Raw genomic sequence first — 56,274 nt, 5'->3', positions numbered from 1 at the left:
CACCTCCCGCATCCCCGAGCCTTCGGCTGCCTCCCCAAGACCCTGACTGCCCTCGCCTCACCGAGCCCTCGATCGTGAGCCCTCGACTGCCTCTCACCTCCCAAAGCTCCCAACCACAAGCCCCTGGCTGCCTCCTGCCTCCCATCGAGTCCCCGACCTCCTCCCTGAACCCTCGACCGCCTCCCTCCTCCTCGAGCCCCCGACCGCGAGCCTTCGGCCACCTCCCACCTCCTCGAGCCCCCAGTCGCCTCCCAACTCCTCAAGCTTGCCGGTTCGACCCGACAGCCCTACCCTGCCGCCCCCAGCCTCTCGGCCCTGCCATCCCCAGCCCCGCCGCCCCGACCCCGCTAGCTCGCTGGCACGACCCCACGGCCCTTGCCCCGCCAGCCTGACCTCGTGGCCCAAACCCTGCGGCCCCTACCCCACCGACTCGATCCCTCGAGACCAACATATGCTGCCTTCCCACGGCTCATCCCTATGCCCTCATCTTTGCGGCCGCGTTCCCAAGTCGGCATCTTGTTCTCGAGTCAGCATCCCATCTGTGCGGCTGTTGTGCATCTTGAAGAACCTGACAAATCCACGGTTATCAGTTGCGGTGTATATCAACCCACACTCAGATATAGAGATCTGATCTCAACTTCATAGTAGATATGATCTACATTGTAGATACGATCTATATTTTAGATTTTAGATTATGCATGTTATGTAAAGCCATAAGATCCTTGCTTAGATAGCTTTTAGATTAGATCTAATGCATACTAAATTGAAGTGTTTAATCTAGATTCATTTCACTGCATTAAGATTCAAAAAAAAATTGAATTACATGCATGAAACTACCTGCAAACTTTCAGTGGTATCAGAGCCAAGTTGTTGACATGAACATAAATGCATGAATCTGATATCTAATAAATCAGAAATAAAATTGATTTGATCTATTGATGTTTCATGTAATACTATCAAGATCTGATTTTATTTACATGTATATACGATATGTGTAGTGTAGTTTATTTTTTGAATAGCCTAGTACTTTTCAAAATCCATGGTAAAAGTCATCTTGCCATAGAGGACTATAGTAGAAGGGGTGTCTGCATGAATTGAGAGAAAGAATCACAAAAAGAAGGCTCATATGATCTAAAACTTTAAAATTTCTATGGCTGACATGCCTGACAAGCCGACTCGATTTTGGTTTGAGATGGACTACACAGTCTTAGGCAGTCCACCATTGAGTATTTCGATTCTCATCATCATTAGATTGGAGGTCATATAGAGATCACTGGATGCGAACGGAGTTTGGGAGGCTCTCTGTGATCAATGGAGTAGCGAAGAGTACTCCAGTAGGTGGCAGTGGGCCCAACAGAATCGGATTGTCCAACAGGATCCAATCAGGCACACGGGCGGCTCCATCGACACACATGTTGTGTTTGATAGATTGGTAAGAAATCTATACCAAAATTCTTAACTAGAACTGTAAAAATTTTTATATGTATGCTTTAATTAATTTAATTTCATTATTTACTTTTTATAGACATGGCAGCTGGATCATCTAATAGGCCAGCTACGGTTGTGGGAGGCCACACACCAGTCTAGGAGGACTAATGATTACTTAGATTTTAGATCACGACAGATCGTGGTAAAAATTTCAAACTGTATTTATTAAGTTGTTATAGAATCTCATATGTATATTAGAACTAATTTATTTTTGAACTATATAGGCGAATTACGTAGAGTACGTCATTGGGCGATACGGTGATAATCCGTCCACTCAGCCCCTTCTTGACCTTGAGGGATGGCTCGGGGTCACCGGAGGGGTGAGTAGGAGCTGAGTCATAGGAGTCGACCATAGCTTTGACCTTTCAGTAGCTCGATACTCTTCGATGTCATCACAGACCTCGACATCCCAAACTTAGAGCGATGTGCATATGGAGGAAGTTGTGCAGAGGCTTCTAAGCCAGCAACCTTAGAGCTTCCAGAATGCTGTTAGATATACGATCGTGAGATTCTTCGAGACCTATAGCTGTACGATCAGCTAGACTCATTATCCCAACTATCAAATCAGATAATTTTATTATTAAATTCTTTTATTTATTTTAAATTTTTATATTTATAAGCTTCACATATTTAGGTTTGAGTCAGAAAAGGAATCTAGAAGTTAAAAATTTAATATGACCATCCAATTGATAGGTCGGGGGTATCTATAACTCTGTATCATTGAATAAATATATAAAAGTAATCTGTTCAAGAATCAGAGGAGTGTATCGATAGATACACCTCCACATCGAAAGATATACTTTCATATCGAAACTTAAGTCCGAAAAAGAGATCTAGGAGGTAAAAACTCAATCTAACCATCCAAATAATGGACCGAAGGTATTTATAGCTCTATATTATTGAATAAAATATATAAAAATAATCTGTTCAAGAATTTGAATAGTATATCGAAATATATACCTCCATATCGATATATACGCTTTTGTATCGAAACTTATTAATAATTCGAGAATGAAATCTAAGAGGTAAAAATTCAATCTAACCATCCAAATGATGGGTCGGAGGTGTCTATAGCTCTGTATCATTGAATAAAATGTAAAAATAATTTATTCAAGAATCAGAGTAGTATATCAAAATATACGCCTCCGTATCGATATATACGCTTTCATATCGAAACTTATTAATAACTTAAGAATAAATTTAGAGAGTAAAAATTCAATCTAACCATCCAAATGATGGGTCGGGGGTGTCTGTTTGAGAATCAGAGTAGTATATCAAAATATACATCTTCATATCGATACATCCATTTTTGTATCGAAACTTATTAATAATATTTTATTTTTTTTCGTTATAAGATGCTAGTGAAGGAAGTCTGACTTTCGAGATATGCATCGGAGATCAGAACATACAGATTTTTAACTTTTAAAAATCATGAATGCAGCAAAAATTAAAATTGACCTAGATTAACAACTATTTTAAATTTAACATGTATAAAAATTATAGATCTAATCTACACATGTCACGAAAGTTCACATGCTCAAATTAAGATGTTGAAAAATAAAAATCAGATTTAGATCTTTATTTTTGTGCAGGTAGATCTTCACCATGATTTGATGGTCCATAATAATCTGGTGAAGTTTTTACAGAGCCACATATGCATCCGATTTCTATGGATATCCATCGAGACTGATCTGATCAAGAGGACTCGATCTCATCAGAATATTAGCTCCCTTATAGAGATCGCTCTTTGGATTGTCGAATTGGATTGATCTTTTGATACTCTTCTTAAGTGAATCAATCAGATCAATAGGAGAAAGATGAAATCAAATCATATCTAATTTCTTTTCTACTTTTCTCTTCTCAAAAAAAAAATCAAAGATCTTTTGAGGAAGCTAAGAGATCAAATTTTTTTTTTCTTTTCCTTGTCCAACCTTGGATTAGATCTAGAAAAGATAGAGAAGAATCATCCATCTCGTAGATTAAAAATAAATCTGATCAAATCTAATTTTAATCATATCCAATTTTTGGACATCTTTAGGAGAGAGGAAGAGACTAAAATCAGATCAAATTTGATTTTAATGCCCAACTCTTGGACATGGAAGAGAGAGGAAATATTTGTGTCCATCTCATAGACCAAGAGGGAGAGAAAGAAGGAGTAAGAGAGGAAGAGACTAAAATCAGATCAAATTTGATTTCTATGTCCAACTTTTGGATATCTATGTAAGAGAGGAAGAAGGAGTATCCAACTCTTGGATAAGGGAGAGAGGGAGGAAGTTTTCTAACAATCAATGTTTGAATGTAAGAAAGAAAAGATATGAGAGAGGGCACCAAACCTCTTTTTTTTTCTTGTAGAAAACTTCACGCCAACCAATCTCCATACCTTTCTCTCTCTCTCTTAGGCATCCCAAAATCTGATCTTATCACTAAGTTGCCACCCCACACTTATCTCTTTATTTAAACGAAGAAGGTTAGGGTTTGTTAGAAGTCCTATTAGAGAAGGACTCTACTCTCATGCCGCCCCTCCTTTTCTTATGCGCCAAACCAAAAGCCCACACTATCTTTCAACATGAAAACACCTTTCCACATGAAGACATAAAGCGTGAAAGCCTTTAGGGCGTGGGGAATTAAGGGGTTAATCTCCTTTTGGATTGGGTCAAGGGTTGGATCAAATCCAAATCAAACATGGAGTCCAATTTAGATTAGGTTAAGTTCAATCCCATTAGACTAATAAAACTCAATCCAAGTCAAATTAAAATTTGACCTAATCAAAATTAAATCTGATTTAAATTGACTAAGACCTTATCCAAATCAAACATGGTTATAGATTAGGTCAAACCTATCTAGATAGATTTGGATCAAGTGTTCATTAGGTCTAATCTTATTAGACTTATGTAATTCAATTTGAGTCAAACTCAAATCAAAACTAATCAAATTAAATCTGATTTAATTTGATCAGGATTCAATCTTAATATTTGATTAAATTAAATAATTTATAATAATTATAATTTAGTTCTCCTATAACTTACTAACTCTTAGTAATTCCTTAATGTAACTTTTATATTTAAGTTAATCATCAATCAAATTGATAATTAAGGTTATTTATGATTTATGATTCAAAATCATGATTCGATAGTTCGATCAATCAAGATCTATTTTATATGTGATTTCGTAAGTTTTATTTTATCTGATAGTGAAAAATATTTTATTCTCTATAAAAAAATTATTAAAATATTTTTAATGAATCAGAATAATTCTAACTCATCAATTAAAAATTATTGATCCTCAAAATAATTTTTATTAATCCTACAATCTACTAGTGATGTCTAGCAATATGTAGTGGCAAGCTAGCAGAATAGAAGGATGAACCTCTTAGTTATCATATGATTTAGTTTTTCTATCGTGAGTTTCGATAAGATGGAGGTCATAAAAAATTTATCAAACCCATCATCTATCATATGTAAGATTTATTCGACTTGAGTTTATTTATAAAACCTATAGAAACTATTTTACATCATTCACACTGCTCTGACCAAGATCTTTCAAACTCAATCTCATAAATCACATAGGACTACTTCTTTACTACTAAGATCGATAGATCCATTTAGGTGCACACTCTATTTCTACAATGAATCTATTGCAGCTAACATACACCTCAAAACTCTATATGGCTAGAAGATTGAGTTATAGTGTAATCAAATATAGCAACCTCAAGTTGAGGTACCATAAATCAAAGAACTAATCATGCTACTACAGTATCAAAAAAATCACTGATGAGTAAGTAGATATCCAAGTGACTTCTTGTGTTGGTCACGCTCTGTACTATTATTCTCTAACAACCATCTATACTCTCGTTCTAGTATTCTCACATTGTAGACTTGAGACTCGTCTATCTTAAGCGAAGCAATCTATGCACCAATCTTATCGGATCAATCACCATCCTCATGATGATCCTATGATCGAAACTAATTTGAAATTATCTATCAATGACACATATCTCAAATTTTTAACTCTTAAGAATATGTCTCATCATCTTATTAATTCTCTAGACGATTTATGGACACATACACTACATGAATGAAATTAATTATCCTAATTAATTTGATCAAGTATAAAATTATGTCATAGAAAGAATTAATATATCGGTCCAATTGACTTCTAGGGCATATATCTAATAATCTTTCACTTACACTAAAGCATCTATCATAAACCTAAGCCTCATCTTCTCAAGATGTGCTTTAGTCCTAACTGGCTAAATCATTTAGTTAGTGGGCCCACCACGTCTCCATGGAGTCTACGCTGATCCTTGAAGTCTTACTTCTCAAATAATCACGAATCATCGCCCTTATATACTAAGAGCTCTGGTGAGATCTTGGCTCCTTAGCTAAAGCTATAGCGCTATTGTTGCCTAAGAACATGTTGTGTCATCTCATGACATTATACTTAGTTCTGTAATAAACAAGATACTTTCTTAGCTACCTCATAAGCAGCGATATACTCAGCTTCTAAAATCTTAATAATCAATTATTTGAAATTCTTCTAATTTAGTGATCTTATTGCACAAGAAAATACATCCTCATGTAGACTCTTACCATCAACATCCGACTTAATATCTGAATTGTGAGTCTTTTTATTCTCAATATTTTTTTCTCCTCCCAAAGACCATGAGCACATCTTAAGTGCTTCTCAAGCACTTAGAAATATTCTTCACAGCTATCTAGTATTCTTAGTTTGAATTCAACCGATATCTGCTCATGACACTCAAAGTAAGATCTATATTGGTTTGTATGCATAGTATGAATACATGAGGTTCTCTCTGGCCGAGGCACAAGTGGTCTGGTTCATGTGCTAAATTTTCTCAAATGTGTCAAAATATATTTTTTTAAAGAGATCAGTCTCATGCCAAAAGGATAAAAATCTTTTTAGGAGTTATCTATACTGAACCCTTTCAGCACCTTCTCTATGCATATTTTCTATGAAAAATTAAGCATCCCCTTAGGTCTATCTCATAGACCAAGATTTATCTCATAAATCCTTATTGGATGCTTCTGGAGGTCCTTCATGGAGAATTTGTTTACACAATCAAATTTTAAACCGATGTCAGTACAAGAACAACTTTTCTAATCAGAAAGATGTCATCCACGTACAATACGAGGATTGTGATAATACTCTCACTGACCTTCTTATAAATATATATTTTTCTCAAAAAATATATGATTAGATCAAATAATTTGATCACATCAAATTCATGTTCCTTATCTCCCACAAAGAATACTTCCTCTATATTCTCCATCAAAATACCTAAGTATCTTTGAGTAGGACCAGAGATTATAAGATAAATGAGGGACTACATGTACTGGCTCAAGTGAATAGATTCTATGGCTCATTGCTCATTAGAGATTTTCTTTTTGAGCTCAGTTTTCTTCCCACTATCTTATCATGGACAAACTATTTCTCCAAGAACATAGCATATCGGGCCATAATCACATTGTGATCCTTAGAAAAAAAAATAGTATTCCTAAAATCTTTAGGATATCTTTAAATGAGTCTCATAGATCTAACCTTTAACTTGGTCCACACGTCAACACTTAACATAGGCCAAACATCCTATACATGCCACATCTCATATGGCGTGATAGATAAGATTTAGAAGAAACTCTATTCATTAAGTGAAGCATATTCCTAAAGAAAATAAGAGAAGAACAGTGATACTCATCATGGATCAGATTATATTGAATAGAGTCCAATTCTTCCTCATCGACACTCCATCGAGTTGAGGTGCACCAAGAAGAGTCCATTATGAGACTATGCCATTTTTTTGAGATGGGTTAGAAACTTTCATTAAGATATACACCTTTCGATCTCATCAAAGAATTTTAAGTATTTTTTAATTTATTTTTTTACTTTATATCTGAATATTATGAATTTTTTAAGATTTTAGATTTTGTCTCACACATATATCCATAGTCACCAACATGAGTAATGAAGTAAAGAGAGTCAATCCTAACCAGCTCATCAAATGAACTGTATACATCAGTATGTATTAGGACAAGTATATCAGTAGTTCTCACCCCATGTCTCACAAAGGATGATTTGGCCATCTATCCTTGAAGGCAGAATCCATAAGTTGAAAATAACTCAATAGTCGATGAGCCTGGAAGCTCATACCTTTCCAATATATTTATTCTGTCCTCTCCAATATGGTCAAGCCTGAGGTACCACATATATTTTATGTTTATCTCATCTATAAATCTCTCAGATCCTATGGCACTCACTATCTTCTCATACCTTCTGAAGGTATGTCCCTTATCTTTTTTCTCTAGATTCTTCAAGTATGCTGGAACCCTTTCTCTTGAACTCTTCAAGATCCCATCGGTAGTCACCAACTCAACCAAGGTGCAATCGATTTTATTTATGTAGTAGTTTACAATAAACTTCCATATGAATTGGTAAGGAATTAGGATCAAATCTATTTACAATTCCTTATGCTAAGATATACTGAGCTTCTTAAGCTCATCCAAATCTTTAATCATTGTTAAACAATGAATTGATTGCCCTTTGGTTAATGTTGGATGGTTTGATGACTTACGAATATCTGGTTAGCTCAACTTCTCGAAACTAAAAATTATTTTAGGTTTCTGAGCTAATCTTTATAACTTGATCAGTTAGTCAATTGGTTCTAAGTTTATAAGGATTGAAAATCGATTTTTAATTCTATCAGAGAGTAGAGATTTTAGTTAAATATTTATACTTGATCTTACATTTATTTTAGAGACTTTTAAAACAAATATGCTCCCATTAATTTTTTTAGATTCCAATATTTCTCGGGTTGAGAAGCAAAAATCCCTTCGTAAGTTAGGATTTTTAGCGGGTACTGCAGTCCCACTAATTGCCATACCACTTCATCTGACAAATCTTGATAAATATGTTAATCAATGAGTGAACAATTCTTACCTAATGTTTCTCCAGCAAATTATAATGGACTTGATCTCTAAGTCTTGAGATCTTACCTGACAGATCTTGACCTCATTCTTTAGTTAAGTTAGATCCATAATTGAATATGAGTGAAGCCATCATTGGATCCTCACCTAACAGATCTTGGGTCCAAACCCATCTCTATCCCACATATAGAGTGATTACTTCTCACCTGATGCAACTGAACCACTATATCCAGCTGAGAACAATCAACATCGGAGAGGGCACGGCACTCTACAATGATGGAAGATCTTTCAACTTAATATTATTGAGGAGATTTTAATTTAGGTTTCTTTAATCCTTTAATTGTTAATTTATATCTCATGTAAATCCATAATTACAATGGATCTAATCCTAATTAGTCATAACTATTATGACTAACCCTAAGGGCTAAGGGCATGGACTAGCTTAAATCACTAAGCAACCACATCAAGACTAATCAACCAAATTGATTAGGTAAGTGTAAGATCGGTGGGGGTCCTCTCATTGCTTTCTTTAGGTACTAATAAATTAACCAGATTCAGCGAACGAAACCAATTAAATAATCATCTTTTTTTAAATCACTTTTCTTAGATATCAATAGGTCAATCAATTTCGAATAGATTAGCTTGTGTAACTCAAGCTCGAGTCACTAAGGCAAATCAGGTCTTTGAGTTAATCGATCCAATATGAGACTATTAATCGATGTGATCAATTTATAACTATTCAGTTGATCTTGAGCTCTCTTGAACTAATCCTAATGAACTCTTGATCGAATTGGATCAACCACTCATCTTGATTGAGCCCTACCATGTACAAATTGATTACTCTGAAATAATCAAATTACTAGACCTAATTAAACTACCCAAGTCCAAACCCTCATGCTTTATGCTAAAAATTAAGATCTTAAATTTTCAATTTCAAATCCTTAATTAGTGCATTATGAACATGAGGTAGTTTAGATATCAAAACTACTTTCATATCTAAATATTTAATTATATATCTCATATATAAATCTAAAATTTTAAATTAAAAGATCTCATTGCACATCATCCTAGGACAATCATTCAGCATAATCTCCATTATATTAGGACAATCTTATATCAAAATGATTTGATTAACCCAACCGATTTAGATCTAATCTAAAATAGGTTTGATCATTTATTCATCTCATATATATTTGGATCTAATAACTTGCATCTCATGCAATGTTTAATTAGATTATGTATCTCATACATAACTACATCTATACATATCACATATACATATCAATTATATATCTCATGTATAAACAAAATGTAATACATCACATATATTTAAATTAGATCTAATCTAATTTACTAAATCTGATTTTCAGATCTAAAGATTCAATTTTCAGATCTATACATATCACATATGCAGATATATCTCTTGTATAATCTAGATCTAATATATCTCATGTATATTTAAAGTAGATCTAATCTAATTTACTAGATCTAAAGATTTGATTTTCAGATCTTAATAACATGCTTATGAAATAAAATCATGGCTCGATACCACTTGAAGGAAGTCTGATTTTCGAGATATGCATGCAAAGATCAGAACATACTGATTTTTAACTTTTAAAAATCATGAACACAGTGAAAATTAAAACTGACCTAGATTAACGATTATTTTAAATCTATCATGTATAAAAATTATAGATCTAATCTATACATACCAGAAAAGTTAACATGCTAAAATTAAGATGCTGAAAAATAAAAATCAGATTTAGACTTTTATCTTTGCGCAGGTAGACTTTCACTGCGATCCGATAGTCTGTGATAATCTGTTGATGTTCCTACAGAGCTACATACGCATCCGACCTCTATGAATATCTATCGAGACTGATCTGATCAGGAGGACTCGATCTCACTGGGGTGCTAGCTCCTTTACAGAGATTACTTCCTAGATTATCGAATTGGATTGATCTTTTGATCATCTTCTCAAGAGAATCAATGAGATCAATAGGAGGAAGAAGAAATCAGAGTATATCTGATTTCTTTACTACTTTTCTCTTCTTAAGAGAAAATCAAAGATCTTTTGAAGAAGATAAAAGATCAAATCTCTTTCTTCTTCCTTCCTTGTCCAATCCTTGGACTAGATCTAGGAAAGGTAGAGGAGAACCGTCCATCTCATGGATAAAAAATAAATCAGATCAAATCTGATTTTAATCATGTTCAGGTCTTGGACATCTTTAGGAGAGAGGAAGAGGTTAAAATCAGATCAAATCTGATTCTAATGTCCAACTCTTGGACAAGGAAGAGAGAAGAAATATTTGTGTCCATCTCATGGACCAAGAGGGAGAAAAAAATCAGATCAAATCTATTTTCTATGTCCAACTTTTGAACATCTATATAAGAGAGAAAGAAGGAGTGTCCAACTCTTGGACAAGGGAGATAGGGACGAAGTTTTCTAACAATCAACGTTTGAATGTAAGAAAGAAGAGATATAAGAGCGGGCATCATACCTCTTTTTCTTCTCGTAGAAAACTTCACTCCAACCAATCTCCACACCTTTCTCTCTCTCTTGGACATCCCACAAATCTGATCTTATCACTAAGTTGCCACCCTACACTTATCTCTCTATTTAAACCAAGAAGGTTAGGGTTTGTTAGGAGTCCTATTAGAGAAGGACTCCACTATCATGCTGCCCCTCCTCTTCTTGTGTGCCAAACCAAAAAGCCACGCTATCTCTCAACATGAAAACACCTTTCCATGTGAAGACACAAAGCGTGAAAGCCTTTAGGGCATGGGGAATTAAGGAGTTAATCTTCTCTTTAGATTGGGTCAAGGGTTGGATCAAGTCCAAGTCAAACATGGAGTCTAATTTAGATTAGGTTAAGTCCAATCCCATTAGACTAATGAAATCCAATCTAAATCAAATTAAAATCTAATCTCATCAAAATTAAATCTAATTAAAATTGACTAAGACCCTATCCAAATCAAACATGATTATAGATTAGGTCAAACCTAATCTAGATAGGTTTGGGTCAAGTATTCATTAGGTCTAATCTCATTAGACTTATAAAACTAATTTGAGTCAAACTCAAACTAAAACTAATCAAATTAAATCTGATTTAATTTTATTAAGATCCAACCCTAATATTTGATCAAATCAAATAATTTATAATAATTATAATTTAGTCCTCCTATAACTTACTAACTCTTAGTAAGTCCTCAATGTAACTTTTATATTTAAGTTAATCATCAATCAAATTGATGATTAAGATCACTTATGATTTGTAATTCAAAATTATTATTCAACAGTTCGATCAATCAAGACCTCTTTTATGTATGACCCCATAGATTTTATTCTGTCTGGTAGTAAAAAATATTTTGATCTCCATTAAAATATTATTAAAACTTCTTTCAATAAATTAAAATAATTTCAACTCATCAATTGAGAATTATTAACCATCAAAATAATTCTCATTGATCCCACAATCTATCAATGACGCATAACAGTATGTAGTGGTAATCCAGCAGAACAGAAGGATGAACCTCTAGGTGTAGTTATCATGTGATTCAGTTCTTCTATCATGAGTTTTGATAAGATAAATATCATAAAAAACTCATTAAACTCTATCATCTATCATATATAAGATTTATTCGACTTGAGTCATTGGTGAAATCTGATGAAAACTCTTTTCTATCATTCACACTGCTCTGGCCAAGATCTTCTGAACTCAATCTCATAAATCACATAGGACTACTCCTTTATTACTAAGATCGATAGTTCCATCTAGGTACACATCTTATTCCTATAATGAACATACTGCAGCCAACATACACCTCAAAACTTCATATGGCTAGAAGATCAATTCTGGTGCAGTCAAACTACAGCAACCTCATTGTGAATAGTCAAAGCACTGCAAATTAAAGAATTAGTTATACTACTATTGCATCGAAAAAGTTACTGATAAGTGAGTAGATATCTAAATGACTTTTCATGTTAGTCATGCTCAGTATCGATATTTTTTAACAACCACCTGCACTCTCATTCTAGTATCTCCATATTATAGACTTGAAACTCGTCTATCCTAAGGGAAGCGATCCGTGCATCAATCTTATCGGATCAATCATCATTTTCATGATGATCCTACGATCGAAAGTAATTTGAGAATTAGCCATCAATGACATATGCATTAAATTCTCAACTTCTGAGAATATGTATCATCATCTTATTAATTCTCTAGATAATTCGTAGACATGTATACTATATAAATAGAATTAATTATCCTAACTAATTTGATTAAGTACAAAATTATATTCTAAAAAGAATTAATGTATTGGTCCGATTGATATTTAAGGTATATATCTAACAGCTAGGACATCCGGCTCTCATCCACCAGTTGCTGGAAAAGACTTACAGGAGCAGAAGGAGGATGAGGAGGATGATGAGTAGGATCTTATATGACTTTTTATTTTTTTGATATGTATATAATTTTGATACTTGTAAAGTAGTATCTGTTGGGAATAGTGTCCCAAAGCCAATCGTCAGCCTGTTGACGGTTGTGCTTCTTTTGTATTAGTACATGAATTATAAATAAATAAAAGTTATTTTGATATTTTTTCATCACAAATGTTTCATCTTCTAATGAACTCCTGTGTTGTGGTGAAGTCCTTAGGACTATTTAGACTCGACAAAGGAGGATTTGTCGCTTAGTCCTTAAACATGTTCGCGACCAAATGATACGTTGTTACCAAGGACGACAACGTTTATCGAGCATAGGTCATTGTGTGCCATATGGGTTGGTTGTCTTTATAACCAAAGAGTGTGGAGACACTCCTATGGCATACAGGTGAGATGTAATGGTACATCTGCACTGAACGTGACCAACTCCGGAGCTATTTCTGCTGTCAAGATTTGCTCCGATGGGATATGGGTATAAATGTCCCTCCGACCTGAGACCGCCACGGTGACTTGCAAGCAACTCACTGCACTTAGGCACTGGACTACCTGAATTTCTAATTCAGTGATGGAAGGCTGCTGGGTGTAGTCAAGTACTTGACTTGTCGGTGCGTGTGTCAAGATGGGATTGACCACTCCAGTTTAGGAGCTGTGTACAGTCATGTTTCAATTTAGCAAAACCTTGGCCAGGGTAGTCCTAGTGAGGAGTCACAGGACTAATTGAGTTGAGCACGATTCGGATGATATCATCAGGGTTGACAGTTTAACCCTGAGTCGTCCTAAACACAGGGGTCAAAAGGGATGAATTATACGATAACCATATTCACGTAGGTTCTGAATGTTGCGATTGCGATTATTCGACCTATCCAATCGTCGGGTACCATTGCTAGATGGTTACTTCGATTAGTACAGGAATTGGTTCCTGTGCTACCAGCTTAGGTTCGAACCTGCGGGGTCACACACATTAGAGGTTCCTTTCTGATCTGATGGCTGATTATGAGTCTTATCTGTCTGGGACTCTATGATTGAGAATTAGGATTCTCTGATCATGAGTTTCACATATTTTGGATACCGGAGTCAAAATTTTGAATTTCAAATTTTCAATTTAAAATTTGAATTCTTTGATCAGGATTTCATATCGATGGTCTCTGATGCCTGATTGCCCATCGAATTTGGACTCAATATTTATGAGAGGTTTAATTAGTGATTTGATCACTAATTAACTCAATTTGATTGAATAATTATTTTTGGATCAAGTCCAATTGAATTGGATTCAGTTTGGATTGACCCGATTAGGTTAAATGTTGACCTAATCGCTAAGGTGGTTTAGTCCCTGATTTGATCAGGGGTTAGGCTTAGTTAATTTTTGATTTAATTAGGATTTTATTGAGCCTAATTAAGCCTAATTATATTAGATTTAATCTATTCTAATTGTGCTTAACCTATTTAGATTAGGTTGGCTCAATTTGAATCAAACCACCTTGTTTTAAATTTTCTGCGACACCCAACTTCCTTGCACCCATTTGAATTCACGAGAAGAAACTTCTCGTGAAATTTTTCTCACGAAAAACCCTTCCCCACGCCCTCATTTGTGCGCCATATGGATGGATAAAATAATTAGTTAGCCATTTAAATTCAAAGCATGTTTGAATTTGAATGGATAACTTATCACTTGCCCCTTCATCCTTATCCATTTTGTGCGCCACGTTACTTACACGAGAAAAGGTTTCTCGTGAAATATTTTCCACGCACAAAGAGCCACGCCCCTTCTCTTCTCACGCCCAAAAGGATAGGGATAAGTTGATTTTCGTTTGAATTCAAATTTGATTTGAATTCAAATGTGTAACCACTTGTCTTTATCCTCTCACGCGGATAAGACACGTTCGATGTTGTTTTAAAAAAGACAGAAAGGTGGGGCATGCGCAGAAAAATTAAGAAAAAGAAAGTAGGGCGTGAGGAAGGCTTGTGTGTGAGGTGAAATTCCAAAACCTTCCGAGAGAAAAAGAAAGAAAAGAGAGAACATTGTGCGTAGGGTTTTTGGTGTGTACCCTAGGGTTTCTACCTAGGGATCGGGAAGTGAGATTGGTGTGCCACGAGTGTCGTGAGTCCACCAAATTTCAGAGAGAGATCCATCAGCCTCTCAAGCAACTGTGCAGATGATCTGGAGCATCCGAGAAGTCGGCACACATCGATCGAAGGAGTTCGATCAACATCTGCCATCAAAAGGGTGAAATCACGAACTAGCATTCGTGAGGAGCTGATCAGACGGAAGCTTCGTGTGGACGATCCGTAGAGGTCAGACATTTGTGTGGCTGCGACGTGATGATCAGAGCCCTCCGACGGTGATCAGATTGCGGTGATCGACTACCCGCAAAAGGTGATGTGTTCTGAACACAGTACTGTAAAAGGTTTACTGATTCAAATTTAAATTTCAAATTTAAATGCATGCTGTTGTATCATATTTAGATCCTAGTGTAGGGTTAATTAGTATTAATTAATGAGATTAATTAATAATTTCGCTGTAAAATAGTAATTTTGAAAAAGTTTTAAAATTACTATTTTGCCCCTGCACAAAATTTTCGCTACAGTATCTGTATGTAAAATTATATAATTTATATTTTTAATATAATATAATTAATTTATATTTATGATTATATTAAATAATTATTATCTTATTTATAACAGAATTTAAAAAATATTATTGCTTGTTATCATGATTAAAGTAGATTTTAAAATATTTAATTATGAATTAAAAAAGTAAAAATACTGTCGCTAATAGTTTTTGAATTTTAATTAAAAAATAAAAATCTATTAGAGATGGTAGATGTGAAGGTTAATAGCTTTTTTAAAAAAATTAATTTAAAAAATAAAAAATTATTAGCGCTGGCATTAGCGACAACAAAACTATCGCTAATAGTTTTTTTAAAATTTTAATTATAAAAATTAAAAAAATAATTCGCGATGCTAATACCATCGCTAATTAGTATTATTAGCGATAATAAAATTACTGTCGCTAATAATAGTAATTAGCGATGGAGATATTTCTATCGATTTTTTAGTGACGGTAAGCCGTTGGTAATAGCATTAACGACGGTAAACTGACTTTTAGCAATGACTGTTTACCGTCACTAATAGTCAATTTTCTTGTAGTGCTTGTTTTATTATAGGCAGTCTACGCTGGATCAATTAAGTCACTAAGAAAAGGTTATAAGTGGACCAAAGTGGTTGGCAAGCACTTTCCAAATGACCTTGATATAGCTGTGAACCAAGCTTATAGGCCTAAAACCAGGAGCTTTCGCCGCTTCTTTCTTTAGGATGAGGGTAAGAATAGCATAATTCAGTATTGCAAGGTCCAAGTTTTTGTTGCACAGCTGCTAAAAAAGAATAAATATATCCCTTTAATCAAATTCCAAAATCTCTAAAAAAAATATGATATAAAACCATGCGGCCCTGGACTCTTGTTTCCTTAAGGGTCCGTTCTTTTGCAGGTAAAAAATTTGCTTAAGAATTCATATTTTTTTAGATAAATATTTTTCAGATAATATGTAGATTGAAAAATAATTTATCTATATTCTTTTATACATAGGAAAGTAGCTTCGAAATTTGTTACTCATGTTCTTTTACATTACTACTTTTCTGGATATGTTGGTAAAATTTATTCATATTTTTCATAATATCCCTTATGTTTTTTAGATTTGATCAAGTTATTAAATATTGAATGATCGAGATATTGAAAATGAAGATGGATATTTTTGGTACAGTATTAAATACTTACTTTACTGGCTGATGAAAAAATGATTTAGCCACCTCCTGAACGGATAAATTTTTTTCTTATTTTATAAATAAATATTGTTTACAATAAAATAATTTATTCATCTTGAAAAATGTGAGAATATAAATAAATTGATCAATGAAAAAATTAACTAATCTTCCTATGATATTTACGCACAAAAGAACGACCCTTAATTCTGAACATTGCCTCCTTCACTTCTTCAATAGAAAAAGGAACACTTATTGCATCCAAATGGGTGGGGAAGGAGGAATAGAGCCGATCTCAATCTAGATCAAACATCGGATTCCCTAGGTCATCAAAAATATCTCAGAGGAAATCACTGAAGATCCTGCTCATGTCCTTCTTATTCGACTATTGTGCACCACGCCATTCAATATATGGTATCCGTTTAATTTTATTATGAAATTTGTAGATTTGTGAAAGAAGGCGGTGTTTCTCTCTCTCTCTCTCTGAGCCACTTAATCTTTGCCCTTTGCTTCTGATAGATTTCTTCAACCTGATACCTATGTAGAAGCTGTCTCCTGCATGATTCCCTATGATCTCTAAACTTCAGATAGGGGATTTAGTTCTTCCTTTCGGTCTATATCTTGAATGGAATTCATGAGCTTGATCTTCTCTGCTCTAGCTATGACCGTCACTTTGGCTGACCAGCCTTTGAGTGCAATTCTGGTAGATTCAACTTGAGCACGAGATTAACCGTTGCATCTTCCGAGAAACCTACCGAGGACCAAGCCTGTGCCACGACATCTTGAATCTGAGACAGCTTCTATCAAATCTAAAAATTTCTTTCGGTTTCTACAATCCATTTAGAGATAGCTAGATCGACACATGATCAAAATGGTGGTTCGGCAGTGCCCCTTGAAAGGAGTCGGTACACAAATCATCCATCTCTAAGGAGACTGGAAATCTGTTCCGCTTAGCTATTGTTGGGTGTTCTTTTGGATTGCTCCAAGTGTAGCTCCGGCCTTTGAGCGGAACATTAATCCTATGTGTTGTTCTTGGTTGCTAAGATCCATTTCTCTCTAGATCTTTATAAGTTGCATTGAAATCCCCTCCTACGATCCATGGCCCCAGAAAGGAAGAATGAATATGTCTCAACTCTCGCCAAAATAATGCTTTGAGATTGCGACCTCTTGGACCATAGACAGATATGAAAGTCCAGCTAGTGTTGGGCATATGGTCCGACCACTGAATGCTTATTGAGAACCTTTTGATCTCACTTCTAAGAAGATGGAATTTTGCCTCACTCGAGCCAACTAGGATGCCACATGCGCTCCCCATTGCATCACAGGACAATCGGTTGTTGATTTCTCCCCTCGAGATGGACCTTAAAGTAGCTGATGAGAAATTTTCCAATTTATTGACGGTAATTCAATAAGTACTCGTGTGGGTGCCCTTTGTTACTCACTCAAAGCAGCTATTTTTTTGCGAAATTATATATCCGGCATGAAGTGCATCAGATGGCAATGCACCACGTCAGTTACAGGTGCTTGCTTTTGTGTGGGCAAATTATCAAGATAAATGCTTGATGGATGGGGGGGTCATAAGGATGAGTACTTATAATTGGCACGGTCCACGATCATATGGAATACATGGTGTAGAATATAATTTCTTATTTTTTTTGAATTCTTGATGCTATAATCTCATTTATTTGTTCAACTTCTATATAAAATCTTGATTGGTGATCCAATATTGGAGTGACCAATCCTGGTCCTCTCTTAAACGAAGAAAGTGTACTAATTCCAATTGAGCGAAGGGTGCTAGGCTTATAATTGAGTTTTTTCTCACATACTGAAATAGCATAAATTTATAAGTGGCATGTCACACAAGCTAACCTAACCAAACTATTCCTCGCTGATATAATTGAAAGTTTTTGCTGACTATCAGGCCGGAGATTGGTCCGCTTTCTTCATACAATCCTCTAACAGCCTCTTCATGCAATCTCCAATCTCTGAATCTCTCCCTACCAACCTTAGAAAGTTCAATGGATCAACCTTTCTATGGATAAACGTACATATAGACACAAACTTAGGGACACTACTCCACTATGGCCTTTGGTAGGGGTGTATACAGCCTGATTTGATCTGATCTGGGGATATTAGTAAACCAAACTAATAAATTATAATTTATCAATTTTACAAATCAAATCAGACCATATTGTCATTCGAACTTGACTAGACCAAACCGGTGAATTATGATAAAAAATAAAAAATCTTGAGAAAAAAAAAAAATTCTAGCCAAATAAAGACTGAAATTATCAAGATAGCTTTCGGACTAATATATAGTTCTGATTTCTGAAACCATTAAAGTGAAGATTACACCTATAGCCAACCAAAAGCTAGACTCTATTCTAGAATTCATGTGTTAGTATATATATCCACATATTACAGTTTATGGCTTGATTTCTGGTCTAATATTTTTATAAAACTAGACAAGACCATTAGACTATTTTATATGAAAATCATAAATCAAATTAAACCATATTAGTTTTCAAACCCGGCCATATTGATAAAAATTATTTTGTTTGATTTAATTTAATAATTTGAACCATTTAGTGAACACCTCTAGCCTTTGGTTTAAGGCTTGCAGGTGCTACTCATCCTCCTGATCTTGAGCTCTCAATCGTCTCCTGGGTCAAGGCAGTTGGGAGGGCCACAATGACGAAAGGGGCCAGACAGTAGCCTTTTTTTTCTGCATTGGAGTGCCTCCCTAAAGGCCCTTCTCCACCGTTGAGGTCTTCGGACTGCATCCATTGTGATCCTAACCATAAAGGTGGCATTTGCCCGATTCACTGAAGTGAATGTAGCTGGGCTAAAACTAGGTCAAAACTCTTGTTAGAAGAGAAGTTATGGGTTAGAATAATTCTACCAGATATATTTTTCACTATCAAATAACAAACAAACACAATCATCTTATTGAAAAAAATGCACTATTATTCATGCTTGATTAAAAATTTAACGTGAAAAAAATTTTCTTATTAATTATAATTGACTAGCTGACAATTTTTACTATTTTGAATGGGAAAAAATTGATTTTCTTAGATGGTGTACTGATTTGTTATTGGATGGTGCAAGATACACATTGTAAAACTTTTCTAACTAATAAGTTCTCCTCGTATAGCTACTCTTTTCATATGTTGTTGACATGGGATATGGTGTGTGTGATCGGTTCAATGATTTTACTATTGATAATTCTTCAAGCACTGGCTTGTCTTGTTCTTTTTTATCTGTTTTTGGGCACATTGTTGTTCTTTTTGATCTACCACGTGACTTTGCTGATTCAATGTCTCTCTTTGGTTAATAAAACCTTTAATTTGGGTAAAGTATCTTTTCTTTTCTGTTTTTGGCTTCCATATATCATTGAGTGATGAGGGTAGATATTACATTATTTATATATACAATCCAAGAGCAAGAAACTTTCCGGGGCCTCTAATAACTACTTTCATCATCTCTAGTGCAATGTTTCTAATTTTGGTCATATCCAGCTAACTGATTACATTGAAATCCTGTATTATTAGAAAATGATATTGTGCCAACTAAACTTGAAGTAGCGTAGCCCTTATAAAAATGCTTGAGGAACTTAAAAATATTAAAAAATCACTTAAGATATAGAGTGTGTTGTATTCCCATTTCTCCCTTTTAATTGGCTTCATGAATTCTGTTATAAATGAAGCACAATGAACGGTGCAAGATGGTTGAGCGACTTTTTTGAGGGTTACCATAGCATTGCTCGAGCCCCTATTGATTGTAGTAATATATAACAGCGATTCTAGAGACGAGAATGAACAATGCCTGTTTAGATTATCTTTAAGGCTATGTTAGCTAGAGAAAGAGAATTAGGATCAGTTTCTCTGATAATTAAACTTCTGTGGGCAGGCCATCAAATTCTCTTTGCATGGCGGCCACCCCGTTGAATATTTGACACGTATATATCCAGATTTAACAATCATCCTTCCCTTCTCCAACTTATAACCTAGGTTGCTGACCAATCAGCAACTTAGGTTATAATGCTAAAGATATTTATCTGTAGGTTGATTTGGCTTGGATTGATTCCCAATCCACTTCCCAGCTTAACCATTCTCCTATATTTCAGGACAATAATACTATGGATCAGAAACATTTTAGGGGGTAATTGGTTTACGATCGGAATCAAAATCGGATTGGATTGGAATGGAAATCGAAATGACTATATCCCTCAAAGCATTTGATTAGTAGCCGAAATCAAAATTGAAATGAGAATTAGAATGAAATTTTGTATCCTTGTAGAGGAGTGGCAATTGGGTTTTAAGAGGATTGGCCTATTTCCATTCTACCTTGGAATTGAAATCGAAATAGGACTTCATCCAACCAAATGAATGGAAGATGAGTCATCCATTTCTATTGTAGATCTCAACTCCCCTCAACCAAACACCCCTTAACTCTTTTGTTGCATCGCATATCTATGGTAAAAGAAACCAAACTGCTGGATCCTGGGGACTCAGGCCGATGTTGAAAAGAAATTGCTCCCTCAGAAGATTGGGAAGGGAAGGAGCGGAGTAAGCTAGAAGCTTCCGGGCAGCCTGGAGGTCATCCTCCCCCAGGCTGGGGGCCCGGCGGACAGAATCCCTCAGAGAGCCCCAAGGGGGCAGGCCCAGTCTTAAGGTCGGGCAGTGAACGAAGAGATATTTCCCCTTCCAATTGTGGATCGAAGAAGGGGCGCCTTTTAGCAACCCCTTCTTGCCGAACTGGGGGGAGAAGTACCACCAGTCCTTCGCCGAAGGATGGCGCTTGAAAGTATAGAAGTGCCTAAACAGGGAGAGGGACGGTTGGACCTCGACTACGTGGCAAAGGGAGAGAAATCCTATCAAAAACCTAAAAGAATTCGGGACCACGGAAGCCAAGGAGATGTCTAAGAAGCGGAAGAGGGCAACAACAAAGGAAGGAAGCGGAAGCCAGAGTCCGGCACGGAACGCTTCCTGGTACAGACAAAAACGACCAGATGGGGGGGTGCTGGCCCGGTCAGAAGGGCCAGGCAGCTCCAGGTCATACTCCGGAGGAACTCCATACTGAACCCTTATCAGAAAGAGTTCCTCCGAGGTCAGGAAACATGGAATGGCGCCCGGTGCAAAAATCGGGCGGAGCCCAGCCCCAGACGCGGGTTCGTCTACAGAGCAGGGGACCTGGGGGTTTGAGGCGGAAGAGCTCCCGGAACTGCAGGGAGCGGAAGAGCCGGACGACATTTCGAGTAGTTTCGAAGGAGGGCTCTAAAGGTCCCTAAGAAGACGGACAGAATGGAGGACGAGAGGCCACAGGAAGCTAACTCGGAGGGATGCAAAAAAATAACTACAGAGAAGAAGTCCCTAGGCGGTGGAAAGAAGGTTGAAGGTGCTGGAACTAACCTATATCGCTCTGAGGGACCTGAGGGACGAAGACAGAGACGATTTGGAAGACACCTACGGCTCGAGAAGATGCCCACTGAAACAGGGCTCTCGAAGAGAAGGCAGACACTGATAGAAACTCTGGGATGGAATAGGGCACCTAAAGGTGGGAGGACGGGTTTAAATATACCCTGGGATCCGGCGCCATAATGATCACGAATCCCCCCAAGCCAATCCACACCCGGCACGTGTCCCACTCCCCTCGGCAGGCGGCTAAAAGTGGCTGATGAATCAGCAGGGCCATTATGGCGCCGTACTTGGGCCAGTGTACCGGCGAGAATTTCGAAGGGTAGCTTCGTATCGCCCCGATCCGAAAAGACTCCAGCACGCGCACATTTAATGCCAAAATATCTGGGGGCGGCAGTGCGCAGGATTCGAGGGGACGGTTTCGGCTGTGCCCATCTCTCTCTGTACTTCCTTCGTTCGAAATTCAAACTCGGAAGTAGGGGGACTGGTGTTGGGTATAAAATACCCACAGCCGAAGTCCTCAGCAGAATCTGCTCCAGGAGGTCCGCCCGGACTCCTATAGGAGCCGGGCTCCGTCCTCAACATCAGCTGTCGGTAAGTCTTGTCCGGACTCCTACGGAAGCCGGACTTCGCCTTTAACTTTAATCGCAGGAAGACTCCGCCCGGACTCCTACGGGAGCCGGGCTTCGTTCTCGACTCCAACGGCTGCAGACAGACTTCGTCCGGACTCCTACGGGAGCCGGACTCCGCCAACAACCTCAACCGCAAGTAGACTCCACCCGGACTCCTACAGGAGTCGGGCTCCGTCCTCAACATCAGCTGCCGGTAAGCCTTGTCCGGACTCCTACGGGAGCCGGACTTCGCCTTTAACTTTAATTGCAAGAAGACTCCGTCCGGACTCCTACGGGAGCCGGGCTTCATCCTCGACTCCAACGGCTGCAGGCAGACTTCGTCCGGACTCCTACGGGAGCCGGACTCCGCCAACAACCTCAACCGCAAGTAGACTCCGCCCGGACTCCTACAGGGGCCGGGCTCCGTCCTCAACATCAGCTGTCGGTAAGCCTTGTCCGGACTCCTACGGGAGCCGGACTTCGCCTTTAACTTTAATTGTAGGAAGACTCCGCTCGGACTTCTACGAGAGCCGGACTTCGTCCTCGACTCCAACGGCTGCAGACAGACTTCGTCCGGACTCCTACGGGAGTCGGGCTCCACCCACGACCCCAACCGCAAGGAGGACTCCGTCCGGACCCCTACGGGAGCCGGACTCCGACCGCTGCCGAACTTCAGCCGACGGATCTGCACTCCTTGGCAGGCCACCATAACGGCCACGATCCTGCTCCACTTCCTGCGGTGGATTCCGCGCAGCTCCATCACTCCCCGACAGGCCGCAGTAACGGTCGCAGCTCTGCTCCACTTCCTATGACGGATTTCGTGCAGCTCCACTACTCCCTGGCAGGCCACAATAACGGCCATGATCCTGCTCCACTTCCTGCGACGGATACCACGCGATTCTCCCATCCGCTGGCAAGTCGTGACAACAGATGCCGCTCCACTCCCCGCGACAGACTCCACGTGGCACACCCCGGTGATAGCCACGGGTCCACTCCACTACTCTTCGCAGCAAACTCCGCCTGACCCTGGGCAGCCCACTGCCAGACGGTTACAGATGTCGCTGTCAGGCTACTGCCCCCTCCGCCTATAAAAGGGGGCTCCAGATACGTTATTCTATAAGCTTTCATCTTTCATCTAAAAACTCTGCTAAATTCTCCGTTCGAGCACTCCATTCTTGTTGAGGCAGAGAACTGACTTGAGCGTCGGAGGGTCTTGTCGGAGCAACCCCACCTCCGGTTTAGACTTCCTTTGCAGGTCCCGGCGGCGACCGCGACTTCCCCGACTCCAGCTTCTCCGGCGCAAGCGGATTTTTGCAGCTAGTAGCTTTTACTCTAAGGTTGTATTTAGTGCATCGCCAGGTAATCTTGAAGGATAATGTGGATTACCTTCAAGATAGATTGTCACCATTAAATTATCAATAATATTTATTATTATGTTCAGTACACATAAGTAATGCTGCAGTAAAATTACTGAAAATCTTGATTGATATGTTTGGTATGACAATCAGATTATCGGTAATGTGAAATCAAATTTTCAAAATACCTTCAATAATTTTATCATGGTGCTCTTCTTTTTCTCTAGTGAAAAGTGGCAGGAGTGGTGTGGATGTAGTGGAGGCATGAAGAAGTGGTAAGCCTGAGGATATGGGGAATCGCGGGCACTCGGGGTGCGTGCGGAGCCCTGGGGGGAAGGTGGGGGATAAGGGTGGAAGAGCCGTGGGCAGGTAGAGAGAGATGGAGGAGCCACAGAGGGTGGTGGGGGAAAGGGGGGAAGGTTGGACAATGAATTTTATGTGATTTTTTTAAGAGATAATTTTATTTAAAATTTTTATTATAATATTATCAAAAAATGATAATTTGAATAGCCATCCCTCCTCAAGATAATTCAACTTAGATTACTATTCAAAAAGTATATCAAATATAATAATCCAGTTGGCCTACTTTAAAATGTCAACAATCTGGATAGATTGCTAGCTACCAAATACAACTCAAAGGGTGACTCTTATTGCATCAATTTGATAAGTTGAGTCTGGACGTGGCCTATGTATTGCTGGCTGATGATCGTAACTCCGTATCCAAAGTGCTTCTGGACCTCCTGCTCCGGATGTTGCTAAGGATGGGATTTCGTAGAAGTGGAGCCTCATGTCTATGTACTCCTTTTGTTATGTTGTAGCTATCTATATGCTTAGAGTTGTGTGCTAGTCTCGTTGTTCTGTAATACTCTTGTTAAAAGTATCAGGCTGCCTGGAGCATCTACAAAGAAAAACTTATAACCTAAGTTTCTTGCCAAAATAGTGATTTTTTGTAGATCAGGAAGACGTCGTTGTGAAACTGGCTTTGCGATTTTTTTCCTGTACACAACTAAAAAAAATGTCAATTGGACGTGTTCATCGTGTGATTCAAAACTTGAGTCCTGTGGACATGACTAGGACATTTCCCAATATTTTGATGTATATAAATCGATCCTTGATAGAAGGTGTGGGACATTGTTGTGCTTCAAATATATGCCAATTTCTAACTATGTGGAGCGTGGACTCTCAAGGGCCGTAAAATATTTATTATTATTATTATTATTATTATTAAGTTAAGATATATTAGGAATGAATCAAAAAAGTTATTTTTTCGGTTGATCGAAAAATAATTTAGCTACCGCCTAGGTGGATAAAATTTTCTTCTAGTTGATAGATAAATGTTATTCATGGAAAAGTATAACCGTCCATCTTCAAAAGCATAAGAATATGAGTAAGTTAGTCAATGAAAAAGTTGAACAACTTTTTCATAATATTTACCTATAAAAAAATAGAGCTTAAGAGTAATTTAAATAAGTTGGACCTAATTTCAGCTAAATGTAAATCATGTTATGATTCAAGATAAAATGTTTACCGTATATATAAAAATTTTATGATAATTCTCGATATACATTATTTCTTTATTATTATGTATATATTTTTTCTTTAAATCATGTAAGTATGAAGTTAGGGGTTCTCTGAAGTCAGGTTCTAGTCAGTGGACTCTCTGGTGTTTAGGTTAATTAACCGACTTGTTCGAGTTTAAAAACATTAAATTGCAAATTTCACTAATTTTTAAGAAAGTTTTAGAAACTTGGGCAGTTGAAACCCGCCTAAATTTGTCTAGTATCCTCTATTTCTGACTTTGATTGAAATTACAAAATTGTTACACTCGGTTTTCTGATTGGTCATGCTACAAGTACACAACCGTGCAAGGGCAACTGATGATGCATGTAATCTGCGTTCGGACTCGTTGCGTGGGTGGTTTTGATGCAATTCTAATTGATTTTTTTGTTGAAATGTGCAACATCACATCAATGTGATAGTTCAATCCCTACACATCCAAATTTGATAGGTCTAATACACCAGTAAGCTTCTTCTAAATTAAATGAAAAGATGCAGAAAAAGGGAAAAAAAAAACTTATCGATCAACGTGGAGAAGACAGGTGGGAATTGCCACTGTAGCTTTTCTTGCATTGTACAAATGACGGTCATAGGACCGCAAGAAAGCCGAAGTTCGAATATACAAGAAAAATTCAGTTATACTCTCTCATATGGGAAATGGGCCGACGGTTGGTGGAGCCACCAACATGGATCACCTTTTTTTTTTTGATAAATTGATTAGCTTCTTTTGATAACAAAGATGTAGTTTAACCAGGTTCCAAGTCTTAGTGGGACAAGAGATCACCTCAATCGGCTATCCGGTCTCGTTGTTATGAGAAAATGGAGAAGGGACGGAGGCAAAACTAAGAAACCAATCTACAGGAGAAATAAAAAAACAATGAAAGAAAAAGAAAAGGAAAAACAAAAGATTAAAATTTAAAGGAAAGGAAAAAAAGGAAGGAGAAAAAGAAAGAAAAGGAGGAAAGAAAAAGAGAAAGGAAAAAGAAGAAGAAAAGATGGAAGAAATTAAAGAAAGAAAAAAAAAAAAAAAAAAAGGAAGAAAGGAAAGAGAAATAGAAATAAATGAGGGAAGAAAAAGGAGGAGGAAAAAAAAAAAAAAAGAGGAAAGAAAGAAGGAGAGAGAGATGGAGGGTATGTACGGAGAAGAAACGAGATCAGGGTATCCTATTCCATAGAGGATGTAGAGCACCCCCATCCCCATCGTATGGAACTTTATCGCGGTCTAACTAGACGTTCAAACATTGGCCAAGAGTGGACGGTTCACGTCTAAGTCTATAACGTTGTGAGACACGCTTGTTACAACTCAAATCCCCCATACAACGATCCACGTCCTCTTGGAATCGCAAGTGCTGCCATATAAATCCTTATCCCCCTTCCTCGATATCCATCACCCTCGAAAACCTTCAGATATCATTCATAGGATTTCAGGCTACACGAACTCTTTTCTTCGTGAGATCATGGCTCTAGGCGCGAATTAAGCAGCTTCTTCTTCTGGTGCTGGTGATCTCTACCATGCAACCTCTTTCGGCAGGAAGGCCTCTGTTAGGGCCTCATTGGAGGCTGGAAGAGTATGTCGGTCTCATGTTGTCGGAGGCCCTAACGGAAGGGTCCCCAGCGTCCTCAGGGCATTCAGGTTGCACTAGTTCCCAAATCCATGGAGGCGTTTGCCCACCACATGCACGTTCACTCGAGAGGTCGGTCAGGAGACACGGGAGTTTGGTGGTGGGAGTGAGAGGATACGATATTTCAACTAATGCAAGAACCCGAGATCATGTTGATTCTATTAGAATTGTGTTCTTTTTTCTTTTCCCTTTTTTTTGGGTTTTTGTGTCGACGTGTTCTTTTACTTTGTTTTGTGTAAACTTGCATGGGATTCAGCATCCGTGAAATTGTTGCCTTGGTTCGTTCCCTGTGTACCCAATTGACAAAATCCCTCTCTTGCTTGCTTGCTTCATTGTTTTGGTGTAGACGAGTCAGATCTATTTCCAGCATTTGCATTAATAGATATTTTCAGTGTGGGCTTGTCGATTGTATACAGTTCTCTCTAATTTACATGATAGCTCTTGGAATGGAGCTTATGCGCGCAGTTGCTTGCATGTATTAATACTACAAGGGAATTTATGGGGTGCAACCCCTCTGCAACTACGGTCTCAGGAAATTTCGAGAGCCTAAGCGAGTTAGTGGTTTGTGATTGTTGGAACTTGAGTATAATTCCATGGCCATCATCCAATTCAGCAGGAATTTGAGGTATTAACAAAGAGGCATTACAGCAAGACCACCTCTGCTTCTCCTCAACTCAAAATACAAAACTTGAGTCAACTAACTAGAAAGATGGATTAGAGCATCAATGAATCATTAAAGGATACCCAACTAGGTTCAGTAATTGTGAAACGGTTGGGAAATCGTCTAAGAATCGAGGAAAGGAAATAGTCTACTCAGTTTATCACCCAGTTCAATCAACCCAGAAACCTCTTTCCCCTTGCACAGAATGGACCAGTCTGAAATCAGTAGAATAGCCTTTCTAGCCATTCCTTCTACTGAAGATTGTTTGTTGAGAAATATACATGTGTTCCTCTTTGCCCAGAAGGACCAGCAAATCGCTGCAACGGGCATACGAGCTGCAGAATATTGCATCATAGAGGAAAATGAGAGCTTCACCCAAGAAGAATATAGCTCAGTTAGCCTCTCTGGTGGATCAAAAAACCCCAAAAAGTAGCATACGAGTGACCAAATTTGAGAGGCCAGTGAGCAACATATAAAGATATGGTCAGCCGGTTCCACATTCTCATCACAAAAATGGTAGCCACCAACATATCTTCCGAGCTTTTTTGAAAGGATTTCCCTGGTATTGAGTTTGTTTAATAATGCAAGCTCAGAAAACATCGAACCTTTGATGGTACACATAAGGACCAAACAATCCTTGCTGTCTATCAAATATTTAAACTTAATTTCATAGATTACATTTTATGGAGAATTATGTCATAATGAAATGAAATAAATATACAGGAGTCAAGTCCCAAAAAAATATATTGCAGTTAATTTTCAGATTTATTCTTAGATCCTAAATAAAATTGACATAACTTTATATTTTATGATGAAAATAATAAAAAAAATATTGCTAGATCACATGTAACTCATGTAAGATATTTAAAGCTTATATGATTATGTGTGTATATAAATACTTGTACTCTATCATTTTGATATGGCAAGAGTTGAATGAAAAATATTAACAAATATTTTTTTTATTATCTCTTATTTTCATCTCAATTATAGAATTGAGTGATCTGATGTTCTATTACACTTCCGCTATTACCAACACTTGCGATGGGCATTAGCACCTCGGCAAATCAAAAACCTGTAAAGAGAAGTGGATCTACAAAAGTTAGTCAAGGTGTCTAACTTCCAAGATACTTTGCCGGGATTAGAATTGAGCCTGATATCAGTAAGAAGGGGCTATATATGATGGTAATAACCATTTAAATTACAAAAACTGCATCTTAAGCTTAGCAAGTTGGAGCAATTTTTGTAACACTACAGGAAAATATATTTTTTGCGATGGTATTTTGCTATCGCTAATAATGACTTACCGTCGCAAAAATATATTTGCGACGGTCTTGCAACGGCATTTTAACTGTCGTCGTTTCGACCGCAGTAAAAACTTCGCGACGATGAAATACCATCGTAAAAAATTTTTGCGACAACTTTTTACGACGTAAATACTTGCGTCATAAAAAAGCATCATATAAGATGTATTTGTGACATTTATTTGCGATAGAAGATACCGTTGCAAATAACTTTTTGCCACCATATTTTACCATCGTAAATAAATATTTTATTTTTACGACAACTATAGCCATCGCAAATAGTGGTAGTAAAATTTTTTTATTATAGCAATCTACTGTCGCAAATAGTGGTAGCAAAAAAAAATTATTTTTTACAGCATTTTACCGTCACAAATAATGGTAGCAAAATTTTTTTTTTCTTTACAGCACTTTACTGTCGCAAATAGTGATAGCAAAAAACTTTTTTTATTGTCTTCGATACATTATTTACGATAGCAAATACCATCACAAAAAATATAAATTATATTTTTATTAATTATATTTATTTTTTTATTTTTTTTATATAAATGTGCCTATGAACTTGTAACCATTATTGATACACCTGCTTATCAATTAGAGAGAAAATAAAGCATAATACTCAAATATTGAAAATAAATCCATTCAACCAAAAATAACTTGAAATGCATTACCCAATATTAAAAATTCATCCAGATTTTACTCAAACATAACATAAGTATTCAAGTACATATCCATTATCCAAAATACAATAAAAAGCAAAACAGAACAAGAAATTTGCTTGCTTCGTCTTCATGGACTTGTACCTAAATCTGAAAATAAATAAACAATATATATTAATTTAATAAATTATTACAAAAAAATATAAAATGAGATCACCAACAAAAATAAATTTTTTAGAACAAAGGTTACAATGAATCCACTTATAATTTCCGACTTCCTGTACCAAAGGATGTGCCAACAATATGAACATGTTCACATTGTTGGCACAAAGGTCTAATGCAAGAAATTATTATTTTTTATACTACACAATGGTCAGATTTACTTTAAAACTAGCAACCAGCTTGACTCTAATGCAAGTAAACAGCATGCAAAAATTGCATCACAGATTCAATTTTGGTCTCTGCCAAATGGAAAGTAGTATTCTATAGTTTGTTCCTAAATTGATGTGAGTCATTTACTTATTAAAAAAAAAGCCTATATATATAGTTGCACTTCTTTGGCTGCAAGATTGATTAGAGAGATTTGCTACAGGGAAAACAAACTAACAGAATCAGGAGACAGACACCTTACAAAGCAAACTTATTGGTGAAAAAATAAGGAATCATTAAATCCCTAACTTCTGCAAATTCCAGACAAAAAATAAACAAGAAGAAAAGCCGGACTAATGATTCTAAATTGAAAGATTTGCATAACTCCAATCAAATTTCTTAGTCCTTACTCCATTCACCTCTAAGAGACTAAAACCCCAGGAACAGCTATTCGTGAGTCCTCTTAGGACCCAAAAACCAAGCAAACCCTTCAAAATCTCTCTTTTTTCCCAACAAAATGGGAACTTTAGAGGAGAGGGGGAAAAAAAATATTATGCATGCGATATACATGCGACTAAACCCACATATGCATGATGCATGCTTTGATGTATATACTCTTTTGTATATATAGCTTGGTGCAATGATGAAAGGTTTCGTTTGTCCATCATCTGCCAGTGAGTCTAAATTAATAGAACAATTTTAGCAATGTAATATGATCATTGTGCCAACAATATGAACATGTGCCAACAATAATATAATTCATCAAAAAAACCAAGTGGGGTCTGCTTGTGACCTTTATTTCACAGGATCGAGGATCCTCTAAACAACTAAAATGATGCAGCCTGTCACACTAAAAGAAAAGAGAATTCGACAACAAGAATATCATCACAAACTCATCAGGCACCTGAGTGAATCTCTCATTTTCTGATGCATGTGTTTGGTGAGCACTAGATGCATCTGGAACCTATATATTATAAAAAGTTGAAAGATATAAAATTAATTATAAATAATAATCAATTAATATATAATATAAATCTAACTAAATAAATAAATCATACCTGCCCACTACTGGATGGCACCGAACGAGGAGTACCTACTGGGCTATGCGCAAAAGATCACTCGCCTTCTGAGCACGCATCTGATGGAGCTGTGCCTCCAAGTAGAAAATCTTGTCATCAAACTCAGTCCGAAGCTCATCTCGAATCCTCCTAATGGTCTCCTCTGATGGTGCCTGATTAGATTGCTGATACAAACGTCGCTTTGTCATGCTCGAACTCCAAGTACGTATCCGTCCATGTCCATCTTCTCCCATCACCTCCACAAAGATACGATCTTTTAGTTCTGGTGTGCGCTCATCCTCAGGTACCTCTCAAGTCGTCGTTTCATCTCCTCCTGTAATAAAAAATTATAATATTGACATTAATATATAAAATATACTATATGTAACGAGAATTTAAATTATGTACTTACTATACACTCTTGTGCATTCGCATCGATGACACCTTGCTTTGAAGTATGTGTTCTAATAAACACGCTTAGTCGATCTGTTTCTAATCCCTCTGCTTCCATCTATTAACATAAATAATCCAAATATATATAAGAATTTATACTAAAGTTATATTTAGTATAAACTTATAATATTTTAAATATACATTTGCTTTAATAACAGAAAATGAAGTTCTCCCTATCTTATGCAAGCCTCCCAACATCTTCCTGTTATTTTTGTTTCGTGCACACTGTGCCTACAAAAGTTATTAATGTAATTAAAAATATAATATATAATTTTATTATATAAAAAAAACTAATCACAAAAGAATAAGTACCTGGACATCTTCTTGTCCCCAATAACGAACAAGTATCTCCCACTGATCAGTTTTCACACGCGGAGGAGGTCTAGAGATAAGATTTTCTTCCCTCTGGTGCTCATCATAGTAATGACGCTTGATATAAGACTTCCAATTCCTCCACATCTCACCAACCGACCTTAAACAATTTTCTCTATATTCACTAGGGGCATCTGTGTTATCCTACAAAATTAAAATTTAACAAAATTAGTAATCATATAAAATGTATGAATATAAAGGACAAGAGTACTTATTTCACATCTCCTTTCAAATATAATCTATAATTAAATACATAATTATAAAATAAAACTTATAAATATATTTTACCTGCACCTCTTTCCAAATGTGGTCTAGAATATACTGGGGTATTTCTGTCCAAGATGCATATGTCAATGGGACATATGTCCCATTTTTCGCTATTACCCCTAATTGACTCTTGAACTTACTTGCATTGGACCCACAAGGTTGCATATGAGCATCAAATACCAAAGAAACTTTCTGATCCGTGCCCCAAAACTCAATACCGTGAGCCGTGCCTCGACCTCTTCGTCTAGAAGTTGACTGACTCGAATATCTAATTAGTATCCAAATACAATAATCAGATAAGATAGTACAATAATTTTAACTTTACATAAGTAGAATAAGTGATTTTACCTGCAACATCTGATGACTGTGGCTGAGATAATGTGGTCTCTGATCGCTGTCTATGTGGCTGAGTATTATATGCTGAAAATGATTGTTGCTGTGACTCATCATGATTGGACTGAGATGATGAATAAGCCTGTAATCTATCCAACATGGATACACCACGTCTCCTCTTTGAAGCCATCCTATATGTAAAATATAAAAAGTAAGCATCATCTTCATCTTAACTAACAAATGAACAATAATAACTAACAAAAAGTAAATATACAGAATTTAACTAACAAATGAATAATAATAACTTACATACAAATTTTCATAATTAGCAATGGTCATTCGTCTTCATCCATCTCAACATCATCTTCGATGGATCTCATATCATCTACAGTTGTTCCATCTACACCTTCTCTCACCCAATGAACATCATCATCACGAGTATATATTGTCTCATCTAAATGTTGCTCGTTAAAAGCTCTGCTTGAGGTACTGATTTAACATTATTTGAACCATCTTTTGAATACATATCAAACAAATCTCTAACTGTCATCTTGAGAACAACACTCCATCCTGATTCTACAGGATCTGGAATATAGCATACTTGTTCTGCTTGACTTGCTAGAATGAATGGTTCATTTGAAACATCACTGTCATTATATAAAAGATGACTAAAATTGACGAGTGTCATCTTAAACTCATCTATCTTCTTCCCTTTGATATCATCAATCCAATCACATTTAAATAGCACAAATTGCATATCATTGGTATATCGAATCTTGATAATATCTATCAATCTTCCATAATAGGTTATATCTCCAATACTTGTATGCGCCTTGACAACAATTCCATGGCTTTGAGTGGTTCTCTTGTTATCCTTATCAAGTTTGCGAAATCAAAAGTCATTGATGATATATCCATCATAACGTCGTACAAATTGGTCTGGACCTCTAGCAAAATACTGAATTTCATCTGAGTACTGAATTTCAGATGTTCTTACCTATATTCAATATAATATTTTAAACTTTCAAATTATATAAAAATTAAATGATAAATAAAAGTTTTAAATTTGAATTGTTAGAAAAATTAAATATGATTACTTACATGCTCCATCAATCATGTGTGAAAAGTTGATACATGGATCTTTTCAATTTGATCATCTGATGAACGAGGCATTTGTCTTCTTAAATATTCAATGTGCTTCCTATAAATATTATAAACAATACCTTGAATAAGTATAAATTTGTTAGTATATCTTACAAGTTGATTATAAAACTTACATTCGAATAGGAGTTATAGCATCAATATTTTGCAGCACATAATGATGAGCTTGCTCCCATGTGACTTCATCAATATATATTTTGGCTCCCTTTCCAATGGGACGACCTGAATTATTTCCACCATCATTATTTCAATCGATCGATTTGATCTAGTTTCAACATCCTGTAAATATCTTGAACAAAAATTTATACACTCTTCCATCAGGTATCCTTTGGCAATTGAGCCTTTTGGATGAGCTCGATTACGCACATAAAGTTTGAGCGTAAGTAGATACTTATATAGATGTAAATTAAATAAAATTTACATAACAATAAATTGAAATCGAAAGAGTATGACGTGCTTCATTTTATATAAATAATATTACCTTTCAATAGGATACATCCACCTAAATTGCACTGCTCTAGCAATGAGTGCCTCTTCTGCTAAATGTATAGGTAAATGCTCTATTATATCAAAAAATGAAGGTGGAAAGATCTTCTCAAGCTGGCAAAGTGTTAAAGCAATACACCTTGAATATACTCTAGGTCAGCCATCTTGTTCACCTTTGAGCATAATTGTTTAAAGAAATTTGTTAACTCAATCAATGCCTCAACCACATCCTTAGCTAATGCTTTGCGTACAGCTACAGGAAGTAACTGTGCATCAAAATATGATTGTCATGACTTTTTAATCCCCAAATACTACGTTCCTTTAAATGTACGCAGCGACTGATATTAGATGCATAACCATTAGGGACTGACATTTTTTAGCACTTTTAGGAAGATATCTTTATCATCTTTGGACATTGTAAAACAAGCTGGAGGCAAATAAACCTTACCAGACACTCGTTGTTATGGATGTAATGCTTTTCTTATACCCATTTCTTGCATATCATATCGAGAATTTAAATTATCCTTGGATTTTCCCGTAACCCCCAATATTGTCCAAAGTATATTGTCACATACATTCTTCTCAATGTGCATGACATCAAGATTATGCCGAATCAAATTATGCTCCCAATATGGTAAATCAAAAAATATACTCCTCTTTTTCTATCCAGACTTTTTTCTACCTGAAGTGCCTTTTTGATTTTCTTCAATTTTTCTCTTTACGAGGTCATTCTTTTTATATTCTGTGAGCACTCCATTCAATTGATTTAGTATATTACAACCTGATAATTTAACAGGCTTCCTTCTGTATTCTCCTTGACCATTAAAAGATATTCTATCTCTTCAAAATCTATGGGTATTCGATAAGAACGTCGATGCCCTCTATAACAAAATTTTCTACCATGTGACAACCATGTTGATTTTGTTTGATTGTAACAAGAAAGACATGCAAGTTCACCTTTTGTACTCCATTCAGACAAATTTGCATATGCAGAAAAATCACTGATTGTCCATAATAATGCAGCATGAAGTTGAAACATCTCTTTTTTTGATGCATCATACGTAAGTACCCCTCTCTCCCATAATTCATTTAGTTCTTCAATCAATGGTTGTAGATAAACATCAATCTTATTGTCCGATCCTTTTGATCCATCAATAAGCACAGAAAAAATAAAGAAAGGTTGTTTCATAGACATCCACGGTGGTAATTATATGGTATTAGAACAACAGGCCAAGTGCTATGAGTTATAGACATTGATCTAAATAGATTAAATCCATCAGCTGCTAAACCAAGTCTAATATTTCGACAATCTGCAGCAAAAGATGGATTCCGTTCATCCAAAGTTCTCCAAGCAATTGAGTCTGCAAGATGTCTTTGAACACCATCTTTTGTTCGTTCCTCCTCATGCCATCTCATTAACTCTGCAGTTTTTGATGACATAAAGAACTTCTGCAACCTCGGCTTCAATGAAAAGTATCGTACTTGTTTTGCAGCAATCTGATTATTCTTAGTAGTATCATCATTTGAATCTTCTGTAAATTATTTGTATCTAGAGCTCTGACATATTTGACATTTATCATGTCCTTCATCTTTGCCTCTAAACAACATGCAATTATTGGGACATACATCCCATGTCTCATAAGTGAAACCCAAATCCGTTGTGATTTTGTTTGCTTGATAATATGAATTTGGCAAACATACTCCTTCTGGAAATGCATCATTCAACAATTCTAGTAACAATATAAATGACTTATATGTCCATCCACTTAGCACTTTCAAATGTAGTAATCGAACAATAAATGACAGTGAGGTAATTTCATACAATTTGGATAAAGTGGATATTCTGCATCTTCAAGAAGTCTAAAAAAATCTTTTATTTCTTGATTAGACCCCTCGTGACCCTCATTCTCCATTAAATGATTAAATTTTATATTGTCATTTGACATTAAGATTCCAATTGCCTCTTGTATCATTCCAACCATATCATCTTCCGTATCAAAAAAATCTCTACTTTCACAGTCTTGGTTAGACCTAGTAGAATAGTACGTCTCTCCATGATAAGTCCAAATCTTATATGTCATCAAGAAACCTTTTGTAATAATATGTTGTTTCACTACATGTCGGTCCTCAAGAAAATGATTTTTACACTTCTTACACGGACAATAAATCTTTGCATCGTCTATCTGATTAACATATGCAAAGTCTAAAAATTTATTGACCCCCTCAATGTATGTAGGTGAAGTCCTTTCTCGCAAATCAATCCAACTTTTATCCATAACTACTATCCACTGATACTGTTATCGTTTTGTATTCCCTGAAAACCATATACAATAATTTTTTTATAAATATCAAAAAAAATAAAATTTATAAAAAAATAAAATTTACAAGGATAAATATCGAAATAGATACAAACTTCTTAGTAATATGAAGATGATCTCTTAAAATAAAAGAAGAATAAAATACTAAGTAACCTTTAAGCAGAAGGATCTAATTTTAGACCTTTCAAAAGAAAAAAAAATATACTAGCAAATCTCTTTCACATATATGACATGACATACTAGCATAATAAAAGAACCTTGACAAAAGGAGAGGAGTGAAGAGAGATTAATTTGTTGGAGTGGGTAGTCGAGAGAGATGGGGAGGGCTCCATGCTGTGACAAGGCCAACGTGAAGAAGGGTCCTTGGTCTCCTGAGGAGGACTCCAAGCTTAAAGAGTTCATAGAGAAATATGGGACTGGTGGCAATTGGATTGCCCTCCCTCACAAGGCTGGTAAGAGAGTGATTGAGGTCCTTATCTTTTTTTCTTTTCTATACCTTTCTTCTGGCTACCTGTTTAAGATGGAACAGACATGATCTTCTTTTAATAGGAGAGAGAGATTTGGTGTCATTATGTGGATGATGGTAATTTGGCTGGTTTGATTGTTGACAGGGCTAAAGAGATGCGGGAAGAGTTGCAGGCTGAGATGGCTCAACTACCTGAACAATTAACACAATTAGATTTCCAAATGAAAGGAAAGGAAACAGCAATTGCGCCTCTATCTCGGAGGCTTTCAATTCCTTTGTGGATAACCTTGAGTTGGTAGAGCTGGGGATGAATCAACTGTTATTCACTTGGTCAAATCACCGTGAATCTCCTTCAATGTCAATGCTAGACAAATGCCTCGTATCTCCGGAATGGATTGAGCACCACCCATTGGCTGTGCTCATGCCTTTCTTAAAACAACCTCCGACCACTTCCTTATTAAACTGAACTTCTATAGCCCTCCTCTTAGAAAACCTTTTCGGTTTGAACTTTTTTGGGTCCAGAATTTTGAACTTAAAGATTAATTTGATCACAGCCTGATGGAAAATTGCACCCACCTGCCCTGATGCATCTACCACTTTGGTTATGAAATTAGGATACTTAAGAAGGAGGCTCAAGGTTTGGAGCAACCAATGAAAATATTTTGAGAAAAAACTCAAATAAAAGAGCAAATTCTTGCCCTCGATGCTCAAGAAGAGAGCAGAAACTTGTCCTCTACGGAACATGGTAGAAGAAAAGCACTTAAGGATCAACTGGAAAATATTCTGCAAGCAGAGGAAACTCCGTGAAAGCAAAGATCACATGTTACTTGGCTGTTGCAAGGAGATCACAACACGAAGTTTTTCCATGCCTATACCAGTGGATAAAGGAGGAAAAATCTCATTACCAGCATCGACTGTGGAGGATCTACAACTACAGAGCCAAGAAAAATTGAAGACTCCTTCATAAGGTCCTATTCTAAATTGCTTGGTAAAGCCTCTTCAACGATATCAATGGTAGATTGGAAATCTGTTTATCCAACACAGATGCCGCAACCACAGGTGCTGGATAACCCATATATAGAAAAATTAAGGGTTAAACGGAGACCAAGACTGAAAGATAGAACAAACTATATATTCCCCATTAATTTGTTCTCTCTATTCGGTTGACATCGAAGAGGGAGAGATGGAGAAGGAGAAGGAGGGATCGTACCTGACCGGGCTGGAGCACGCCAAAGAGATTGGGGGGCACGCTGTGGGGAGGGGCACGATGGAGAGATCGGGGGGCACGCCGAGGTTTGGAGCGGCACGATGGAGAGATCGGGGGGCACGCCGAGGTTTGGAGCGGCACGATGGAGAGATCGGGGGGCACGCCGAGGTTTGGAGCGGAAGAGGGGGAGGAGGCGCAGTAGGGTTTGGAGAGGAGAAGAGGAGACTGCGGTAGGAGAGGGGAAACTGAGAGTTGAGCGCGGGCGGTGGGATGGGGTTTTATTTTTTTTTTTACCACGGTACAATGCCATCGCAAAAAGAAAATTAGGCGCGATGTTAAAAAGTATAGGCGGGAGGTTTTTTATCACGACACAATGCTGTCGCAAAAAAAATATAAAAATTATTATTCGATTTTTTGCTACTGCAAAATACCATCTCAAAAAAAAAAAAAAAAAAAAAAAAAAAAAAAAAAAAAAAAAAAAAAAATATATATATATATATATATATATAAATAAATTATAAATTATTTACCACGGTCTACTGTCGTGGTAAAAATCGTAGATTATTTATCATGGTGTATTGCCGTCGTAAAAACTCTATTTTTTACTATAAAATTTAATTACCATTGCAAATAGTAATTAAAATGTATATCTTATTTACGAAAATTTTTTACCATCATAAATAATTTTTTTATGATGATAAATAAATCATCACAAATAAATCCATCGCAAAAATACCTTCTCCTTGTAGTGTAAGGTGACACAATTGCTTTAAGTTTTGACAAATACAGTGGTTGTCATCTTTTGCTGGTGGTTGTAATAACCTAATTAGTCTTCTTCCACGTGCACATGGTAGGAAAATTCTCCCCCAAAACAAAAGTAGGGTTCGGTCACAAAATACCACCATGTGTCATGACAAAAGTGGCGTCATGCTAATAAAAATGGAATTCAAGCAGACGATTTTGATTGACTGACATGATCCAGGAGGACCGGGACTCCAAATCCTCTACAGTCGTTGAAGAGGCCATGTGCAATAAACCAGGTATCCGCGTATCGCTGAAACGAATGGTGATTGTACATATATGGTAGCTGGATGTACATGTACGTACTCAGCTTTCTTACGCAAAGGCAAGGGACCTCTTCAGTTCAAAGATCCAAACTCATAATCTGAGCGGTACTACTCCCCGTGAACGCGGGAAATGATTATGTCCAGCATTAGAAGAAAATATCATAAAACGATAAATGAGCAAAAGAAAAAGAACGTGCGCGACCTGGCCGTAACGAGTACCGGAGATCAAATCTTCATACGTTGTGCAGTGAGGAACAACCTAAAGGAAGGTGGTGGGCATCGCAGGAGAAGAGAAACGGTTGGTGGAGCCGCAAAGACTACCAGACCTGGAAGACTCCTAGTCTAGAAGACGTTAAGATCCATTGCATCACGATTCACATCGTTAGTTCAGACGACATGCGCCGAAGTAGTTGTTCCCATTTCCGTCCAACGGTCCAAGTCTCGTTCCGTGAGGAATGAGCCTTTTTGACTTCCCAGTTCAAACCCCCAAACAAATTACGCCGTAATTTCCCTTTTGAAGATGGTGGTCCATGCAAACTCTCTCCTCTTGCCTCCTCGATCTACACCATCACCAACGACGAAGGTGAGTCAGAGTATATTTAAGGATTTTTTTAATGAAATGTCCCGTTCTTTATTCGGATATAAGTGAGCTGTAAGAGTACTATAAATTACATTATATATACACTCTAAACCATCACATCACATCATGTGGATGGTTAAATTGACATCATATCAATGCCATACTTCTGTTGAATGGTTAAACAATACTGCCGCGTCATTTTCTTCTTTCTGAATGTGGGACACATCATGTTCTATATCTTGGAACGAGCCATTCTGGAGAACTAAACTTGCTAGTAATATGTATGCCATCAAGTTCTTGAGATCCCATCATGGTCTAAACCTTTGCATTACCATGTTGATTTCATCCCTTCAATGCTTTAATTTCTCTTTAGGAGTTAAAAGGCTAGTGGCTGAATTATAGACTCGTAAAATTAGATCTAAATAAGCTAAACCTAGTATAACCTCCAATACACATTATAGATTATAATTCAAGATAAAATATTTAGACCATAATATGGATAAAATTTTACAAAATTGTTAATTTCTTTTTACTGTGGTATTAGCATTAAGCTCAATCATGTACCTCAGTATGAAGAGTTCTTTTGAAGTTGCTTATTACTTATTAGGCAGAATATTAGATATTAAGCACCTATTAACTACTTGATTACGATGATCAATCGAGCTATTTTGCTTAGTTAAACTCCATCATCACAATAAATAATAATTTTTGCTAAGCTTTAATGGGTACGTGGAGCTAAGATAAATAGCAAATCGAGGACCCAACGAAACTCATGTCTCTTGTAGAGACTACCGACTCAACCGGCACCCGTACAGGTTTTTTTTTTTTTTTTTTTTGTGCATTTCCTTTTCAAACTTTGATTTAACTAGAACAAATTTTTTTGGTAGAATAACTAGAACAAATTTATTACGCTCAATTATGTCTCGAGCAGTTTCTGGTGCATACATAAGATGAGACCGGTGACCCATGTGATCTGCATGGGACTTGCACGTTAGTTGTGTTGCTTTAATCGATGCGGTCCTCATTCATTTCTATGGACACAACATAACATAATCATAGTCATTCTTGCATCTATAATAATACACATTGTCATGGCAAAGTGTATGACCAATGGATGTATATCATATTAATAATATGTTAAGATGGTTATATTTTTTTTAAAATTTATTAATATTATATATATAATTAAATATTTAAATATAAATATGAATATAAATATTAGTCGGATGTCCAAATTTCTATTCATATTTTGATAGATTTGAATATAAAAATAAATTTGGATGGATATTGTCCAATCTATTTTCATTACAGCGATCAATAAAAAAATTAAAAATATATTATATTTGATTGAAATTTTATAAAAAATTAAAAAATAATATTTTATAAAAATAAAATTTATATATTTATAAAAAAAATTCATATGAGTAATGAAAAAGTTCAATCCTGAATTGCCTTTATGTTTTAGATATATACAATGGGATAAATTTTTTTTATTATTATTGAAGATATAATAAATATTTTATATAATTATTTAAAAAAATATTATTTAATAAAATATAAGTCATTCAAAAATAATATATTTTTAAGCATCATTTTTTGAGCAACATGTATCTGGGCATCAATTTTTTATAAAAAAAAATTGATATGGAAAAATTCTATCTATCCGCTAATCAAACAAGTCCGCGTTAGTACAAGCAGATGGAATTTTTTTTCCTATTTTTCTTTTCTTGGAGTGCAAAAGATGGTCGTTAAATTAATGTTCATTTAAAAGCAAAGGTGATTTTTTGGGACCAGCGAGGGGGATGATGGAGGGTATACGGATCCGCAGGCATCAAAATTCAAAGTGCCGCAATATACGGTGCCGGGGTTTGGAGCTTCAAACACGGTTTGAGCAGCTTCGTTTTTTTCTGGTAAAAGTTTAAGTAGCTTCTTTTGATGTCAATTGCAGAAAGTAGTAATAGTTTTTGACGCTCCAAGGTCGGCAGTGGGACCAATGGTTGCTCGGACCAAGTCCATGACGTTGTGTGACACGCTAGTTAGGGACAGCGGTTGTATCTTTCACGCAAAAGAAGAATTCATCCTCCTTCGCATGAATCCACCGTCGGATCGAGCGATAGCCGCTTTCAGATCCGTGCAGGTTGCGTTCGGATACGTGCAACGCGCGATCCAACTGTCTTACCTCGCGAAAGGAGATCCATCCGAAAGATACGAACCGAACACGCAGGTTGGAATTCATGTTTCCATGGGACGACCAAGTCCCTGGGAATTGGGCAGTGCTGCTCTATAAATCCTCGTTCCCCCCTTGTCTGCCTTCCACCATCCTCTAAGATCGTTAGATATATCCCTCTCGTTATAGAAGGAAAGGCATACGTACCCTAAGCTTGGCTCTCTTTTCTTGGTGCGATCATGGGTCTTGGGGCAAAGCAGCTCTTTCTTCTGGTGCTGGTGGTCTCTACCATGCAGCCTCTCCTGGCGGCAAGGCCTCTGTTAGGACGGCATTGGTGGCCGGAAGGGTATGCCGGTCTCCTGTTATCCAAGGCCTTCATCAAACGGTCCCTCGGGTCAGGGCCTTCGAATTGCACCGGGAGCCCTGGCATTCATGGAGGCATTTGCCCACCACCTTATGCACCTTAACCACTCGTCTCAACTTCTACCGGGTGGTTGGGAGATATGAGGGTCTGCAGATGGGTGTGGGTCTACGATAGGAAAGCTAGCTCATATTGTACGTAGCTTCTGATGTTAGGATTGTGTTCTCCCTTCTGTTTGCTGTATTTGCACAAAATTTAGCCTGTGTGTGTGGCGTGGTTCTATCTTGACTTTTTTTCCCATGTACTAGTTGACTTATTTCCTATATGCAACCTTCTCATTTGCTCTTCAATATTTTTCTTGACCTGTGAATGGCGTATTTGCGCTAATAAATCTTTTAAGTATGGGTTTGTGTATGTATATATAATCCTCCTTTTCTTTGGTTTTTTTTTTTTTATATAAATGGGAGGATGAAACCACCCGTTTATTTATGTACAAGAGGAACGTACATAGCTGAGAAAGAGTGAGAATCTTAAAAAGAAGTGACAAGTGACTCTACGTTAATTGGTTAGAGGAAAATCCACTGACATAAAGCCAGAGGGCTGTTGTTTGAGCATCGAGGCGTGTTGGTGGTTACAACCGTTTCGACGAACACCCTTCCTAGAAATCCAAGGTTTTGCAGTTTCTCAGTTGTTTACCCTCCGTTCCGTTACACTTCACCTCTATGGCCCTAACAGGGTCCCAAAGATTCTGTCTTGGCTGGCCGTGCCTTCTTAAACCTTTGAATCTCGTCCTTCACATTTTTTCGTCACTATCTCTTAGATCGTCGCCGGCCGTGACGCTAATCTACACACTTCTTCCGTTCCTCTGATGTTATGAATAGCCTTCATGATCTTTGGTTGTAAGTCGTTGCTCGCCAGCATCGATCATCCAACACTTCAGGGAGTGCAGAGCTCCCTTGAGAACTATCGACCTTGCATTGGCTTCATAGTTAAACATCCTGCCATTTCTTTCCTTACACAAACATAAAAAAATTGTGACCGTTAGGACATTCCACGCTGACTTGCAGCTAACTTATATCCTCCTTTTCCAAAAAAAAAAGAAAAAAAAAAACATGAGGTTGTATGTTGTATACGATATTGTACCGTTTAATTTAATCACCAAAGTTCTAGCCATGGAGCTCATGGAGCATTTTACACGTACGTATTTCCAGCTCCATAACTTGTAAATTATTTGGATGCATATTCATTTTTCCTCGGCTGAAACTTTACATAAATTGACATGTGTAGTTAATATCCTCACTACATATATGAATTTACTGTAGTTTTTTTTTTTTGGCAAAGAATTTATTGTAGTTATTATCAACTGGTCTTATAGATGCAAACGACTTAAGATATTATGCTTGGTTGCAACGGAAACTGCTTGAAAGTGTGTTCTTTAAAAACTCTATTTTTTTATTTACTTTCTATTAAAAATTAATAAATTGAAAGTTTTATAACTGATTTTCTTATAAAACTTTTCCATTTTTCCATGGATCGAAGGTCCTTTTTTTCCTATTAATTTTTCATTATTCCCTTGAAACAAAACATATATACCTCTATTGAAAGAGTTTCTATTAATACAAAACAATTTCATCTTCTTCAGGTAATAGGTGGCAATGATTTAGAATCATGACATTAGAAATATACATAATATGACAAAATAAACACTTTACTTCATTATGCTCCACTATTATTAGGCTATTTTGCAGTGAAAGCTAAAAAATATTAGTTTTTGAAGAATTAACTCTTAATCACTCCAAAATTGTAAATAAAATTGAGAAAAATGTAGAGCCAATCTATATGTAATAGTCTGATCGTGGTATAAATGGATTCATATTGATCGATGGGGTCTACGATGATAGGCACCATCAACACATGAGACTTGTTTTTGTATGGGTTGACATCTAATAACCTCGTGTGGATTAAAATGTTATGATAATTTTCATAGATTGATGTAATTTACAGGGGTGTTTCTTGTGCTAATTTAACAAAAGCTGTCGCATTTTATTGATGGCCATGATAGCAAGCATCCACTCTTCAACACACATTAGGTAAGAAAATCATTGTTATACTATATATTCATGTGATCTCGAATTGCAACATTGCCCAGCCGGCTAAGATCAGTGCTAAAATATCTACACTTGATATACTTTGATGAATTTGCACATGCTCTAAAAATGTTTGATGAATATGTGAATAATCAAAAGATTCCTACAATTCATTCTCTATGGTTTCTTTTTCTTTTGCCTCAAGCAATATGGTGCTAGCATGTGGGATCATTAGGTATAAAGCCTAGATCTTACACAAAAACAGATCTTTGGGAGGGAGGCACCAACCAATTGAGCTAGCAATTATTGGTTATTCTCTATCATAACAAATTTTTAGAACAGATAAAATCAGAATAACTATAAAATTTATGTTATAGGTTGGTAGCAATTGTGTAAATAGACACACGCAGACTTTAGGGTGCTAGTAATGGCAACAAATTACACTACAAAGGTATTACATGAATTGGCATCTCGTCCTTGTCCAAACTAACATGCTGTCATAATCTTTAGAATATGACATGATTCACTCAAGTTTCACCCAATACAATCATGTTTCACTAGTGCAACAATCACCTAACCAAACTCCAAAGTCCTATGTGTTGGAGATCTAGCATGTAGAAATTGCTAATGTTATAAAAGTAATTTTTTTAAAAACTTTATAATGAAAAAAAATTTAAAAATCAAAAAGTTGAAAGTTTGTTTGGATTGAGATATGTTGAGAATATTGTGCTAAGAATGAAATTTGTCCCTTTTGCAGATTTACAGCAAATCCATCCTCAAAATACAACAATCCAGCTTGATCCAATCATCCTTTACAAGCATGATCGTATGAAACATTTGATTTGATTAACTTTTTCAATTATTCATATAAAAAAAATTAGAAATGTTGAAAAAGAGAATAGCAAAAAAAATAAGATTAAAAAGAAAGGGAAAAGGATATTACGTAGGGCTTTCTCTACATCGGACTAAGTTGCATAGGGCGTTAAAGATTTTGGGTATGGTGTACTATGATCCTGGGTCTGGAGCTTTTTATGGGCTCTGTTATTGCCAAAGAGCCTTCTATGTCCGGCCATGTGCACGTGCCTGGCCAAGTCGAGCGCAAACGTGTGATCGCTAGCGCACTATTCTTAAAGTCCAATTTAGTTTTGAAGTGCAAAAGTACTTGCATTTACATATTCAACTACTAAAATCAGAATTTAAAATTTTTTCAATCATTAAAAAGAGAAAAAAATTAATTTTTTTTTTGAAAATATGAATCCGTTTAAAATAAAAAATTTAGAATTTTCAACAGTGTGGGTCATGGTTGCGGCTAACGGTCGTGGCTCGTGAATTTAAGACCCATCGCATCCACGCTAGTTGGGCCTAACGAGAAATAACCATGCACGTAATTACATGGCTCTGGGGTCCCTTCAGCATCACCAAACTGAGTCCATCCATAATTGAATCAACAGAAATTCTTTGTACACGATGGGTCATATAAAAAATTTAATATAAAATATATTATTTTATATGATTGATTTACATAATTATTATTTTTTAATATATATTTAATATTTATAATTTATTTTTTTATTTAAAAATTTTAAATAATAAAAATATTTTTATTTTTAAAAAAATTAAAAATTTTATGTCCATATTATAACATCTTATATACAAAAAATAATAATTTTGATTTAAAAATATCATAATTTTTTTTAAAATAAAATATTTTTATCATTTAAAATTTTTAAATAAAAAAATTAAACTATAAATATTAAAAATATATTAAAAAATAATTAAAAAAATATTTTTTTATATTATAATATTTTAAATTATATTATGTTATTTTAGATCATATTATGATATTCTGTACATAAAAAAAATATAATTTGACGTAAAAGATACCATAATTTTTTAAATTATATTATAAATATTATATAAAAAAAATTATAATATATTATAAAATTTTATAATTTTTTAAAAATAAATATATTTTTATTATATAAAATTTATAAATAAAAAATTATAAATATTAAATATATATTAAAAAATAATAATTATATCAATCATATAAAATAATATATTTTATTTTAAATTTTTTAGACCGTCCATGGTGCCTAAAAACTTTTTCTGGATTCAAACAGGATTTGATGGAGACGGCCGGCCAAGTTCTAGTCATGGAATAAGCATCCATCCTGGACATTTTGACAGGTATCGGAATAATATTCCCAGAGCGCCCTTCAAAGCTTTGTGCTGGTCCCGACTCACGAAATTCCATCACCACCTCGTCAACTGGCCGACCAGAATACCCGCCCAACCGCGTGACGACACGATACGGATTTCTCCGACAAATCCGCCGGAAGATATCCACAATGTAATCTCGCCATAGATTAATCTCGTAGTAATTTCCACCCACTCCCTCCGGATTTCCCCAATTTACCTCCTTAATCAAATCCACCGAGAAAGCACGAATCCTCCCTATCGCTCTCCCTCTCCACCAGCGATCCATGTAGATCGATCTGGTCCTAGGGTTTCTGCTCTTCTTTTTTGGGTCTTTTTGAGGATTCGATCGGTTTGGGCCGGACAAATGGGGGACGTTTACACCAGTTTCGTGGATTTTATGCGGCGGCCGGAAGTGGTGGAGATGCTGATCGATATTTTGCTGTGCGCCGTGCCGATCTGGTTGGCGGTGATGATCGGGCTGGTGATCGGGTGGTCGTGGCGGCCGCGGTGGACGGGGCTGCTGTTCCTGGGGATGAGGAGCAGATTCAGGTTCCTGTGGACGGCTCCGCCGGGCCTCGGGGCCCGCCGTCTCTGGCTGGCGTTCACCGCCCTCTCAGTCTTCTCCGTGTGCCGGAAGCTCTGGTCCAGCTTCAAGGGGAAGGGTGAGGGCTCACCGGCTGCGGAGGACTCGGCCTCCCGGCCGGCGGTTTCCGTGTCGTCCGCCGAGGAGGACGGTGGTGGTAGCTTCAGGTGAGTGTGAATTCCTATTGGTTTCTTGTTTTTTTGGTTGTTTTCTTTGATAAAATTATTTAATTTACGCATTTATGGAAATTAGGAAAGTGAATGTTGTGCAAGATAGAGGGTTCTTTCGTTCTGAAAGAAAGATAAAGATTGGTAATTGATTAATTTTCAGGAACATCTTGTTTCTTCTTGGTGTATGTCTATTTATGTGACTGTGTAATTGAAAGATGCATCTTGTTTTTACTTTTTTCGTGTGTGTGTATATGTGTATAGAAAAAAAATGAAAAATTAAACTTAATCTTTTGAAGTCTGAGAAAATTTGAATTGTAGAAAAACTATGTTACAATACAAGAATTTATGTGTGTATATAATATTTTTCCCATCTCAACTTTCTGTCTGAAGAGCAGAGGTTTTAATTGTGAACCCTATCTTCTGAAATGGGTTCACTTTAATATGCTTAAAGTCACAATTTGTCTATGTCAAATTATAAAGGTGAGATCAAGGACTGTTGGTGCAAGGTGATTTCCGGGAGTATAGAGATAATAGAAGTAGCTGGTTGTGTTCTGAGACTACTCGGGCTTCATGCATATTGAGTAGAGCCAGCAATCATATGCAGTGGCTCACAATTGTATGAGAGTTTCAAATGGGCCTTGTCTCCTGAAACAAGAAGGTTACCATTGCACTTTCAGTGTTTCTCTTGAGGAGCATGGGGACTTCTTATAAAATCTTGAAGATTAATAACACAAGCAGTGGACAAGAGAGAGCAAGTTAGAGGGAGAAGCAACTGGTCACTACCGTGATGTCTTTATTTACATTGAGATGCATGGGCCTAGAAAGTTGATTGAGAGATTAGAACTTCATGCTATCCTTCTTTGCTTCAGTGGCCAGTATGAACTTATAATGAATGGCTGATGCAATTTACTAAGTATTGAAGAGTATGCAACGCAAACGAAATTTGACAGATTTTTTATTGGAGGATGTACGGGAAATGTGCGTTGATAGGATAGCCTGTCGTAAGACTTTGTTTAGTTCTTTAGTGGAGGCTTCTCAACTTCAATTTTTTTCTCTGAGGCTGAACTCATTTGTAGGAAAAAGATAAAAATGATTTCATTGATATTGATGATGGTACTTTTGATGCTAATTACATATTTCTGGATCAAAGCTCAGGCTTCAAACTGGGAGCAAAGTGATTGGGGGAATCATATATTTCTTGAGGGGCATATGCTTCAAATAATTAAAATTAGTCCACTAGTTGATTACCTTTCCCGTCACTGTTTTGAAAAGTAGCCACTTGGACTGCAGATGCAGCCACCCAAGCTTGGTCACTCAGTACCCAACCACTTTGGCAGCTTCTCATGTTGGCCAACCACTTTGAAAGAGCCTCCATGGCCAGCCTAAACACAAGCAACCCGAGCACAACTGGTTTGAACAATACTGTGGAGTTGGCAAGGTATTGGGCATGGTTATTAAATGGATTAAATAACCAATATCATTAATGTTGAACTACGCACCAACTTATTTGAAGTATTTATCATGTTTCTGTTAAGATCAATTATCATTGTTGCATAACAGTAAACATATCATGTTACACTACAATAGGTTCTTAAATAAATGTTAAAAATTCTATAATTTATCTTGTTCTTTTAGTTTGTTGACTTAATTTAATTCTATAGCAACTTAGTATTGTGGATTTTTAATTCCTATTTTTAAGTACAACAAGTTTAAGTGGTTGCCATAGTGATGAGCTATCTCCAGGCAACCTGCATATCTCAACCTCCATCAAAAATGTTTAGTTGAAGATATCCATATTCTCAATGTAATTCTCTTGTCTTAATGTGGGAGCAGTGTTCTTATAAAATTCCAAGGATATCCTCACAAACCATCAATCGACTTCACTATCAGTGTTGGACAGAATGCATTGTTTTTCCTTAGCTTTTTGATAAAAAGATGTCTATGCATATGCTTTCCAACAACTGATACCTTTTGGTTAGTTTAACATTGAATTGACTTAAGCATTCTGCCTCCATAATTATGAATCCTGCTTGATGTATAGTTATGTTGATGAGCTTTACATTTGAACTAGTCATTCTCTGATGGAACCCATGCGTATTTCATTCGAATTTAACACTGATTGATGGTTTAGTATGACTGTATCCCAGGGCTTTCAGTTTCGACACTCTTGGCCTTCAAGATTGATATATCTAATAGTAGTGTTCAGATCATTCATAATATATTCTGACCACCATCATGGTGCATTAGTTCATTTATCTAATCTGGAAAGGGGATGAACTGCAGTTATACCTGGAATGTCTGCCAAACAGCTAAACAAAGGGCTGGATTGTTGTACTTGACTGTTCTTGTCGATAGTCTTTGTCATGGGATAATGTGTTCCTTAGTTGGATTGGAACAAAGCTATCCAGCATTTTTATTCCATCTAACTTTTGAAATGACCAAAAAATCCCTCCATGAGCTATAAGAGAAAAAGCAGTGGCGTACTTCTCTTTTTTAACCAAAGTGTTACTAAAGAACTTTCAATTGTACTGTGTTACTATGTTACTGTTAAAAGAATTATTCTCTTTAAACCTGAAATCAACTAGTGTTTGAGAATAAAAAAGTCTTCCTAGAAATGCATTCCTATTTCCAAGCTAGGCCTCTGAATTTGCCTAGAACTATTGTTTCATGTGTTTGCAGTACATAAAAGTGCTTTCAATGCGGTCTGCCTTCATTGTAATGGTTCACTTACCCATGAATTGCAGACTTCCATTTAAGACATCAACATGTACCTGGTAGCAAGAATTTTCTATTTAGGGTGGTGAGCCTACCTTTTGAATCTCCTTGAAAACTTGTTCCTGTGCTCGCCTTATAAAGTGTTCTCTTATTAAAAATTTTAGGAGACCCACTTTCCCGAACCTGGACTTGAGACTGGGATCAGTCATAAAAAAATAATACACCGTTATGAGTGTGATTGGTGCAGAATTCAGTAGGATTAAGCTAAGAATCCCTATTTTAAATCGTGAGAATGCTAGATCCAGCTATATGAAAGGAGTAAGAACGATCATAAGCACATCAGAATGCTTATGAACTCAATGCATATCTTTGTTGTTACTTAAACCGTAAGTCTACAGAATCATTACTGACCTAAGAAAAGTAGGACTGAGATGGTGTTGCCATGAGATTTAGTTCTTGATGAGATCACTTGGTGCTCAGGATATGAATTAGTTGCATTGCTGGACTAAGCTATATGCGTCATGTTGTATAAGCTTCATTTCACAATGTTTTCTGCAACATAGTGTTCGCTTATGTCTCATAAAATTGTCCTTGTTGCTACGTTCACGATGTATTTTTCTGGGAAATGTTGTCGATTAGAATAAGCTGTGACTCTTTCCAGGACCATTTTGGACTGGGAAAGGATTGACTGGTATGCAACTTCCTTTTTTTGGGTTAAAACTTGAGGATTTGTATGGCGCATCATGGCACCTTCACCTCTATTTTTTTGTTTTCTTATTTTTGAGTGAACTATTGCATGTCTTTGACATTCAACATGCCCTAACTTTCTTTGTACCATGTTTCTCTGGATCTACTAGTGGAGCTTTCAAGGGTGGGCATGATGTTGTTGCTGAGAAAGATTTGGAGCATCTATTGTATCTTTTGGATGGTAAGGCAGGAGTTGCTGTATGGCAGAATCAGATGGAACGCACCACACCAAACATGATATACCAAGCTTGGCGTCATGAACCTGAGGTAAAATATGGTATTTTCACACTTTGAACAATTACTGCTACAAAATGGTTTCAGTAACTACATCACTTTTGAGAACATTTTTGTGTGCAACTGTGTCTCTAACATTTTTGTGTCGCATGCATGTGCTTTTGTCTTTCCTGCATTGTGTTGGTGGTCTGTCTTTTCTTTTACTATTTTGGAATGTTTTCTTCATTAGTCCATTTTATTTTCCTCATTCGGACAGACTTTTCTAGTTTATTATTTTTTCCTCTACTCATTTAGAAAAAAAATGCCATGAAGTTCCTTTGCTTTATTTCTTTCTCACATAGTCTGTGTGTTTGACCATATCATAAGCACTAGTATAATTTGTCAATAAATTCAAGATTCTGTTGTTCTCTTTTGTTCATCAGGCGGGCCCCATAATTTTGCGGAGCAGAACTGTATTTGAGGATGCAACTCCTGAATTGGTCAGAGATTTCTTCTGGGATGATGATTTTCGACCTAAATGGGATCCCATGCTTGTATACTTTAAAACTTTGGAGGAATTCCCTCAGAGTGGAACAACAATTGTTCACTGGATAAAAAAGGTTTTCAGCAAGCATCACTTATGCAAGTGTTGGTTCTCAAACTTATAATTGCACATACCAAAAGTTTGACTTGATTGCTTATCTGTCATTTCCAGTTCCCATTCTTCTGCAGTGATCGAGAATATATAATTGGTCGACGCATATGGGAGTCTGGAAAGACTTACTATTGTGTGACAAAGGTATTGTATGACAACTTTCTAGACTAGTTGTGGTTATATGACTGAGCTTTTAGTCAGCACATATGTTATATGATTGATGCATTTGGGTTTTGGAAAGGTCTGCCTGACCTGTTCCTAACTTGTCTTACTGGCATCTGAAATCCAGCAGTTATAATGATCCTTACACCATAATGTTAATGTGAACAGCAGCCATCCATGAATATTTTTCACTCTGTTTTGAACTACGTAAACTTAGGAGGATGATTGTATTTCATCACATTCTGCATCTTTAGTTTGAGATATATACCATTGCTGTTATCTGGCAGAGTTTGCACCATCAGGTATTGGTACGTTGTATCCTAACTGCCTTTGTTGTTTCTCTAATTAATTTATAATAACATCTTATTCTACAGGGTGTTCCTTACCCAGCTCTATGCAAGAACGAAAAGCCAAGGCGTGTGGAACTGTTTTTCTCAAGTTGGCGCATTAGAGCAGGTATATAAAATATATGCTTATCAACGTATCTCAAGAATTCTGACTGACCAAAATTAATTTTGTGTTTCCTGTTGAATCAGATATTTCCATGGGATGCTACTACGACTATATTTTAGACCAACAAATATGATTTGACTGAACTCTTCACAATATGCTAGTTATGTTTGAAACTTTACTTCCCATTTAGTGAGCTATTGTGGACTTTTGTTGGAAACCATGGCTTGAAATGAGTTATGCCAAAAACCTTTGTACTGATGATAGATTTGCAATCATCCAGCAGATGAAATCTCATGCAGATCATTTGGATGGATAATTCTGATCACCACGGTTTTCTTTCATTTGGTGTTTGGATTCTACGGATCAACTATTTTATTGCACGTATCATGATGGATCTTATAACATTGTTAATACATCTTTCTTGTTTTCATTCACATGAATGCAGTGGAGTCGCGAAGACAAGATGCACAGCTTTCTGCATGTGAAGTAACTCTTATTCATTACGAGGATATGGGCATTCCAAAGGATGTTGCAAAAGTTGGAGTTCGTCATGGGATGTGGGGAGCTGTTAAGAAACTTCAATCTGGTATGAGAGCGTATCAAGTGATGAGAAAAACAGACATAACCCCGTCCAGGAGTGCACTCATGGCATGCATCACCACAAAGATCCCGATCGATGGAACAGTTGGACTCTTAGACCCAGAACCAGAACCGTCCAATGCATCAGAAGCAGGTAACAATGATGATGCTCATGAGGTGCATCAGGGAATTGACTGGAAATGGGTTGTTATTGGTGGCACGGTGGCTGTTGTCTGTGGGCTTCAGACCGGTCTAATTGGTAAGGCTCTGTTATTTGGAGCTGCAAGGAGGCTTGCAAGGAAGTGAGAGTTACCTTCTGTGCGGAATGTGTTTTGAGGGACCAATCTCTGATTCCTATTTCAAGTACGGGAATGTTATAGATGATGGTAAAGCTGCTTATTTATTACATTTTATAGTCAGGATTATAGCTTTGTGTTGCATTGCTGTCTGATTTCTCATCATTTTTGATAGTATATCTATTAGTCTACTAGGTCGACTTGATATGCATGCCGTAACTGACCCATGTCTATGGTATTGTGTCGTGGCTGGTTATAAGCATCAACTGTTGAATTGGTCACTGAACCAGGAATAAGGTAGGTAATTGAGGAAAAAGTTTTGTAGTTTATATTGGTGAGGCTTATCTCTAGGTCTTATCATTTTAAAGAGCTGAAAAGTTATTCTAGATTGAAGCAAAGATTCCAATATTTCTTCAAGAGTATTAAAAACCATTTGGAAAATGTAAATTACTCCAGGAATAAATGTAAATTTAGAAAATCTACTATATGAGCACGTGTTTATAAAGACTTCCCCTTTTACTTCTCATGTACATGTTTTAAAAGACTTGTATCAACTGATAAAATATGACTCCCATGAAGTTTTGGTCCTGGAGGAACCACATGCATGTATCAAAGTGCAACCAAGAGCTGCAACCACACACTACTGTGGAGGAAATATAGAAAATTAGAGCAGTTTAGGGGAGTATCATGTAGGACTGCGATACCTGCTGTCAGGTTTCGTCAAAATATTTATGAGGAGAAATACCTTCATGCTTAATTTAGCGCTTACATTATAATATGTACATAAATTATCCTGATAAATTCAAGTTTTCAATTTATATGAGTTTTTTTTATGAGAGTGAGAAATGCAGCGAAGTTTCAAAGTTAACAGCAAGAGCCATCCCTCTCAATAAAATAAAGGGTGGCTTTGCCTCCTTTCTTATCAGAAAAAATAAACGAAAGGAAGAGAGAGAGAGATAACAGTAAGAGCACATTCTTGTGACCGGGGAAGACATTTTTCATTAGGATTAACATGTACAGCTGTGCATAGCCCTGTAAGCTACAATCACAAAATAGGCTAATTTTGTCATTCTAAGGAAGCTTTTCTAGGATTAATTATATCAAATGCTGGAAACACCTTGTAAGGTTGAGGCCGGTGGTTGCAACCACTATAAAGCCTGTAGCCCTCTTTAGTGACAGATAAAACATGTTTGATCATGAACATTTGTGGTCAATTCAGAACAAATTATCTCAAAAACTCCTTGTTGACTCCAACTAAGATCCAGTAGCAACTTTATCTCCAAAAACAAAGAGAAAATTCTCAAACGATTATGAGCACATATAAAACTTGTGGGCGGCTATAAATTTCTATGAGAATGCTTGAAGTTTTCGACATTTCTTGTATTCTTTTGTTTCAGATTTTATTCGTTCATTAGGATCCCTGTACGGTCGTTTCCAGACGGTTTCAGAGTTGATGGAAACAAAAATGTGGAGGAATCACAGGTTGCTTAAGCTGACTGCAAATTAAATGCTTGCGTTTCTTTAGATCTATATTAGCCTTTTGAGCATTCTCTGACATACCACATTTCATCTAATTATGTTCTATATTTTTTCACTGACACTACTTGGATTCGCTTCTGATAGAACAGTTCTAACTCATTGCAATTAAATCATTCGATAACACTGTTCTTACAGCAACAAAACCCAACTAGACACAAATTAAGCACTTATTCCAAGGTGGATTACTTCTGGCTCCAAACTAGATCCTTCTCCTTTATTATTATTATTATTATTTTGGTAAGATCCTTCTCCTGTATTCAGTTCAACTGCAAGGAACTGCGTTCCTTAGCCTTGGCATTCAGATACCCCACAAGCTCATTTAGGTTCTGATCGGAACTCCCACCCTCCCTCAATGCTTTCTTGGCCAAATCCCTCAATCTCCTTGAATTCTTTCTAATCTCCTCACTCTTTTCTCCATCCATCACCTCCCTTATGCACATCTCGACCTCATCCCTCATAAAGATCCGCTTCTTCCCTGCTCTCACCCTCCTGCCAACCCCCCAGATATCCTCCACATACTTGGCATTCGTCGGCTGGTCGGTCCAAAGCGGCATCGCAACCACCGGCACCCCCAAGCTCAGCGTTTCCAATGTCGAGTTCCAGCCGCAGTGCGTCGCAAAGCATCCAACGGCCTCATGGGCCAAGACGACCAGCTGCGGGCTCCACTTCACCACCAGTCCCTTCTCCGGTGGCTCTTCGATAAATTCGCGGGGGAGGGTCTTCTTCTCGGGGGCCCTCACCACCCACAGGAAGTACTTGTCGCTCGCCTTGAGGCCACAGGCCAATTCCTCCATCTCCTCGACTCCTAGTGATGCGAAGCTGCCGAAGGACACGTAGACCACGGAGCCAGGTGGCTTCGCATCGAGCCACTTGATGCAGGTATCCTTCTCGGCTTCCAAGATGCTCATGCCGTAGGTGTCGCTTCCGCTGTGCCTGTCCACGTCCATCAACGGCATGCATGGCCCGATGGTCATCGCATGCATATATTTCTTCAAGCATGTTACCACCTTGACAAAAATCGAAATCTTATTAGTAAAGGACAATGTTGGTGTCGAGGAAGGAACAAGTCTTTCCTGACTACAGTTGTTAAAAAAAAAAAAGGATTAAATCGCAGAGTTTGTGAATAGTTCTATGGCTGTTTAACGATTTAATATGAATTGTACAACTCCGTCAGTGATGGAGCTTTTTTTTTTATTGATTTATAGAATATTGAATAATTGTTTAATTTACAATATTAAATCAACTCCATACTTATTAATCATGAACACATATGATGTTAAAGGTTACTGTTATAAATTTGTCGCCACTATTTGCATTTGATTATCTCTAAAATAGCTGAGGACTTGGATAATCTTGTATTGCTTCAACATGCTATGCACTTGGCAGAACTTTTCTATAA

General features: G+C 36.7%; 2 protein-coding genes and 1 long non-coding RNA gene across 4 annotated transcripts; 1 reads left to right on the top strand and 2 right to left on the bottom strand.

Annotated features, from left to right (window-relative positions):
• Positions 1 to 31,830: 31,830 nt before the first annotated feature.
• On the bottom strand, positions 31,831 to 32,474 carry LOC140855454 (uncharacterized). Its single transcript, XR_012138382.1, has 3 exons — positions 32,350 to 32,474; positions 32,002 to 32,205; positions 31,831 to 31,920 (listed from the first exon to the last, which is right to left on the bottom strand). It is a non-coding gene; the product is annotated as an uncharacterized lncRNA (long non-coding RNA).
• A 14,384-nt stretch (positions 32,475 to 46,858) lies between these two features.
• LOC105056016 (uncharacterized) lies at positions 46,859 to 53,480 on the top strand. 2 transcript variants are annotated; one of them, XM_010938081.4, is made up of 6 exons: positions 46,859 to 47,513; positions 51,089 to 51,245; positions 51,635 to 51,811; positions 51,907 to 51,990; positions 52,383 to 52,464; positions 52,907 to 53,480. In XM_010938081.4, the coding sequence occupies exons 1-6, from the start codon at positions 47,128 to 47,130 to the stop codon at positions 53,344 to 53,346; spliced, it is 1,326 nt and encodes a 441-aa protein (XP_010936383.1). In that variant the 5' UTR covers positions 46,859 to 47,127; the 3' UTR covers positions 53,347 to 53,480. The 2 variants fall into 2 exon arrangements, with proteins under 2 accessions (XP_010936383.1, XP_073108094.1); XM_073251993.1 differs by lacking the exon at positions 52,907 to 53,480 and adding an exon at positions 52,545 to 52,821.
• A 1,516-nt stretch (positions 53,481 to 54,996) lies between these two features.
• Positions 54,997 to 55,948, bottom strand: LOC105056007 (mogroside I-E synthase-like). Its single transcript, XM_010938070.4, has one exon. The coding sequence runs from the start codon at positions 55,856 to 55,858 to the stop codon at positions 55,133 to 55,135; it is 726 nt and encodes a 241-aa protein (XP_010936372.2). The 5' UTR covers positions 55,859 to 55,948; the 3' UTR covers positions 54,997 to 55,132.
• Between the last annotated feature and the right edge of the window lie 326 nt (positions 55,949 to 56,274).

The sequence above is a fragment of the Elaeis guineensis genome, chromosome 2 (assembly GCF_000442705.2).
Source record: "Elaeis guineensis isolate ETL-2024a chromosome 2, EG11, whole genome shotgun sequence".
Taxonomy (NCBI): domain Eukaryota; kingdom Viridiplantae; phylum Streptophyta; class Magnoliopsida; order Arecales; family Arecaceae; genus Elaeis; species Elaeis guineensis.
The sequence above is the reverse complement of the archived record's forward strand: the minus strand, read 5'-3'. Positions and strand labels throughout refer to the sequence as shown.

Bases quoted from the DNA above. Each gene is read 5' to 3' on its own strand.
- LOC105056007 (XM_010938070.4), bottom strand. From the start codon at position 55,858: ATGCATGCGATGACCATCGGGCCATGCATGCCGTTGATGGACGTGGAC.
- LOC105056016 (XM_010938081.4), top strand. From the start codon at position 47,128: ATGGGGGACGTTTACACCAGTTTCGTGGATTTTATGCGGCGGCCGGAA. The intron at 51,991-52,382 runs GTATTGTATGAC...CTTATTCTACAG, and splicing joins CTTACTATTGTGTGACAAAG to GGTGTTCCTTACCCAGCTCT. The intron at 52,465-52,906 runs GTATATAAAATA...ACATGAATGCAG, and splicing joins AAGTTGGCGCATTAGAGCAG to TGGAGTCGCGAAGACAAGAT.